Consider the following 72,089-nt stretch of genomic DNA (forward strand, 5'->3'; position numbering starts at 1 on the left):
TCTAATATTCTTAGGCTATTGCTTTAGGTTTTTTTTTTCTTCTTGTCATTGTTCCTATCCTATTGTTTTAGGTTATTTTCTCTTCTGGTCTAATATTCTTAGGCTATTGCTTTAGGTTATTTTCTCTTCTGGTCGAATGTTTTGAGGCCATTTGCTCACCTGGTTGAACGTTCTTCAGCTATTGTTTTAGACTATTTTCTCATCTGTTCTAATATTCCTGGGCTAATGTTTTAGGCTATTTTTGCTTCTAGGAATAGTTAGGATAATGTTCTTAGCGTATTGGGAAATATTTCTAATGCAAAAGACAACTTAAACATCAGAAAATAAAATTTTCCAAGGGTATAGCTTTCAGATTCTGCAGAAATGCTCACAATCATGCACTTTATTTTTTATTTTTTTTATAGATTTGCATTAAATGTGTATTCTTGGATTCTGGGATTGACATATGACAGGTCCCAGGAGATTTACAGCTCCAGACATAATGGAACGTTCTGTATGGGAGGTTTAGTCCCGTGCACACAGGGCCGTTCAGCTGCAGAGCCCCGTGTGCAAGGACCTTACAAGCCAACCAGAAAGATCAGGGAAATCTTGTGTTGTCTGCCTTTGTTTTCCTATATGAATACATACATTTTTATTTCGATACGTCAGGTTTACAATGTAATAAATATAATAAATGGTTTTTTTGTGTACAACGATCGGATCACGTGACCACATTCTGAATATTGATGAAGGTTGTATCTTCCGCACAGATGCAAAATTGGAGCTCTTTGTGGTTCTGTCATTCAGATATTACAGTAGTATTCCGTTCTGTTTTATAGTTTATTAGCATTTTATGACCAATTGTTATATCTATAGTATGTACTGTGAGCTGTAGAACAGGAATTTATTTCAGAGGGTTTCCTAAGATCTCAAATTTTTTTTCAAGGGTTCCTCCGAGGTAAAAAAAAAAAAAAAGTTTAGAAAGGAAGGCTGATATAGACCAGTGGTCTCCAAACTGTGGCCCGGGGGCCAGGTTCAGCCCTTTGCTTGCTTTTATCCACCCCCTTAAGGGGGAATATTTCATCCACTGGCACCAACAATGGGACATTCCCCTCACTAACAATAACGATGGGGCACAATTCCTTCCAATGACTCCAACGATGGGGCACAATTCCTCCCAATTACTCCAACAATTGGGCACAATTCCTCCCGGAGACACCAATGATGGGGCACAATTCCACCCAATAACACTAATGATGGGGCACTATTCCTCCCAATTACTCCAACAATGGGACATAAATTCCCCTCACTAACACCAACTATGGGGCACACTTCCTCCCAATTACTCCAACGATTGGGCACAATTCCTCCCAATTACTCCAAAAATGGAACATAAATCCCCCTCACTAACACCAACGATGGGGCACAATTCCTTCCAATGACTCCAACGATGGGGCACAATTCCTCCCAATTACTCCAACAATTGGGCACAATTCCTCCCGGGGGCACCAATGATGGGGCACAATTCCTCCCAATGACACTAATGATGGGGCACTATTCCTCCCAATTACTCCAACAATGGGACATAAATTCCCCTCACTAACAATAATGATGGGACACAATTCCTTTCAATGACTCCAACGATTGGGCACAATTTCTTCCCAATTACTCCAAAAATGGGACATAAATTCCCCTCACTAACACCAACAATGGGGCACAATTCCTCCCAATTACTCCAACAATGGGACATAAATTCCCCTCACTAACACCAACAATGGGGCACAATTCCTCCCCATTACTCCAACAATGGGGCACAATTCCTCCCAATTACTCCAACAATTGGGCACAATTCCTCCCAGAGACACCAATGATGGGGCACAATTCCTCCCACTGACACTAATGATGGGGCACTATTCCTCCCAATTACTCCAACAATGGGACATAAATTCCCCTCACTAACAATAATGATGGGGCACAATTCCTTCCAATGACTCCAACAATTGGGAACAATTCCTACCAATTACTCCAACAATGGGACATAAATTCCCCTCACTAACACCAACCATGGGGCACAATTCCTCCCAATTACTCCAACAATTGGGCACAATTCCTCCCGGCGACACCAATGATGGGGCACAATTCCTCCCAATTACTCCAACAATTGGGCACAATTCCTCCCGGCGACACCAATGATGGGGCACAATTCCTCCCAATTACTCCAACAATTGGGCACAATTCCTCCCGGCGACACCAATGATGGGGCACAATTCCTCCCAATGACACTGATGATGGGGCACTATTCTTCCCAATGACACTAATGATGGGGCACCATTCCTCCCAATGACACCAACAATGAGGCACAATGACACCAATGATGGAACACAATTCTTTCCAATGACACCAATGATGGGGGCACAATCCAAATCATTTGGTGGAGGGGGGATTATGGTGTGGGGGTTGCTTTTCAGGGGTTGGGTTTGGCCCCTTAGTTCCAGTGAAGGGAACTCTTAAGACGTCAGCACACCAAGACATTTTGGACAATTTAATGCTCCCAACTTTGTGGGAACAGTTTGGGGATGGCCCCTTCCTGTTCCAACATGACACACTCCTAAACCTTGTGGACGGCCTTCCCAGAAGAGGTGAAGCTGTTATAGCTGCAAAGGGCGGAGCCAACTCAATATTGAACCCTCCGGACTAAGACTGGGATGCCATTAACGTTCATGTGCGTGTAAAGTAGGGTTGTCCCGATACCGACACTAGTACTTGTACTCGTGCAAATGCTCCCGATGCCTAGTCCGATACCCGGACACTCAGGAACAATTGGTGGGGTGGCAGGAAAGTTATAATCACTGTCCTCCCTGTGTGGCTTTCATTAAAAAAGCTGACAGCTGCGGCGGGGAGAGGAGGAGAAGCACACAGGTAGATTGGTGATTATAACTTCCCCCTGCCGCCACACTGATTGTTCCTGAGTGTCCCTTTTATCCTCCTCCATCTTCCCCCTCTGTGTCCTCCTCTGTGCTCCTCCGTGGGCTCCTCCAGTCCCCCGCCCTCCTCTGATCCCCCGTCCTTCTCTGCTCCCCCTCTATGTCCTCCTCCGGTCATTGTCCCCCCATCCTTCTCTGCTCCCCCTCTATGTCCTCCTCCGGTCATCGTCCCCCCGTCCTTCTCTGCTCCCCCTCTATGTCCTCCTCCGGTCATCGTCCCCCCGTCCTTCTCTGCCCCCCCCACCCCCATCCCAGATCTTTCAGGATGGAGAGCGGAGGAAGGAGCCGGTAAATATGTAATTTACCGACTCCTTCCTTTTCCGAATGTACAGAGTCAGTGATCACTGACCGTCCATTCATAACTGAGCATCGTGAACTGTGTTTACGATACTTCAGTTTATGAATGGAGAGGAGCCTCTGTCTCCTGTTCATTCATCTTCAGTACAGCTGAGGCTGCTGATAAAGGGACTGGGGAATCTGTGTCCTCAATGCCTTTCCATGTCTCAAAGGGGAGACCCCTTTATTCTTCAGGGTTTAATAAAAAAATAATAAAAATGAAACATTGTAATAAATAAATATTCTAAAGTAAAAATAATAAAAAATAAAATAAACACTGACTGTCCACTCCCCCTTTCCAACCCCAAAAAAGAAAGCATTGGAAAAAATATATCAGTGCCAATCAGTGCTGCATATTAGTGTCACTGTCAGATGACATTAAAAAAAAAAAAAAAAAGATCAGTAATCAGTTATCATTGAGTACTTGAAAAAAAAAAAAAGGATCGGTACTTGTACTTGGTCTTAAAAAAGTGGTATCGGGACAACCCTAGTGTAAAGGCAGGCGTCCCAATACTTTTGGTAATATAGTGTATAAGTTATAGTGAGGAATGAGTGCAGCACATTTTTATATAGTGATGACAACATCTCTGCACCTACCAGGAGGTCTGGAGAAGCTGCCCAGCTGGAGCTCACTGATGACTATGGATGGTGACATACCAGGCATAGAGATGAGCTCAGGTGTCCTCTGAACTCATCTCCGTCCAAACTGGGACTTATACAAGGGAGACTGCCATGTCTTGTGAACACTGAAATTTTGAATAGGTCCTTCTGGGATATTTGGGCCCTCTTTTCTCCTTGTTGGACGAGTGGTTGGCCTAAGTGGGTCCTTTCTGGCCATTCCTCACGAGTGGATCTGTGTCAGAAACCATGAATCAGACTGAGACAGAAGTACAATAACCAGATCGGGTAATCAGCCAGGCCAGACGTCAGGGATCCAAGCAGAGCAACAGCAAGAAGGACAAGGAGCCAGAAGGGATGTCAGCAAGCCAGTCTTTAACCACTTGCCTACTGGGCACTTTAACACCCTTAATAACCAGACCAATTTTCAGCTTTCGGTGCTCTCACATTTTGAATGACAATTACTCAGTCATGCAACACTGGACCTATATAACATTTTTGTCCTTTTTTTCACACAAATGGAGCTTTCTTTTGGTGGTATTTAATCACCGCTGGGTTTTTTATTTTTTGTGCTAAAAAAGAAAAAATACTGAAAATTCTGTAAAAAAATGAATTTTTCTTTGTTTCTGTTATAAAATTTAGCAGATTAGTAATTTTTTCTTCATAAATTTTGGCCAAAATTTATACCACTACATATCTTTGGTAAAAATAAGTACAAATTGGTGGATATTATTTGGTCTTTGTGAAAGTTATAGAGTCCACAAGCTATGGTGCCAATATCTGAAAATTGATCACACCTGAAGTACTGACAGCCTATTTCAATTCTTGAGACCCTAACATGCCAGAAAAGTACAAATACCCCCCAAATGACCCCTTTTTGGAAAGAAGACATTCCAAGGTATTTAGTAAGAGGCATGATGAGTTTTTTGAAGTTGTCATTTTTTCAAACAATTCTTTGCAAAATCAAGATTTTTTTTACTTTTTTTTTTTTTTTCACAAAATTGTCATATTATCAGTTTATTTCTCACACACAGCATATGCATACCACAAATTACACCCCAAAATACATTCTGCTATTACTCCCGAGTATGGCGATACCACATGTGTGAGACTTTTACACAGTGTGGCCACATACAGAGGCCCAACATGCAGGGAACGCCATCAGGCATTCTGGAGCACCCAGGACAATTCTGACATTTCTCTCCTACATGTAAAAATCATCATTTATTTGCTAGAAAATTACATCGAATCCCAAAACATTATATATGTTTTTTTAGCAAACACCCTGGAGAATACAATGGCGGTCGTTGCAACTTTTTATCTCGCATGGTATTTGCGCAGTAATTTTTCGAATGCTTTTTTTTGGAAAAAAAAACAGTTTCGTGCTTAAAAAAAAAAAAAAAACACAGTAAAGTTAATTTTTGCATAATGTGAAAGATGAAGTTGCGCTGAGTAAATAGATACCTAACATGTCACTCTTCAAAATTGCACACGCTCGTGGAATGGCGCCAAACGTCGCTACTTAAAAATCCCCATAGGCGACGCTTTAAATTTTTTTTACTGGTTATATGTTTTGGGTTACAGAGGAGATCTAGGGCTAGAATTATTGCTCTCGCTCTAACGTTCACAGTGATACCTCACATGTGTGGTTTGAACACCGTTTTCATATGTGGACGGGACTTATGTATGCGTTCGCTTCTGCATGTGAGCACATGGGGACAGGGGCGCTTTAAAAAAAATTTTTTTTTTATTGTTCATTTTACTTTATTTATTTTAGTTTGACATTTTTTGATCACTTTTATTCCTATTACAAGAAATGTAAACATCCCTTGTAATAGGAATATGGCATGACAGGTCCTCTTTACAGTGAGATATGGGGTCAATAAGACCCCACATCTCACCTCTAGGCTGGGAAGCCTGAAATAAAAAAAATAAAAAAAGATTCTGGCTATGATCGTATTGGCGAGTCAGTAGAAGCACCGGAGGGCGGCGGGAGGGGGGGGGGTGTCTATGGCTGGGTATTGCAGGGTAACACCGACTATGGCTGGGTATTGCAGGGTATCTCCGAGTACGGCTGGGTATTTCCGAGTATGGCTGTGTATCTCCGGGTATGGCAATTTATGGCAGGGTATTGCAGAGTATTGGCTGGAATTGTACTGCAGAGTATTGGCGGGTACTGCAGAGTATTGGCGGGTGTTGCAGAGTATTGGCTGGTGTTGCAGAGTATTGGCTGGTGTTGCAGAGTATTTGCAGGTGTTGCAGAGTATTAGCTGGTGTTGCAGAGTATTTGCGGGTGTTGCAGAGTATTGACTGGTGTTGCAGAGTATTTGCGGGTGTTGCAGAGTATTAGCTGGTGTTGCAGAGTATTTGCGGGTGTTGCAGAGTATTTGCTGGTGTTGCAGAGTATTGGCTGGTGTTGCAGAGTATTTGCTGGTGTTGCAGAGTATTTGCGGGTGTTGCAGAGTATTGACTGGTGTTGCAGAGTATTTGCGGGTGTTGCAGAGTATTAGCTGGTGTTGCAGAGTATTTGCGGGTGTTGCAGAGTATTTGCTGGTGTTGCAGAGTATTGGCTGGTGTTGCAGAGTATTTGCTGGTGTTGCAGAGTATTGGCTGGTGTTGCAGAGTATTTGTGGGTGTTGCAGAGTATTGGGGGGTATTGCAGAGTATTTACGGGTATTGCAGATTATTGGGGTGTATTGCAGAGTATTTACGGGTATTGCAGAGTATTGGGGGGTATTGCAGAGTATTTGCTGGTACTGCAGAGTATTGGGGGGTATTGCAGAGTATTTGCTGGTACTGCAGAGTAATGGCAGGGTATTGCAGAGTAATGGCAGGGAATTGAGGGGTTAAATTTCGGTGAGCAGCGATGTGGGCACTAAAGATGCAGCCCACGGCGCTGCTGACACCAATCTCTTCCCCCTCCGCTGTACCGATCGGTACAGAGAGGGGGAGGGAGGAACCGGTGGCATAACATGACGCCGGTTTGTTTACAAGTGTTCACTCCGTCATTTGACGGAGCGATCACGTGGTAAACGGGCGTGATGAGCGGCCGTTTACCATGATCCGTGATGCAGGACCCGGCGGTCATGGATGCCCTCGCGTGCGCGCCCCAGGGGGCAAGCGAGAGCGGAATTTTGGGAGGACGTCATATGACGGCCTCCCAGAGTTAAACAACCGCCCTGTAGCTGTCATTCGGCTATGGGCCGGTTGTTAAGTGGTTAAACAGAACCGCAGGAGATGGTGTCTTGTGATGTGACCAAGGCGAAGGCAGAGGTGAAGTGAGCTGGACAGCTTTAAGTAGGCAGGTCAGACGAGCATCATCGGGAACAGCTGGTAACTGTGGAGAGAGATGTGAGCTGGCAATTAGCCGACAGCTGAGCAGCCAGCCCAGAGAGGGAAGGGCTAAGCCAGCCCTGACAATCTGGCGGCTCCAGTGTGATGGATGGATAAAATTAGCGCTTCTTTTTAACCATATCACGGCTGTGTTTAGCATTAATAATTGAGTTATTCTACTTTGGATCATACCTCTCTTTTTACGCACCTCTGACGAAGGAAAATTATTTTCTGAAATGCGTCGGGTTTTCCTCACCAGTGGAAAATCATTGGTTTCCTACTTGTACGGTGGAGGACATATCTGTGTTGTACAATGCACAGACAGCCGGTCTCTTTTAAGAATATGTTTTTTATTGGATTCGGTATAAATAAAGAACCGTTTTTATATAATTTATAGTTCGGTCTTGCATTGTCAATATAATCTCAGTTTCTATGGTAGCCATTTCTTCGTTCTATACAGGGAGTCTTCATGCTCACAGGCTCCTTATTATCATCATTATATGTATTTATACAGTGCTGACAATTTAAGTAGCACTTTACATATCATGTGTTTGTATCTGTAAAAGTTCATGGAGGACTCCATGTTCATACCTAAGTGGCTCCAGCTCTATAACGCAGTCATTGTATGAAGATCGTATTCATAGTTTGAAATAAATATGCATAAAACTGCTCAGATTGTCACAACGTGAGGTGTGAGCCCTGCCAGAAACCTCCTAATAACGTTTAAATAACAGCAGTCTTGATTGCAAACACATGTAAATATATTCAGAAGACATAGACTACAATAAGATGCAGCTACTCCAATACACGGGAGTACCAACACTGAGCCCAGGGCTACACTGTCTGCTACTCATAGATTGAACCAACCAGTACATGTGCAGAACACTGAAATCAAAGGGATTTAATCAGCTATGACATCACAGTTTTCCAAAGCCAGCCAGCTAAGGCATGTTAAATCCCTGTGCTGAGAACCCGGGTCTGTACACCTGCTGTGTCCATTATGAGGGGTTCCCACCATCCCTGTGCTGAGAACCCGGGTCTGTACACCTGCTGTGCTCATTTTGAGGGGTTCCCACCATCCCTGCGCTGAGTTCCTGGGTCTGTAGACCTGCTGTGCCCATTATGAGGGGTTCCCACCATCCCTGTGCTGAGTTCCCGGGTCTGTAAACCCGCTGTGCCCATTATGAGGGGTTCCCACCATCCCTGTGCTGAGTTCTCAGGTCTGTAAACCGGCTGTGCCCATTATGAGGGGTTCCCACCATCCCTGTGCTAAGTTCCCAGGTCTGTAGACCTGCTGTGCCCATTATGAGGAGTCTCCACCATCCCTGTGCTGAGTTCCCGGGTCTGTGCACCCGCTGTGCCCATTATGAGGAGTTCCCACCATCCCTGTGCTGAGTTCCTGGGTCTGTACACCTACTGTGCTAATTTTGAGGGGTTCCCACGTTCCCTGTGCTGAGAACCCGGGTCTATAGACCTGCTGTGCCCATTATGAGGGGTTCCCACCATCCCTGTGCTGAGAACCCGGGTCTATAGACCTGCTGTGCCCATTATGAGGGGTTCCCACCATCCCTGTGCTGAGTTCCCGGGTCTGTAAACCCGCTGTGCCCATTATGAGGGGTTCCCACCATCCCTGTGCTGAGTTCCCGAGTCTGTACACCCGCTGTGCCCATTATGAGGGGTTCCCACCATCCCTGTACTGAGTTTCCAGGTCTGTACACCTGCTATGCTCATCATGAGGGATTCATTTTGTTTATTGAAAAATCTTACAAACAACAACTTCTATACAATAAAACCATAATAAATAAATAAAACATATTTACAAAATGATTGAATACAAATATACAAAAATAAGAATATAATAAATGGTGCAAACCAAATTGCGCACAACATAATCCCTACGGGAGAGCCAGACTAAGGATTCACAGAATTTTATCCACCACTGCCCTCCTATGCGGAGGAAGTCCTCCCCCCTCCCATTTAAGCTGCACAACATTCCTCCTTTTAAACATTCAGGAAGATAAAACATTTCCATATTCCTTCCCTGCTTGCTCCCCCTTCCCAGATCCTGTAGCAGCAATGCCAGAATATACGTTTTTCTTACAGACACACCAATTGCAGTCTTGTCCTTAGACACAATCAAACCTGCTGGCAGAGAGTCTGATTCAGCTGGGATAGCAGTCTTTGGATCAACAGATGTGAGACCCGCCCTCTCCCTCTGCTCTGAACACTCAGCTTCTTTGCTGGGTCCCAGCGCAGTCCTGTCCACTGCAAACTCCTGGAGAGTTGTAGCACTACTGCTCCTAGCATCTCCTCTGCCTTCTCGGGAACAGCCGCTGTGTCCGGTCCAGGCAAAGTCACTGCATTGCCCACGGAGCTTCTCTCTGCAGACTGAAACTGACAGTTATTCCCAACATTCTCACCAATTTCTTTTAATTCTGAACCTTTGTTTTCAGCAGGTAAATCAGATTATATTGCATGCTGTACATTGTCTATGGGTCTGGGCTGACTGCTCGTAGCACTACAACCCTCAGCAAGCCCATTGTCATTAAAGTTCACACCACCATCTTTCACACACACTGCACCTGCTCGCTGTGCTGTTACCTTTACAATGTCATGGCTGGCGGTGGGATCGGACTTCCCCCCAGTTGTTGCAGACTTCATGGTGGATCTTGCTCTCTCCATAGGTCTCTCTTCTACAGGGCGAGGAATGGTACCCATCTCCTCATCATCATCCGGGGAAGCTGCACCCAAAGGGGATTCCAGCTCAGTGATGAACTCCAGCATGCCGGTACCTCCCTCAACCTCCTGCTACATAGTTACATAGTTACATAGTTACATAGTTACATAGTTAGTCAGGTTGAAAAAAGACACAAGTCCATCCAGTTCAACCCTAAAAACAAATAAATAAAATAAAAAATAATCGTACAATCCAGATACCCAATTTTATGCCCACAATTGATCCAGAGGAAGGCGAAAAAAAAAACCAGCAGAGCATGCTCCAATTTGCTACAGCAGGGGAAAAAAATTCCTTCCTGATCCCCCAATAGGCGATCGGATTTTCCCTGGATCAACTTTACCTATGTTAGTACCTAGTTATATTATGTACCATCAGGAAAGTATCCAGGCCTTTCTTAAAGCAATCTACTGAACTGGCCAGAACCACCTCTGGTGGGAGTCTATTCCACATTTTCACAGCTCTAACTGTGAAGAAACCTTTCCGTACTTGAAGATGAAATCTCTTTTCCTCTAGACATAAAGAGTGCCCCCGTGTCCTCTGGGTTGACCGTACAGAGAACAACTCAACACCAAGTTCACTATATGGACCCCTAATGTATTTGAACATGTTGATCATATCCCCCCTTAATCTCCTCTTCTCAAGAGTGAATAAATTTAGTTCCTCTAATCTCTCCTCATAGCTGAGTTCCTCCATGCCTCTTATCAGTTTGGTTGCCCTTCTCTGCACTGCTCAGATGTTCCATATTGCTGCTGCAGAGGGAGGGGGACAGAGGCCTCCACCATTGAGAGCTCAGCAGACGCCTTAGGTGTTGAACAGCTGGGCTCATCCTCCGGGCCCACTTTCTCACTCTCTGCTGACTCTGTCGGTACCGGCATCTCCTCACTGATTGGGTCACTTTCCATGCAGGAAGCGGCTCCTCCTCTCATTTGGCTAAATCTTTCCTATATTTCTCTTTAAACGTGCCACTATTCTCCTTCAGAGAACTCACCAGTTCTTTTTGCTTCTGCACAGCTTGGTCCAAGTCCTTCAACTCAGGCCTCAGAGCCGGTCTCTTCTTGCTGAGCACTTTGGCACAAATCAGCTTTTTCTTCTTAAATTCAGCTTTCAAAGCTACCAATTTCTCCTCTTCTTTCTCAATCCACTTCAGCGTTTCAACAATCCTCCGTCTAAAGGCAGGCAGGGAATCATCTCTCCTTGGGCCAGGCCCAGTGTCTTCCACAGGCTGAAGCCTATCCAGGGGCAATGCTGTATCCTGGCCTAGGCCGACAAGGCCCAGGACTGGGGCAGCACTTTGCAGGGGGGCATCACGGAAAGCGTCCCTGCTGGCTTGCACTACACTGTTAGACCCCTTTCACACTGGGGCGTTTTTCGGGCGTTTTTCAGGTGCTTTAGCGTTAAAAAAAGCGCCTGTAAAGCGTTTGAAAGAAGCTGCAACTGCAATCCCAATGTAAAAGCCAGAGTGCTTTCTCACCGAGATCCCTATCACACTGGATCGTTTTTCAGGCGCTTTAGCTTTAAAAAAAGCGCCTGAAAGAATCCGCGACTGCAATCCCAATGTAAAAGCCCGAGTGCTTTCACACCGAGGCGCTGCGCTGGCAGGGCATCAGAAAAAGTCCTGCAAGCAGCTTCTTTGCAGCGCTTTTGGAGCGGTGAATAAAACGCTCCTAAAGCGCCCCCTTCCCATTGAAATCAATGGGAAGCTCCTGTAAAACGCCTGAAAAGCAACTGAAAAGCGCTATTGGCAGCAGCGTTTTGTGGGTGCTTTTAACCCTTTATATGGCCACTAGAAGGTTTAAAAGCGCCCCAATAACGCTCAAAAAGCGCTGGTAAAGCGCTGCTAGTTTAAGCGGCGCTTTACGAGTGTTTTTTCAGGCGCTGACATTGTGAAAGGGCTCTTAAAGCACTCGGGCTTTCACATTGGGACTGCAGATGAGGCTTCTTTCAAGCGCTTTACAGGCGCTTTTTTTAACGCTAAAGCGCCTGAAAAACGCCCCAGTGTGAAAGGGGTCTTAGTGTAGCGCCAGTCTTATGGGGTTCACTGGGTTGAAAGGCAAATTAGTCTAGCACCCCCATAAAGCGGCCGCACTGCTTCCGATGTGGCCATTATGAGGTGTTCCCACCATCCCTGTGATGAGTTCCTGGGTCTGTACACCCGCTGTGCCCATTATGAGGGGTTCCCACCATCCCTGCTGGAACGTATTAATGTTATAATATTTTACGGAACTCAGGGGCAGGTTGTTGACCAAGCTGTGCTGGCTGGGTAACTGCAGTGCAGAAAAGTGAGTTCACACGTCAGGGAGTCACATGAATAGCTGATCAGAGTTGGCCCTTGTACACACGCTCGAATATTCCGACAAAATGTGGCCGATCGGACCGTTTTGACGGATATTCCGAATGTGTGTGGTCTCCATCGCACTGTTTCCGTCGGAGTATCTGACGGACCAAGTTTTCCAACTTGTTGGTAAAATTTTCCGACAAAATGCTCCGATCGGACATACTCCGATCATGTGTAGAGAATTCCGATCGGACAAAGTGCCACGCATGACTCAGATCAAATTCCTACATCAAAGCTATTGGCTACTAGCCTGAACGTAGTCCCGGCTTAACGAAATAACGCCATCACGTTCGGAACGATTGGATTTTCCAACAACTTTGTCCGACCGTGTGTATGCAACAGTTTCGGACAAAATCCGACGGATTTGGTTGTCGGAATGTCCGACCGTGTGTACAAGGGCTTATACATTATTGGCGGGTAAACTGTTGGATTCTGGTTGTGTATTCCCAGTCTGGGGTTCAGCTTCCGTCGAAAGTGATATATCTTTTTTTTTACTTCAGCCATTTATTGCGCTTGGTGAAGCTTGCATAGGTTATAAGACTAATATTAAAAATAGTCTTTGCTCAGGATGTGAAACACTCCTGTAACGTCTCACTGATAGATGAAGCGTTTAGTTTATTAATTAAGGGATGGGAGGTGATGACAAGGAAAGGGATGGCGGCAATCTCGTCTCGTCTCATTTATACACAGAATTAATGATGTGTTCCATGGACGGCGTCTCTGCGCAGGATGATAAGGAGCCCGCGAGGAACGTAAGCCATCATGAGACCGACCAATGAGATACGCCGCACATCATCTACTCCTTCCAGAACCAGCAAGGGGGGGAGGCGTCCTTCCTGGATTTATGGGTCACGATATCCACTCACCGGCCACTTTATTGGTACACCTTGCCAGTTCCGGGTTTGACCTTCTTTATTAGGTACACCTTGCTAGTAGAGGGTTGGACCCCTTTTGACTTCATTCTTGGTGGCATAGATACAACAAGGTGTTGGAAACGTTCCTCAGAGATTTTGCTCCATAGTGACCTGATAACATCACACAGTTGCAGCAGACTTTTCGGCTGCATATCCATCCGTTCCACCACATCCCAAAGGTGCTCTATTGGATGAGATGTGGTGAGTGTGGAGGCCATTGGAGGACAGGGACCTCATTGTCCAGTGGTGAGATGATTGGAGCTTCATGACATGGTGCATTATCCTGCTGGAAGGAGCCATCAGAAGATGGGGACACTTTAGCCATAAAGGAATGGACATGGTCAGCAACAATACTGAGGTAGGCCGGTTTAATAAACCATGCCCAATTGGCAATAAGGGGCCCAAAGTGTGCCAAGAAAATATCCCCCACACCATTACACCCCCACCACCAGCCTGAACTGGTGATATCCCATCCCCCACACCATTACACCCCCACCACCAGCCTGAACCGGTGATATCCCATCCCCCACACCATTACACCCCCCACCACCAGCCTGAACTGGTGATATCCCATCCCCCACACCATTACACCCCCCACCACCAGCCTGAACTGGTGATATCCCATCCCCCACACCATTACACCCCCACCACCAGCCTGAACTGGTGATATCCCATCCCCCACACCATTACACCCCCCACCACCAGCCTGAACCGGTGATATTTCATCCCCCACACCATTACACCCCCCACCACCATCCTGAACTGGTGATACAAGGCAGGATGGATCCATGCGCCAAATTCTGACCTCACCATCTGAATGTCGCAGCTGAAATCCAGACTCATCAGACCCGACAACGTTTTTCCAATCTTCTATTGTCCAATGTTGGTGATCCTGTGCCAATTATAGCCTCAGTTTCCTGTTCTTAGCTGATAGGAGTGGCACCTGGTGTGGTCTTCTGCTGCTGTAGCCCATCTGCCTCAAGGTTGAATGTGTTGTGCGTTCAGAGATGGTATTCTGCATACCTTGGATGTAAAAAGTGGTTATTTGAGTTACTGTTGCCTTTTTTTTACCATCTGGACCCAGTCTGCCCATTCTCCTCTCACCTCTGACATCAACAAGGCATTTTCCTCCACACAACTGCCGCTCACTGGATATTTCCCCTTTTTCCCACCATTCTCTGTAAAAGAGATGGTTGTGCGTGAAAATCTCAGAAATACTCAGACCAGCCCGTCTGGCACCAACAATCATGCCACGTTCAAAGTAACTTCAATGCCCTTTCTTCCCCATTCTGATACTCGGTTTGAACCTCAGCAAGTCATCTTCACCACGTCTAGATGCCGCATTGAGTTCCTGCCATGTGAACAAGTGTACCTAATAAAGTGGCCAGTGAGTGTATAAATTATATAATAATCTCAAACTGTTTGATGGAATAGAGATTCATTGGGATTATCTTCAGGAAATATATGTAAGGGCTTGTGCACATGTTAGGCTGGGGGGTGGCAAAACCCCATGGTTGAGTTGTGCTTTTATCGCCCCCCCACCCCCCCTAAAACACTGCCTCCAGAGGCATGACTAGAACTTACAGGGCCTAGGTGCAAGAAACCATGAAGGCCCCCCCTGGCTCACTGAGGGCCCAGGTGCAAGAAACCATGAAGCCCCCCCGGCCCACTGAGCCCTTCCCTCCAAGGGTGGGGCCCTTCCTACTGATCCCCTGGCCCTTTTACTCCTGTCTTGGGGTCCCTTTTATTATGGTCCCGCAGCAGAACTCTTTTCTTTCGGAACGCCAGGACCCAGTCGCAAGTGCGACCCTGGTAGTCCTGGCACCCACCTCCACCGATCTCACACACAGAGCCCACTTCTATCGATCACTTCCCGCAGGCGGATTTTAGAACTCAACACTCTCACAATGACAAAGGAAATCAAAGCCAATCCTGAGATCTGCATCCCATATCACAACACAAACATGTTTCACTCCTTGCTACATTCCAAGACAAAAGGCTGCTGCAAAGGCATCGTCGGTCACATAGTCGCGGCACAACTTTACATCTTCAGCACAAAAACTCAGGAACACCGATGCCAATAATGCCGGCCAGCATGTAATTCCACAATGCAAATCCTCAAATGTCAGCATGTTTACAGTGAAACCATTGCAGGAATGAACCCCCCCCCCCCCCCCCCCCGGAGGAATACGGACCCTCCAGCATCTCAGCCTGATGGCCAGTGAGGTGCTTTGTTCTCTGTGACCCCAAACATGGCACAATGCAGCCTCTGAGTTTCTAAGTGATGACAAAGGATGGGGTGAGGTGCAGGAATGGGGAGAGGGGTGGTCTGCCATTCAGAGGCGGATATGGGCATGGCTGGCGCATGGTTGGCAGAGGGATGAGATGAGAAGGATAGAAATGGGTGGAACAGATGAAGAGGCAATAATATGGGCAGCCTTGGAAGGGGCACCCAGATGTGGGGGGACATGGGGGCAGCAGGCTGGACAGAAACTCCAGAGAGCAGTTGGCAGAGGAAAGAGAGGCGTTTAGGATGCGCAGAGAGCTGATCCTGGCCCCCCCCCCAGATCTCAGGAGCACCACACACACACCGGGGACCCCCTCCACCCCCAAATGCAGGCGCTGCATCTGGTATTAGTGAGGCCCCCCCCCCCTGTGGGCCCAGGTACAGGGAGCAGAGTCTGCTCATCAGGGAGAATTCCAAGCCTGTGTCTGGGGGGAGGAGAAGCAGGGTGAGGGGCTGACTGATGTCTGGAGGTTCTGTGTCTGCACTAGGGTAGAGTTGCCACCTGTCCGGGATTCACCCGAACAGTTTGGGTTTTATATTGTGGAGGTCTGAAACCCAGACACAATATTTATAATGGGCTCTGGCTCCCCAAGTAACCAAGTACCACAACCACCGAGTGCATAGGGGTGTGCACAGGACCCATTCACATACATGGACAGGGGAGGAGAGAGAGCTTGATCTGCTCCTCCTCCTCCTACCCCTATCCCTCTGTCTGCCTACGCATACTCCAATCCTAGGTGTTCTCACCCTCTGGAAAGGGAAGTGGGGGAAGTCTGAAGTTCAGCAATCGGCAGATACATAGTGGATGAAAGGTGCCGATACCTGAGCCTCCATCCTTGGGTGAGAGAGCTCACCATCCAATGTCTGTGACTGAAGTCTCCCCCATCCTCCCTTCTCTCTCTTGCCTCCGAGTGAGTGAGTACACCAAGTTAAGAGGGACTCAGATGTAAGGGATGCCCTGTGGACTCTGATTTAAGGGGGTATTTGGGAAACCTGATTTAAGGGGAAATGCTGAGAACTCTGATGTAAGTGGGAGATTTGGTGAGCAGAAACCCCCTTACATCAGAGTTCCCCTTTACACCAGAGTCCACAGCATCCCCCCTTAAAAATAAATTATCTGTGAGCCGCTAAAGTGTTCAGGTTTGGCTTGAAGAAAAGGTGGCGACCCTACACTAGGGGCAGATCACGGACAGTAGGGGGCACTCTGCTGAGGTTCTCTGCAAAGGCTGAATGTGCTGCAGACCCCTGTATTCAGCAATCCTACTCAGCGATCACCAGGGGAGCCCCCACTGATACCGGGCCCTTTACTCCCGCAGCGACTTTCCTGCCATCTTGGGCCCCCCCATCCCACATTGGCAGAACGCCAGGGCCCAGTCGCAAGACCCTGTTAGTTCCACCGCTGGCTACCTCCTTTAGCGGCAAAGGCAGCAGCAGGGGGTGTACAAGTACCCCTGCATGACGCTATGCTTTGCGGTTCCAGCAAGAACTGGACCTCCTGTCGTTATGTGTTTGGGGCACACTAGTGTGGGGATCAAGGGGTTAAAGCAGGCAGTGAGGAGGCGATAAAACGCTACTGTGTCAAATGCTGTCTGACGAGTAAGCTGAGCATGGGTCGCTTTTCAGAAAGCACCGGTAGTTTGAACGGGCCCTAAGGCAAGAATTCCGTACTGTGCAAAATAAATCAGCATTCATCATGGATGAAACCAACTTCCTCCCAAAGAAAACCCGTCATTAGACTGACGTATAATCAGCTTATGGGCTTCAAGGCAAACAAATGTTCAAAAGAGCTGGGGGGATGGGCATCGCATAGAGACCTCGCGACCTGTGATGGCTCACATTGAGCCTTTTGTCATTGGGACCGAAGAATCCGGGGCCACCAATGGCGCTACAGTGCCTTGAAAAAGTATTCATACCCCTTTAAATTCTATACATTTTGTCATGTTACAAACAAAAAACTTAAATGTATTTTATTGGGGGTTTTATGTGATAGACCAACACAAAGTGGCACATGATTGTGAAGTGGAAGGAAAATTTACAAATAAATATGTGAAAAGTGTGGGGGGGAGGGGCATTTGTATGGCGCCCCCCGGAGTCAATACTTTGTAGAACCCCCTTTCACTGCAATTACAGCTGCAAGTCTTTTTGGGGATGTCTCTACCAGCTTTGCACATCTAGAGAGGGACATTTCTGCCCATTCTTCTTCTTTGTAAAATATCTCAAGCTCTGTCAGATTGGATGGAGAGCGTCTGTGATCAGCAATTTTCAAATTTTGCCACAGAGTCTCAATTGGATTTAGGTCTGGACTGTGACTGGGCCATTCTAACACATGAATATGCTTTGATGTAAACCATTCCATTGTAGCTCTGGCTGGATGTTTCGGGTCGTTGTCCTGCTGGAAGGTGAACCTCCGCCCCGGTCTCAAGTCTTTTGCAGGTTTTCTTCTAAGATTGTCCTGTATTTGGCTCCATCCATCTTCCCATCAACTCTGACCAGCTTCCCTGTCCCTGCCAGGGCTGGACTGGGACATAAATTTGGCCCTGGACTTCATCCAGACCGGCCCACTTACATTTTGAGTGTCCCATCAGCACTCCCTTACAACAGAGTGTCCCATCAGCACTCCCTTACGTCAGAGTGTCCCATCAGCACTCCCTTACGTCAGAGTGTCCCACCAGCACCCCCTTACATCAGACTGTCCCATCAGCACCCCCTTACATCAGAGTGTCCCATCAGCACCCCCTTACGTCAGAGTGTCCCATGAGTAGCCCCCTTACATCAGAATGTCCCATCACCAGCCCCCTTACATCAGAGTGTCCCATCAGCACCCCCTTACATCAGAGTGTCCCATCAGCACCCCCTTACATATGTGTCCCATCAGCACCCCCTTACATCAGAGTGTCCCATCAGCACTCCCTTACGTCAGAGTGTCCCATCACCACCCCCTTACATCAGAGTGTCCCATGAGCAGCCCCCTTACATCAGACTGTCCCATCAGCACCCCCTTACATAAGTGTCCCATCAGCAGCCCCCTTACATCAGAGTGTCCCATCAGCACCCCCTTACATCAGAGTGTCCCATCAGCACTCCCTTACATCAGAGTTTCCCATCAGCACCCCCTTACATCAGAGTGTCCCATCACCACCCCCTTTACATCAGAGTGTCCCATCACCAGCCCCCTTACATCAGAGTGTCCCATCAGCACCCCCTTACATCAGAGTGTCCCATCAGCACCCCCTTACATCAGAGTGTCCCATCAGCACCCCCTTACATCAGAGTGTCCCATCAGCACCCCCTTACATCAGAGTGTCCCATCAGCACCCCCTTACATCAGAGTGTCCCATCAGCAACCCCTTACATCAGAGTGTCCCATCACCAGCCCCCTTACATCAGAGTGTCCCATCAGCAGCCCCCTTACATCAGAGTGTCCCATCACCAGTCCCCTTACATCAGAGTGTCCCATCACCAGCCCCCTTACATCAGAGTGTCCCATCAGCACCCCCTTACATCAGAGTGTCCCATCAGCACCCCCTTACATCAGAGTGTCCCATCAGCACCCCCTTATATCAGAGTGTCCCATCAGCACTCCCTTACATCAGAGTTTCCCATCAGCACCCCCTTACATCAGAGTGTCCCATCAGCACCCCCTTACATCAGAGTGTCCAATCAGCACCCCCTTACATCAGAGTGTCCAATCAGCACCCCCTTACATCAGAGTGTCCCATCAGCACCCCCTTACATCAGAGTGTCCCATCAGCACCCCCTTACATCAGAGTGTCCCATCAGCACCCCCTTACATCAGAGTGTCCCATCAGCACCCCCTTACATCAGAGTGTCCCATCAGCACCCCCTTACATCAGAGTGTCCCATCAGCACCCCCTTACATCAGAGTGTCCCATCAGCATCCCCTTACATCAGAGTGTCCCATCAGCACCCCCTTACATCAGAGTGTCCCATCAGCGCCCCCTTATATCAGAGTGGCCCATCACCAGCCCCCTTACATCAGAGTGGCCCACTGAGCCATCGGCCCACCGGGGAAACTCCCGCTAGTCCCAATGGCCAGTACATGCCTGGTCCATGATGAAGAAAAGCATCCCCACCACATGATGCTGCCACCACCATGTGTGTGTTCAGGGGGATGGGCAGTGTTAGTTTCCGCCACACATAGCGTTCTTCTTTTAGGTCAAAAAGTTAAATTTTGTTCTCATCTGAGCAGATCACCTTCTTCCACATGCATGGAAGGAGAGGAGGTTGGGACTTTGTATGAGACCATGACCATCCGGTACACAGGTCTCCATCCCTATTTATATGAAAACATAAAGGGGAAAAGGGGGGGGGGGGGGGAATTAAGGAAAATTGGGACTTTATATGAAGCACACCACTCAGGTCGGATGAGACATACGGCAGACGTAGTATATGTTGTTGAATAAGTGGTGTGCTTCATATAAAGTCCCAATTTTCCTTAATTTTTTCCCCCCCTTTTCCCCTTTATGTTTTCACCTTCTTCCACATGTTTGCTGCCCCCTCCCCCACATGGCTTCTCACAAACTACAAACAGGACTTCTTATGACTTTCTTCCTCCAATGTCTTTCTTCTTGTCACTCTTCCATAAAGGGCAGATTTCTGGAGGGCACCACTAAGCCCTTGTGGCACGGTCGGACATTTCCGACAACAAAATCTGTCGGATTTTGTCCGAAACTAGTGCATACACACGGTCGGACAAAGTTGTTTGTCGTCGTGATGACGTTCGTTACGACGGGACTACGTTCAGGCTAGTAGCCAATAGAATTGGTCTAGGAATTTGATCTGAGCATGCGTGGCGCTTTGTCCGATCGGAATTCTCTACGCACGTTCGGACTTTGTCCGATCGGATCATGTTGTCGGAAAATTTTATAGCCCAGCTCTGAAACTTTGTCGGACGGATACTCCGACGGAAACAGTCCGATGGAGCCCACACACGGTCCGATCGGATTATCCGACAACGCGGTCCGATCAGACATTTTCCGACCGTGTGTACAGGGGCTAATAGTTGTCCTGTGGACAGATTCTCCCCCCCTGAGCTGTGGATCTCTGCAGCTCCTCCAGAGTTACCATGGACCTCTTGGCTCTTCTCTGATGCATGCTCTCCTTGCCCGGCCCGGTCAGTTTAGGTGGACGGCCATGTCTTGGTAGGTTTGCAGTTGTGCCCATACTCTTTCCATTTTTCGGATGATGGATTGATCAGAGCTCCGTGATATACATAGTTACATAGTTAATCAGGTTTAAAAAAAGACACAAGTCCATCTAGTTCATCCGCAGATGTTCAAAGCTTTTTTTGAAAGATGACTCCATCGTCTCTTTCATTTCTGTGTCCCATCGGACGATCTCTGATGGGCCCCCCTGGCAGGCGTTTACATCTCATTGGTTTCATAATTAGGTACTCATTATACAAAACTCATCAGGCGGAGTGTAAACACCTTAATGACTACATCAGCGCGTTCCTATCTGGCGGTACATGTCCCCCCCCCCCCCCCCCCGGGGAGAGGCTGCGATGTTCATGTGGGGCTCTTTGTAGAAGCGAAGACCAAAGAAGAGACGTAACTAACAGCAACCAATCAGAGAATTAGTTCTGCTCTGGAGAGTCGTATGTGGGCGGCGTAATGATAGAGAGACAAACGCTCAATTTGTACCATTGATAGAAAAAACAGTCACTAAAATGATAATTGTAGCAGATTTTCCTCCCGGTTGGGGGTCTTCCGGTGCGGGGGTCCAACCCCTTTACTTGTCTCTGGAGTAGCTGGTTGGTTAAAAAAAAAAAGTTACAATCTCAGTGAGGTTTTCACTGCTGTGTCCCCCGCTGGGAGATTTCCTCTTCACCTGCTGTTGTGTCACCAGGACAGGAAGTGAGCGTGAATCGACCCGGCAGGGACACGGACGGCAAATAAAAACTTAGATACAGATGTATAAGAGGCACCGGATATCTGATTTATAATGTTGAATATTGATTAAGCCGACTCATTTCAGTGACATTATTCACATGTACCAGAGACTACTCCAAACAAGATAAATAGGAACAGATTTTATTGAATAAAAAGAAGAAAAAAAACTTTTTTATATATTTTATACTAATCGGCTGTAATTAGCTTTGTTTTTGCTCAACTAACCTATTACCCTTTTCCTATTTTTATGTTTCTAAGCATTATTATATACAATTCGTTTTTCATTTGTATTCATTATGTTCTTTCATTCTTTACTGTAGCAATACAATTTTTTCAAGAAAAGCTTTTATTTGTCATTTTGTAAATATTTATAGAAATTGTTTATAAACATAGATCAGACGAGAGATACAAAGTAACATTGTTTATAAACATTGATCAGACAGGAGATAGAGAGATACAAAGTGACGTTGTTTGTGGACAATGTGTATAAACAATGTTACTTTGCATTTTTGTATCTCTCTATCTCTTGTCTGATAAATGTTTATAAACAATATTACTTTTTATCTCTCAATCTCATCTGAACAATGTTTATAAACAATATTACTTTATATCTCACTATCTATTGTCTGATCAATGTTTATAAACAATATTACTTTGTATCTCTCTATCTGCCATATGAACAATGTTTATAAGCAATGTTACTTTATGTCTCTGTATCTCTCATCTAAACAATTCTTATAAACAATATTACATTGCATTTACTTTGCATATTACTTTACATTGTTTACTGTGTATCTCTCTATCTCCTATCTGATCAATGTTTATAAACAATGTTACTTTGTATTTCTCTATCTCCTGTCTGATTAATGTTTATAAACAATGTTACTTTGTATCTCTGCATTTCTCATCTAAACAATTCTTATAAACAATATTACTTTATATCTCGCTATCTAATGTTTGATCAGTGTTTATAAACAATGTTACTTTGTATCTCTGTATCTCTCATCTAAACAATTCTTATAAACAATATTACAATGTTACTTATCTTTCCATCTCCTGTCTGGTCAATGTTTATAAACAATGTTACTTTGTATCTCTTTATCTCCTGTCTGGTCAATGTTTAAAAACAATGTTACTTTGTATCTCTTTATCTCCTGTCTGATCAATGTTTATAAACAATGTTACTTTGTATTTCTCTATCTCCTGTCTGATTAATGTTTATAAACAATGTTACTTTGAATCTCTCTATCTCCCATATGAACAATGTTTATGAACAATGTTACTTTGTATCTCTTTATCTCCTGTCTGATCAATGTTTATAAACAATGTTACTTTGTATCTTTCCATCTCCTGTCTAAACAATGTTTATAAACAATGTTACTTTGTATCCCTCTATCTCCTGTCCGAAAAATGTTTATAAACAATGTTACTTAGTATCTTTCCATCTCCTGTCTGGTCAATGTTCATAAACAATGTTACTTTGTATCTCTCTATCTCCTGTCTGATCAATGTTTATAAACAATGTTACTTTGTATTTCTCTATCTCCTGTCTGATTAATGTTTATAAACAATGTTACTTTGTATCTCTGCATCTCTCATCTAAACAATTCTTATAAACAATATTACTTTATATCTCGCTATCTAATGTTTGATCAGTGTTTATAAACAATGTTACTTTGTATCTCTGTATCTCTCGTCTAAACAATTCTTATAAACAATATTACTTCATATCTCGCTATCTAATGTCTGATCAATGTTTATAAACAATGTTACTTATCTTTCCATCTCCTGTCTGGTCAATGTTTATAAACAATGTTACTTTGTATCTCTTTATCTCCTGTCTGATCAATGTTTATAAACAATGTTACTTTGTATCTCTTTATCTCCTGTCTGATCAATGTTTATAAACAATGTTACTTTGAATCTCTCTATCTCCCATATGAACAATGTTTATGAACAATGTTACTTTGTATCTCTTTATCTCCTGTCTGATCAATGTTTATAAACAATGTTACTTTGTATCTCTTTATCTCCTGTCTGATTAATGTTTATAAACAATGTTACTTTGTATCTTTCCATCTCCTGTCTAAACAATGTTTATAAACAATGTTACTTTGTATCCCTCTATCTCCTGTCTGAAAAATGTTTATAAACAATGTTACTTAGTATCTTTCCATCTCCTGTCTGGTCAATGTTCATAAACAATGTTACTTTGTAGAGTGGATGTGATGAAAGAATGTACACAATATAAAAGATGTACATCCAGATCTCTTCTCGGGTTGCTTTTCAGTGCAGTCTGGCCCCTCTACATAATAGAGTAGAACAAGACGTGTCTTTTTATGCCTTTGGCTGAACAAATCACAGATGAGGCTACAAATCTTTCTGCCCGCGGCCTTGGTTTACTTTACACGCGTCACAAAGCCCCCCCGCAGCTCAGACAGAGGGGGCCACACCGCTGTGAACAGACACAGAGTCTATTTCTGGATATATTTGTATCTGAGGGAGGCTGAGCGTGTGTATGTGCAGCGCCAGACATAGACCAACGTTTGCCTGTATGCTGCTGATTGTCTCGTCACGATGCTGGATGAGAAATCTCTGGGGATTAGAAACAGAAAAGAATTGGTAGAAAATGGTCCAAAGGAGCCCTTACTTACTGCGGGTATAATGTTCAATGGTCCTTCGGGCACATAGTGGGATGTAATGGGGCAAGAATCTCCACTGCCTGTGATTGGCCCCATAGGAAGGTGCATCCGGAAAGTATTCACAGAGCTTCACTTTTTCCACATTTTGTTCTATTACAGTCTTATTCCAAAATGGATTAAATTCATTATTTTCCTCAAAATTCTACAAACAATCCCCCATAATGACAACATGAGAGAAGTTTGTTTGAAATCTTTGCAAATGTAGTAAAAATAAAGGAAAAAATCCCATGTACATAAGTATCACAGGCTCCTCCCATGTACATAAGTATCACAGGCTCCTCCCATGTACATAAGAATCACAGGCTCCTCCCATGTACATAAGAATCACAGACTCCTCCCATGTACATAAGAATCACAGGCTCCTCCCATGTACATAAGAATCACAGGCTCCTCCCATGTACATAAGAATCACAGGCTCCTCCCATGTACATAAGTATCACAGACTCCTCCCATGTACATATGTATCACAGGCTCCTCCCATGTACATAAGAATCACAGGCTCCTCCCATGTACATAAGTATCACAGGCTCCTCCCATGTACATAAGTATCACAGGCTCCTCCCATGTACATAAGAATCACAGGCTCCTCCCATGTACATAAGAATCACAGGCTCCTCCCATGTACATAAGTATTACAGACTCCTCCCATGTACATAAGTATTACAGGCTCCTCCCATGTACATAAGTATCACAGACCCCTCCCATGTACATAAGTTTCACAGACCCCACCCATGTACAACCCCTCCCATGTACATAAGTATCACAGACCCCTCCCATGTACATAAGTTTCACAGACCCCTCCCATGTACAACCCCTCCCATGTACATAAGTATCACAGACCCCTCCCATGTACATAAGTATCACAGGCTCCTCCCATGTACATAAGTATCACAGACCCCTCCCATGTACATAAGTATCACAGGCTCCTCCCATGTACATAAGTATCACAGGCTCCTCCCATGTGATACTTATGTACATGGGAGGAGTCTGTGATACTTATGTACATGGGAGGAGCCTGAGATACTTATGTACATGGGAGGAGTCTGTGATACTTATGTACATGGGAGGAGTCTGTGATACTTATGTACATGGGAGGAGTCTGTGATACTTATGTACATGGGAGGAGTCTGTGATACTTATGTACATGGGAGGAGCCTGTGATACTTATGTACATGGGAGGAGTCTGTGATACTTATGTACATGGGAGGAGTCTGTGATACTTATGTACATGGGAGGAGCCTGAGATACTTATGTACATGGGAGGAGTCTGTGATACTTATGTACATGGGAGGAGTCTGTGATACTTATGTACATGGGAGGAGCCTGAGATACTTATGTACATGGGAGGCGCCTGTGATACTTATGTACATGGGAGGAGTCTGTGATACTTATGTACATGGGAGGAGTCTGTGATACTTATGTACATGGGAAGAGCCTGAGATACTTATTTACATGTGAGAAGTCTGTGATACTTATGTAAATGGGAGGAGCCTGAGATACTTATGTACATGGGAGGAGCCTGAGATACTTATGTACATGGGAGGAGCCTGAGATACTTATGTACATGGGAGGAGCCTGAGATACTTATGTACATGGGAGGAGCCTGAGATACTTATGTACATGGGAGGAGCCTGAGATACTTATGTACATGTGAGAAGTCTGTGATACTTATGTACATGGGAGGAGTCTGTGATACTTATGTACATGGGAGGAGCCTGAGATACTTATGTACATGGGAAGAGCCTGAGATACTTATGAACGTGCGAGGAGCCTGTGATACTTATGTTCATGGGAGGAGTCTGTGATACTTATGTACATGGGAGGAGTCTGTGATACTTATGTACATGGGAGGAGCCTGAGATACTTATGTACATGGGAGGAGCCTGTGATACTTATGTACATGGGAGGAGTCTGTGATACTTATGTACATGGGAAGAGCCTGAGATACTTATGAACGTGCGAGGAGCCTGTGATACTTATGTACATGGGAGGAGTCTGTGATACTTATGTACATGGGAGGAGTCTGTGATACTTATGTACATGGGAGGAGTCTGTGATACTCATGTACATGGGAGGAGCCTGAGATACTTATGTACATGGGGGGAGCCTGAGATACTTATGTACATGGGAGGAGCCTGAGATACTTATGTACATGGGAAGAGCCTGAGATACTTATGTACATGTGAGAAGTCTGTGATACTTATGTAAATGGGAGGAGCCTGAGATACTTATGTACATGGGAGGAGCCTGAGATACTTATGTACATGGGAGGAGTCTGTGATACTTATGTACATGGGAGGAGTCTGTGATACTCATGTACATGGGAGGAGCCTGAGATACTTATGTACATGGGAGGAGCCTGAGATACTTATGTACATGGGAGGAGCCTGTGATACTTATGTACATGGGAGGAGCCTGTGATACTTATGTACATGGGAGGAGTCTGTGATACTCATGTACATGGGAGGAGCCTGAGATACTTATGTACATGGGAGGAGCCTGAGATACTTATGAACGTGCGAGGAGCCTGTGATACTTATGTACATGGGAGGAGTCTGTGATACTTATGTACATGGGAGGAGTCTGTGATACTCATGTACATGGGAGGAGCCTGAGATACTTATGTACATGGGAGGGGTCTGTGATACTTATGTACATGGGAGGAGCCTGTGATAGTTATGTACATGGGAGGAGTCTGTGATAATCATGTACATGGGAGGAGTCTGTGATACTTATGTACATGGGAGGAGTCTGTGATACTTATGTACATGGGAGGAGTCTGTGATACTTATGTACATGGGATTTTTTCCTTTTTTATTTTTAATAAATTTGCAAAGATTTCAAACAAACGTCTTTCAGGTTGTCCTTATGGGGGATGTTTGTAGAATTGAGGAAAATAAAGAATTTAATCCATTTTGGAATAAGGCTGCAACATTTCTGCTATGGGCCAGTTATAACTTTATGTATTATACATATATTTTTGTTTTTGTTTTTTTAGGACAAATGGGGCTTTCTTAAGGCCGTACACACAATCGGACATTTTGACAACAAACATGCAAATTAGCTGTTTTAAGGCAAAATCCGACCCGTGTGTGCGCTCCATCGGACAAACTTTTTCAGTTTTCATCAGACTTTTCTTGGCTGTGCGAACAGACAAACGTTTTGACAACATAAAGTCCGATGGAGCAAAGTCCGATCGCGTGTACGCAAAAGCATCAGATGACACTTCAAAAGAGGACGTTCAATTACTCCGGCGCCACCCTTTGGTCAACTTCTGTATTGTTGTCTGATCTTTGGCATTGGTTCTGAGCATGGCGTGTTTGTACTTTGTACAAAAGTCCGATGGTTTTGCGTACACACGATCGGACTTTGCTCCATTGGACTTTTGTCGTCAAAAAGTTTGTCCATTCGCACAGCCAACAAAATATGAAATACAGCAAATTTGCATGTTTGTTGACAAAAAGTCCGATCGTGTCTACGGGCCTTATGACACATTTAGTTCTTGTGGCTCTGCTGTAATTAGCAGAGCAGCATTTGATTGCTTTGGTCTGCTCTGGGCTCTGCAGGCTGTGAGTTCGTTTGCTTCCTCCTGTTTTCTAGAGGCTTCTAGAATGTAGTGGCGGGTGGGAGAATCAAATGAGCAGCCTGAATATGTATGCAACTCAATCCTTGGGGGGAAGGTGCCCAGATGGTGGCTGGGAGAGTGTATAAATAGTCTGGAGCCTGGGTCTTCTCCAGGAGGAGAGGTCCCCAGCTGGAGGGGTTGCTTCCCTTTCTGGCAGTTCATCTGAAGATCCTGATAGTCTTATCAAGATCCCAGTTGTGCAGAGCTGTGGGGGGGGGGGGGGGTTCTATTCTGCTGCAAGTTCCTAGAGAGCTAAAAGAGGGTTTTCCCTGGGGATCTGATCTGGGGGCTCACAGAGGAGTCTCCCTGAATCTGGAGGGAGACATCCAAGTCTGAGGGACACTGTGAGTACAAACCTAAGAGAGGGACCCTAGTGGCTGTTGCTGCTGTTAACCCCTGATGCAGTGTAAGGCTTGCCAGCTCTGGAACATTGTTTATGGCGTCCCGGTGCGCTGCACTTCATGCCCTACTGCCCAAGGGGCTCTTCTGAGAAGCCGCTACAAAGGGACGAGTGTCCTCACATTCCTGCTGCTGTTACACAAAGGGAAAAGAATCTGGGACACGACTCAGCGGCCCTTGCGGGGGTCAGCGCTACACTTTGATCAGTGTTAGTTGAAAAAAACAAAAACCCCAAAACACAGTGTTACTGTAGATATAAAATATACATTTTATTCTACCTTCTTGCCCCATTTAAAATGTCAGTAAAGTTATGATTCTGGTACAAAGCATTGCAAAGTTATTTACAAAACAGCAAAGGCTTTTCTTCTCAATTTTTTTTTTTATTGCAAAACTAAAGAATTAAAGAACATAATGATTACAAATGAAAAAATAAGTTGCATTCATACCAATGCTTAGAAATGTAGAAAAAATTCAGGGGAAGCACGGTTATTTAGGGCTGATTCCTGACTGATCAATGTTTATAAACAATGTTACTTTGTATCTCTCTATTTCCCGTCTGATCAATGTTTATAAACAATGTTACTTTGTATCTCTCTATTTCCCGTCTGATCAATGTTTATAAACAATGTTACTTTGTATCTCTCTATCTCCCGCCTGATCAATATTTATAAATAATGTTACTTTGTATCTCTCTATCTCCCGCCTGATCAATGTTTATAAACAATGTTACTTTGTATCTCTCTCTCTCCCATCTGATCAATGTTTATAAACAATGTCACTTTGTATCTCTCTCTCTCCCATCTGATCAATGTTTATAAATAATGTTACTTTGTATCTCTCTATCTCCCGCCTGATCAATGTTTATAAACAATGTTACTTTGTATCTCTCTCTCTCTCCCATCTGATCAATGTTTATAAACAATGTTACTTTGTATCTCTCTCTCTCCCATCTGATCAATGTTTATAAACAATGTTACTTTGTATCTCTCTATCTCCCGCCTGATCAATGTTTATAAACAATGTTACTTTGTATCTCTCTCTCTCCCATCTGATCAATGTTTATAAATAATGTTACTTTGTATCTCTTTTATCAAAGTAACATTGAGATACAAAGTAAAATTGTTTAAACATTGTTTAGAAGGATGCTAGAGAGATACAAATTGACATTGTTTATAAGCATTCATCTCGCAGGAGATAGAGAAATACAATGTAACATTTAGAAACCAAGTCTGGACAGCTGTACACCGCTTCCATTACCTCAAAACAGAATCAGCGAACGCCTATCACACCCTTAGACCCCTTTCACACTGGGGCGTTTTTCAGGCGCTACAGCGCTAAAATTAGCGCCTGAAAAAATCTGGCCGGAGGGCTTTCACACTGGAGCGGTGCGCTAGCAGGAGTGTGAATGGGGCCTTACTGATGCTTAGTCATGGCTACAAAGTAAACATTTTTTATAAACATTGTTCAGAAGGGAGATAGAGATACAAAGTAACATTGTTTATAAACATTGATAAGACGAGAGATAGAGAGATACAAAGTAACATTGTTTATAAACTTTCACCGCTCCTAATCCGCTCCTACCCATTGAAAGCAATGGGGCAGCGCGGCTATAACGCCAGCAAAGCACCGCAGCAGCAGCACTTTGCGGGTGGTTTTAACCTTTTTTCGGCTAAAACGACGGTAAAGCAGCACTAAAAATAGCGCCGCTTTACCGCCGACGCTGCTCGCGCCCCAGTGTGAAAGGGGCCTTAGGCCTCATTCACACCGGAGCGTTTTGTAGCTTGAAGCCTGAAGCTACAAAACGCTGGAGGGGAAAAAATCCATTATTCTCAATGGAGACGGTTCACATCTCCACTCCATGTCGCCTGAAGCCGAGCGCCTGAAGCTCAAACAAGTTCTGGACCCTTTTTTTCACTCAAATCGGGCAGATTTGGACGTTTTTCTTCTTTTTACATTACACCTTTTGCCCTGTACAAAATAGTGCAAAACGTGGTAAAAACACAGCAAAAAAGGCACAAAATCACTGTAAAATCGCACTATTTTCTGCCTGAAAACGCAACGTTCAGGTGTGAATGGGGCCTTACTGATGCTTAGTCATAGCTACAAAGTAATTTTTTTATAAACATTGTTCAGAACTTGAGATAGAGATACAAAGTAACATTGTTTATAAACATTGATCAGGCAGCAGATAGAGAGATACAAAGTAACATTGTTTATAAACATTGTTCAGGTGGTAGATAGAGAGATACAAAGTAACATTTAGAAGCAGAAAGTCTGGACAGCCGTACACTGCTTCAATTACCTTTATTGATTCCAAATATTAAAACGCCAATCTGTACAGCAAATGGTAGTGGAAAACAGAATCAGCTAACGCCTATCACACCCTTACTGATGCTTAGTCATGGCTACAAAGTAACATTTTCAAATATAAATGTATAGCGCTAAAGGGTGGTGAAAAAGTGCAAAAAGTACCAAATCCTAAATCATGTGTTCTCTAAATCTGTAAATCTATGGCCGCGTACACACGGGCGGATTGTCTGGCCAACTAAGTTCGTCAGACAATCCGACAGACAGTCCGTCCTACTTTCGAATGAACGGACTTGACCACACACGATGAGCAGACAGTCCGCTGAAAGCTTGCGTGATGACGTGAACGGCACGTACGACGGGACTAGAAATACGACGTCCTATACACTGCAATGCAACCTTCGGCCGTGTAAATCCTTTCTGAGCATGCGCCATACTTAGTCCGTCCAACTTGCCTACACACGAGCGGACTGTCCGCTGAAACCAAGTTTGGACGGACTGTATTACGGAAATTCAGTAAGACTTTGTTCATCAGACTGTCCGCTGAAAAAGTCCGCTGAAGCCCACACACGAGCGGATTGTCCGCTGAAACACGGTTCACCCACCTCACTCCTGCACTCTGCACCCACCTCACTCCTGCACTCTGCACCCACCTCACTCCTGCACTCTGCACCCACCTCACTCCTGCACTCTGCACCCACCTCACTCTTGCACTCTGCACCCAACTCACTCCTGCACACTGCACCCACCTCACCCTTGCACACTGCACCCACCTCACTCCTGCACTCTGCACCCACCTCACTCCTGCACTCTACACCCACCTCACTCCTGCGTCTGCACCCAACTCACTCCTGCACTCTGCACCCAACTCACTCCTGCACCCACCTCACTCCTGCACTCTGCACCCACCTCACTCCTGCACGCTGCACTCCCCCACTCCTGCGTCTGCACCCACCTCACTCCTGCACACTGCACCCACCTCACTCCTGCACTCTGCACCCACCTCACTCCTGCACACTGCACTCCCTCACTCCTGAACTCTGCACCCACCTCACTCCTGCACGCTGCACTCCCCCACTCCTGCGTCTGCACCCACCTCACTCCTGCACACTGCACCCACCTCACTCCTGCACTCTGCACCCACCTCACTCCTGCACACTGCACTCCCTCACTCCTGCACTCTGTACCCACCTCACTCCTGCACTCTGTACCCACCTCATTCCTGCACACTGTGCTCCCTCACTCCTGCACCCTGCACCCAACTCACTCCTGCACACTGCACCCCCTCACTCCTGCACACTGCACCCACCTCACTCCTGCACTCTGCACCCACCTCACTCCTGAACACTGCGCTCCCTCACTCCTGCACTCTGCACCCAACTCACTCCTGCACACTGCACCCACCTCACTCTTGCACTCTGCACCCAACTCACTCCTGCACACTGCACCCACCTCACCCTTGCACACTGCACCCACCTCACTCCTGCACTCTGCACCCACCTCACTCCTGCACTCTACACCCACCTCACTCCTGCGTCTGCACCCAACTCACTCCTGCACTCTGCACCCAACTCACTCCTGCACCCACCTCACTCCTGCACTCTGCACCCACCTCACTCCTGCACGCTGCACTCCCCCACTCCTGCGTCTGCACCCACCTCACTCCTGCACACTGCACCCACCTCACTCCTGCACTCTGCACCCACCTCACTCCTGCACACTGCACTCCCTCACTCCTGAACTCTGCACCCACCTCACTCCTGCACGCTGCACTCCCCCACTCCTGCGTCTGCACCCACCTCACTCCTGCACACTGCACCCACCTCACTCCTGCACTCTGCACCCACCTCACTCCTGCACACTGCACTCCCTCACTCCTGCACTCTGTACCCACCTCACTCCTGCACTCTGTACCCACCTCATTCCTGCACACTGTGCTCCCTCACTCCTGCACCCTGCACCCAACTCACTCCTGCACACTGCACCCCCTCACTCCTGCACACTGCACCCACCTCACTCCTGCACTCTGCACCCACCTCACTCCTGAACACTGCGCTCCCTCACTCCTGCACTCTGCACCCACCTCACTCCTGCACACTGCACCCCCTCACTCCTGCACACTGCACCCACCTTACTCCTGCACTCTGCACCCACCTCACTCCTGCACACTGCGCTCCCTCACTCCTGCACACTGCACTCCCTCACTCCTGCACACTGCACCCCCTCACTTATACACACTGCACCCACCTCACTCCTGCACTCTGCATCCACCTCACTCCTGCACTCTGCACCCAACTCAATCCTGCACACTGCACCCACCTCACTTCTGCACACTGCGCTCCCTCACTCCTGCACTCTGCACCCACCTCACTCCTGCACACTGCGCTCCCTCACTCCTGCACACTGCACCCCCTTACTTATGCACACTGTACCCACCTCACCCCTGCACTCTGCACCCAGCTCACTCCTGCACAATGCACCCACCTCACCCCTGCGCACTGCACCCAACTCACCCCTGCACACTGCGCTCCCTCACTCCTGCACTCTGCACCCACCTCACTCCTGCACTCTGCACCCACCTCACTCCTGCACCTCACTCCTGCACTCTGTACATAGCGTACCCCTCAATGCTAGTGGAGTTTAGCCACACGCACACTGAGAGGTATGATGTGTAGTAACCTCTAGCAACTAATCAGTGAGCTGTAATGATGTGTTGTCTTCTCTGGCAACCAATCACAATCGCTGCCTGATCTGCTGCAGTACACTCATTTTGAGTCTAGCTGTAGCATACACACGGTCGCATTTTCCGACGAAAAGCTCTCATCGGTCTTTTGCTGGCCGATATTTCGACCGTGTGTATGCGGCATAAGTCATGTTTTGCTTGGGGACCAAATACTTATTTATTATTGAGCTCCATTTATAACATTTGTATCATGTGTGTTTTTTCTGGATTTTTGGTTGATATTCTGCCTCTATCATATAAAATACACCTGTGATAAAAATGATAGACCCTTTATTTCTTTGTAAGTGGGCAAAACTTACACAATCTGCAAGGGAGCCAATCAGTATTCCCCCCCCCCCCCCACTGCACATCAGGATGTTGCCTGAGAAAAGAGGAGGGTGTCCCCCGGAGCGGGTCGGGGGATGCGCAGTCCAATCACCAGCTGCTCTTCCCGATGTCTCTCCTCCTCCCGGCGCTCCGGTGATCGCTCATCTTGTATAAAATGAAGAGTCACAAGCCTGACACAAGTGAGAGAGAGTAATAAAGCGTAAAAAAAATGCAGAAGAGCGGGTGGGGGTGGGGCTGTGGGGGGTAAATCCTGGGTCTAGAAGGAGACGCACTGGGTGATATCGGATCCCCGACATTTATAGCAGGACCCCTTTATCAACTTCCAGCTCTTTTCACGTGCCGATCCAGTTGACGTCTATTGAATATACTTTATATCTGTCTCTATATAGAACCTAGGTGGGGGAGGGGATGGGGAGGTAAGTGGTTGCAGCTGGCACAATATGCCCCAATTTAACATTTAAATGTAATTAACAAGATTCATGTCCGTTCCGTGTGCAGCTGACTCCCCCTCCCCTCCCCCGACTGAATACCCCGCATTATAGAAAGCTTTGTGTATTGAGAGCTTTCCTAGCAGCTGCTGCCGTACGTTAATTAAAGTATACCTGTCACTGCAGCGTAATGGGTTCCTGCGACCCGTGGCACATGGCACGCAGCTAGTGGGCAGACACCGATGTCCATGGAGGGATCGCAGCACAGCAGGAGGATTCTTGGTGGAGCTGGTCCGTGGCCGGGGACTGGTTCCTTATAAGGAGGGCGAGGCTTTCTCTTTAAATTACCATCCGTCTTTGATGCAGGCAGGGCCGTTTTTAAGGCAGGGCAAAAGGGGCAGCTGCCCTGGGCCCTGTCATTGTTGTGGGGCCCAAAGCAGCTGCTTCATACTTGCCAACTATGCTGGTTTAAATTCCCTCGTCCCTTGAGATTTTAGTCCTGTGCTGTGTCCCAGTTGACTTACCTGGAGACCCAGTGTTTACATGTAAATTACCGCCATTCATATGTAAATAGAGGTGGCCGGCAGCATTGATATGTATATAATGCCCCCCTGAGGTCATATCCACAGTAATCTCTAGCAACCAATCAACAAGCAGAAATCATGCGCTGTAACCTCTAGTAACTAATCAGTGAGCTGTAATGTGTGCTGTAACCTCTAGCAACCAGTCAGTGAGCGGTAATGATACACTGTAACCTCTAGCAACCAGTCAGTGAGCGGTAATGATACACTGTAACCTCTAGCAACCAGTCAGTGAGCGGTAATGATACACTGTAACCTCTAGCAACCAGTCAGTGAGCGGTAATGATACACTGTAACCTCTAGCAACCAGTCAGTGAGCGTTAATGATACACTCAAACCTCTGGCAACCAATCGCAATAGCTGCCTGATCTGATTCAGTAAACTGATTTTGAGTCTAGCTGCTATTTATTGTATGTCTCAGAGCAGGCGGAGAGCGAAACTGCATGGGGCCCCCAAGAAAAGTTTTGCCCAGGGTCCAATCAATATTAAAGACGGCCCTGGATGCAGGGCAAAAGGGGCAGCTGCCCCAGGCCCAGTCGTTGTTGCGGGGCCCAAAAGCAGCTGCCCCTTGAGCCTGCTCTGCCTGCAAATAGTTGACAAGCGAATTCGGGAGGGCGCAAGAAAGTGTTTGCACAGGGTCCAATCAAAAAGGACGTAAAAATTTTACTTGGGTACAGCGTCGCACGACCGCGCAATTGTCAGTTAAAAGTAACTCAGTGCCGTATCGCAAAAAAATGGCCTGGTCATGAAGGGGGGGCACTTCATGACCAGGCCATTTTTTCGCGAAAAGGCACTGCGTTACTTGTAACTGGCAATTGCGCGGTCGTGCGACGCTGTACACAAATAAAATGTACGTCTTTTTTTCCTACAAATAGAACTTTCTTTTGGTGGTATTTCATCACCTCTGCTTTGTTTTTTTGGGTTTTTTTGCGTTGTAAAAAAAACAAACAAAAAAAACAACAATTTGGAAAAAAAAAAAATGATATTTTTTACTTTCTGCTTTAAAACATCCAATAAAAAAAAAAAAAAAAAAATGTCTTCATCATTTTAGTCCAATATGTATTCTGTTACTGTTTCTGGTAAAAAAAAAATCCCAATACATGTATATTGATTGGTTTGCGCAAAACTTATAGCGTCTACAAACTAGTATATTATTTATTTATTACTAGTAATGGCGGCAATATGCGACTTATAGCGGGACTGCGATATTGCGGTGGACAAATCGGACACCCAATTGAAATTTTTTACACTTTTTGGGGACCAGTGACACCAATACAGTGATTAGTGCTAAAAATATGCACTGTCGCCCGCCCACCGTCATATGACGGCCCTGCAGAACGACCGCTCTCGTGCGCCTGCTACACCGCTCTCGGTAAAGAGCCTCTGAGGGAGGCTCTGTACCAGGTAATCATCCGTCTCCAATCACGGCTGATCACGATGTAAACAGGAAGAGCAGATGATCGGCTTTTCCTCACTCGCGTCTGACCGTCACGAGTAGAGGAGAGCCGATTGGCTGTTCTCCTGACAGGGGGGGGATTATCAACGCAGCCCCCCCCCTCGGATGCCCGCCCAGGACCACTAGGATGCCGCCAGGACCACCAGGGATGCCACCACACTGGACCACCAGGTGTGCCACCCTAGACCACCAGGGAAATGCCAATCAGTGCCCAGGCAGATGCCAATTAGTGCCCATCCCCAATGCTTGCCAGTGCCATCAGTGATGGCTATTAATGCCATCTATCAGTTTCGCATATCAGTGCCCATCAGTGCTGCCTATCAGTGCCGCCTATAAGTACCCATTAGTGCAACCTTTCAGTGCCCATCAGTGTCACTTATCAGTGCCCACCAGTGCCACCCATGAATGTGCATCAGTGTCGCCTATCAAAGCCCATCAGTGCTGCATATCAGTACCAACCATCAGTACCGCCTACCAGTGCCCATCAGTGCCGCCTATTAGTGCCCATCGTCAGTGCCCATCAGTGCCACCTCATTGGTGTCGCCTTATCAGTGCCCATCAGTGTCGCCTTATCAGAGCCCATCAGTGCCACCTCATTGGTGCCACCTCATCGGTGCTGCCTTATCAGTGCCCATCAGCGAAGGAGAAAACTTACAACAAGAGAAACAAAAGAAAAATGTTTTTTTTTTTCTTCAAAATTTTAAGTCTTTTTTTATTTGTTTAGCAAAGAATAAAAAACGGAGAACTGATCAAATATCACCAAAAGAAACCTCTATTTGTGATAGAAATGTTGTCCGGGTGCAGTGTAGCATGACCGCGCAATTGTCATTTAAACAGCCACAGCGCTGAAAGCTGAAAACTGGCCTGGGCAGGAAGGGGGGTGTAAGTGCCCCGGTATTGAAGTAGTTAAAATTAAAAAAAAAACAAGCTACAAGCTGCGGCACATACTCCAGCACAGCGATCAGAATCGCCCCAGGGCCTCGGGTTTCTGATCGCCCTCCTGGGGTCATGTCACAGAACCCACCCCCCCTCCCCCCCGGACCACGTCTGTCCCGCAGATATCCCTCATTGCCATTCAACATTCGTCTCCATTATTAATTCACGATCGCAGGATTCTTCAAGTGAGACAGGAAATAGAAAATTGCATTTCTGATCATTAGCATTCCCTAATTGCAGCGAAAAGAGAGGAATTGCGGCGGAATGCTGATAAATACGCGGATCTCGTCGTTCTTATTAGAATTATCGCACCGCGCTCTTCTGGAGCAATTAAAGCCGCCGATCTCTGCAGATAAACAGAGGAAGAACCGTCAGAAAATACAACGCGATTGTTTTACTGTGGAAGCTGCTAATCCGCTGCAAGACCGCCACTCGAGTCGGGAAAATTTGAGAAAAAGGAGCGAAAGTGGAGGCTGCCGGAGAGATTTTTCTTCTGCCGATCTGCTATGTCATTCCTAACTAGGGATGGGGCCTGAACGGACCCCTGCGCGGTTCGCACCAGAACTTCCCATCGCCGTGAAAGTTCGGACCCGGATAACGAACCCCATTAACCACTTGCTTACTGGGCACTTAAACCCCCCTCAGTCCCAGACCAATTTTCAGCTTTCAGCGCTGATGCACTTTGAGTGACAATTGCGCGGTCATACAACACTGTACCCAAATGAAATTTTTATCATTTTTTCCCCACAAATAGAGCTTTCTTTTGGTGGTATTTAATCACAGCTGGGAGTTTTATTTTTTGCTAAACAAACAAAAAAAGATGCAAAAAAAAAAAAATCATGTTTTAATAGTTTGTTATAAAATTTTGCAAACGGGTCATTTTTCTCCTTCATTAAAGTGCGCTGATTAGGCGGCACTGATAGGCTGCATTGGTGGGCACTGATGGGCTGCATTGGTGGGCATTGATAGGCTGCATTGGTGGGCACTGATAGGCTGCACTGGTGGGCACTTATAGGCATAGTTAAGGCGGCACTAATAGGCACAGATAAGGTGGCACCGATGGGTACAGATAAGGTGGCACTGATGGACAAAGATGGGCACAGATAAGATGGCACGGCACGGATGGGTGGCATGGATGGGCACTGATAGGTACCACTGATAGATGGGACTGATGGGCACTGATAGGTGGCACTGATAGGTGGCTCTGATAGGTGGCACTGCTGGGCACTGATGGGTGGCACTGCTGGGCACTGATGGGCGGCACTGCTGGGCACTGATGGGCGGCACTGGGGTGAAGCACCTTTGAGGCAGATTGTGGGCACTGTGGGTGGCACTGTGGGTGGCACTGCTGGGTGGCACTGTGGGCACTGCTGGGTGGCACTGTGGGCACTTCTGGGTGGCACTATGGGCACTGCTGGGTGGCACTGACGGGGGGCACTTACTTTTTATTAGGGTGGCACTGCAGGGGGCAGGTGGGCACTGGCAGGGGGCAGGTGGGCGCTTGCATTGCTGGCCGTGATCGGGACTGATGTCCCGATCACGGCCGCCGGTGATCGGCTTTTTTTTTTTCTCCTCGCGCTGTCAGCGCGAGGAGGAATACTAGCCGATTACCGGCTCCGTTATGTCCCCTGATCAGCTGTCATTGGCTGACAGCTGATCACGTGATAAGGGGTCGGGATCGACCCCTTGCAAGGATCGGTGATCGAGTCTCATGGACTCGCCGATCACAGAGCGCGCCGCGCGCGCCCCTCAGGGCGCGCGCAGGCCGCTCGTACACGGGACGACGTCAATAGACGTAGTCCCGGAAAAGGAGATCCGCGCTGTAGCCGTCAATTGACTATAGCGCGGATCTCAAGTGGTTAAAGTGAATGGGACCCGAACGTCAAAAAAAAATCAAAGGCGACCCATTTTGAAGACTTATATGCAAGTCATTGGGCGTACAATGGTTATGGGGGGTCCGGGTCCTGCCCTGGGGGACATGGATCAATAAATAAATAAAAACGTTTATGAAAAACTTCATTTTTAACCACTTCTGCCCCGGAAGGATTTACCCCCTTCCTGACCAGAGCGTTTTTTTGTGATTCAGCACTGAGTCGCTTTAACTGACAATTGCGCGGTGGTGCGACGTGGCTCCCAAACAAAATCGACATCAGTTTTTTCCCACAGATAGAGCTTTCTTTTGGTGGTATTTGATCCCCCCTGCGTTTTTTATTTTTTGCGCTATAAACAAAAAAAGAGCGACAATTTTGAAAAAAAAACAATATTTTTTACTTTTTGCTATAATAAATACCCCCCAAAAATGTATAAAAAAAAAAAAAACATAGTTTTTCCTCAGTTTAGGCCGATACGTATTCCTCTACATATTTTTGGTAAAAAAAATCGCAATAAGCGATTATTGATTTGATTGGTTTGCGCAAAAGTTATAGCGTCTACAAAATAGGGGATAGTTTTATGGCATTTTTATTATTATTATTTTTTTTCCTATTAATGGTGGCGATCTGCGATTTTTTTTTATCAAGGCAGCGACATTGCAGCGGACACACAGGACACTTTTGACACTATTTTGGAACCATTCACATTTTTACAGCGATCAGTGCTATAAAAATGCACTGATTAACGTGTAAATGCCACTGGCAGGGAAGGGGTTAACACTAGGGGGCGATCAAGGGGTTAAATGTGTTAAATAGGGAGTGATTATAACTGTAGGGGGGAGGGGACTCACAAGGGGAGGAGACCGATCGGTGTTCCTCTGTACTGGAAACACACGATCGGTCTCCTCTCACCTGACAGGACGTGGATCTGTGTATTTACATACACAGATCCACGGTCCTGCTGTGTTCCCGGGCAATCGCGGGTGCCTGGCGCACATTGTGGTAGATAAAGAAAGGAAACCCCCGCTCCAAGATAGCCCTCCAGGGCAAATGCTCTTCCTCCTATCAGTGAGCCCCAGGTGCTGGCTGATACAAACACAATAGGCAGGTAGGCAGGACAAAACTCTGGATAGCCGCACACCGGAAAAAAGACTTGAAATCCTGCATTTTATTGTAAATCGCAGGTCATAGCTATGAGTAAGCACTGATTCCAGTGCGAAACGCGTCAGGCTTTTTGTGCACCCTTTTCCTTTGCTGTGGATTTTTTGATGTGATGTGACCTACGATTTTCAACAAAATACAGGATTTCAAGTCTTTTTCCGGTGTGCGGCTATCCAGAGTTTTGCCCTGCCTACCTGCCTGGCGCACATTGCGGTGATCGGGCACACGCACCTAGACAGTCGGGAAGCCAAGGACGTTATTTGACTATGGATGGGATGTCAAGTGGTTACATGAGCAGTGATTTTTTTTGATTTTTAAAGCAAAAGCCTAAAAATGAGGAATTCCTTCCAATATGGTGCCCGGGGGTCCCCTTAGTCTACTTGTAAAGTGGCACATCTGTACCAAGTCTAGAATCTGCTGCAGAAATAATCGCATTTATAAAGGCAAAAAATAGGGAAATTTTCCCTGAAAGCTGGACACAACTTGGCAATATGATGCGGCTTGGGGAACATGAATATCAATTTGTCTACTGGTGTTCCTCCCTCTCTCGAGGCTCATGTTCCTCTCATCCTCAACCTCAGAACCAACATCTGGATCCAGTAATGGCCGGGCATCCTCAAGGAGCAAGTGGCTGATGCTGTGGTCAAATAACTCAGCTGACTCCTCCATGGCTGATGTTGGGGCTATGGAGGGAATAGATGTGGAGAAGGAGGCAGGTTTATCCACTCTGGTAACTGCAGGGGACTGCACACTTGTCTCTGCTTGTGTGGCAGAGGATGAGGAGGATGAGGAAGGTTTAGTAGGCCAGTCCACCACCTCCTCTGCATGCTGTGGCTGGATAGCGCGGGCAACATCACAAAACAGAGGAAATGGTGCCCTGCCTGAGGACTGACCACCACGTCCACCTTTCCCTGTGGACACATTTGTTGCTGGTCCCCTTACAGTGCCAAGGGAACTGTAGGCCTCTCCTTGTTGTCCTCCCAGACATTATTGGGAGGGAGGGGGCGGGGCTTATAAGTAAATGTAAAGAAGAAGTTGAAATCTGTACGTAGATGCACTTTAATCAATGTAAAGATGTGTTTGGTGCACTTTAATTTGAGTACTCACACTACACAGACACACTCCACGGATACACTATAATATACTACAATATAATGCGCCAAACATACAGGGACGCACAGAACTATATGGTGTTAAACTGGCAGTAATGCACACAAAACTATATGGAGTTATTAAACCCTTACAAACCACTTTGACCTACAACTAAGCCTAGATTAAGGCTTACCTGTAGGTCCAAGAAATATCTCCTAAACCTATACGGTTTAGGAGATATTTACAAAAAGACAGCCACCGCTGTCTACGGCGCATGCAGATGGAGGACTGCTTCGGGGGCTTCATTCTCAGGTTTTTTTTCCAGATGGGTTTACAACCACTTTAAACTGGCAGTGACGCACACAGAACTATATGGTGTTAAACTGCCAGTAATGCACACAGAACTATATGGCGTTAAACTGGCAGTGACGCACACAAAGCGATATGGTGTTAAACTGGCAGTGACGCACACAGAACTATATGGCGTTAAACTGGCAGTGACGCACACAGAACTATATGGTGTTAAACTGGCAGTGACGCACAAAAAACTATATAACGTTAAACTGGCAGTGACGCACAAAGAACTATATGGCGTTAAACTGGCAGTGACGTACACAGAACTATATGGCGTTAAACTGGCAATGACGCACACAGAACTATATATATTTCAATAATTGAGGAACTTTTAAATATTACATTTATTTCTATTTATATGCGCTTGTGGTTTGAGCCAAAATCAGTACGTTGTATAGTTGTTTTATTCCGTTTTCATTTTTGTTTTTTCACAGCTTAGCCATACCTCCGTCTATGCCCTCCTACGTTGGGCATTCCGGTGTGGGATTTTGGTTGCGCACATTTTCCAACTTTTAGAGGCTGGTTTCCCCTCTGGGGGTTGTTTGGCTGGGGGTAAGCACTTTTTTGAGGCTTTCTGCGAGATGTCATAACATATCAATTAAATTATACATATTATTGTCATTCATGTGTATCAATTTATGTTTTGTATATATTGTCATCGATTTTTTCTTTTTGTTGTTATCTACTAGTAGCTTGCACATCCCCTGAAGAAGCTACAGGCGAAACATGTCAGGACAATGTGCAGCAAGTACCTCAGTTTCCTGCCTTTAGGACCCTTACTATTATAACCAGTCCATGCCATTTGTTGGAAAATACTCTGTTTGTGATATTTTAATTGTAGTTTCAATAAATGTATTTTTTACCATATTTCAAAAACATATGCTGTATTGATTATACTTAAGCACCGTTAAAATCCCATTTTTTCTCTGCATCCATATATATGGTGTTAAACTGCCAGTAATGCACACAGAACTAAATGGCGTTAAACTGGCAGTGACGCGCACAAAACTATATGGCGTTAAACTGGCAGTGACGCACACAGAACTATATGGTGTTAAACTGCCAGTAATGCACACGGAACTATATGGCGTAAAACTGGCAGTGACGCACACAAAACTATATGGCGTTAAACTGGCAGTGATGCACACAGAACTATATGGCGTTAAACTGGCAGTAACGCACAAAAGAGATATGGAGTTAAACTAGCAGTAGCGCACACAGAAGTAAATGGCGTTAAACTGGCAGTAATGCACACAGAACTATATAGCGTTAAACTGGCAGTAACGCACACAGAACTATATGGCGTTAAACTGGCAATAACGCATGCAAAACGATATGGCGTTAAACTGGCAGTAATGCACACTGAACTATATGGCATTAAACTGACAATTAAGCACGCAAAACTATATAGCGTTTAACTGGCAGTAATGCACACAGAAGTAAATGGCGTTAAACTGGCAGTGACGCACACAAAACTATATGGCGTTAAACTGGCAGTAACGCACGCGAAGAGATATGGAGTTAAACTAGAAGTAGCGCACACAGAAGTAAATGGCATTAAACTGGCAGTAATGCACACAGAACTATATAGCGTTAAACTGGCAGTAACGCACACAGAACTATATGACGTTAAACTGGCAACAACGCATGCAAAACCATATGGTGTTAAACTGGCAATAACGCACACTGAACTATATAGCGTTAAACTGGCAATAATGCACGCAAAACTATATGGCGTTAAACTGGCAGTAACGCAATCAAATAGACAGTGTCCAACCGTCACTACACTGACGCTATCTGAACTGTCTCTTCTCTAGCTGCACACTATGCAAAGCCGAATGATGGTCCTCTTCACTACACTCACACTAGACTGGCACTAAACTAATATTCTACACTGATAATCAGGGGGATACAGCCGTTACAACTGTAAGGGGCCCCCGGGGGCCCGAGGGGCCCGCAGGGGCCAGAAGAAGGCAGGATGGGTGAAGGGGATCCGTGCTGTGCAGTATAGAATAGATCTCACAGTTTCTGCAGTTCTCGTGTCATTGAGGAGTTGGACTGCCTGTGCAAACTCTATAGGGTCCAGGTACGGCCTGATGCTACCAATAGTAGTTTGTAGACATCATAACTTTTGCGCAAACCAATCAATATATCCCTATTGGGTTTTTTTTTTTTTTTTGTGCCACAGATATGTAGAAGAAAATATATCGGCCTAAGCTGATAAATACATTTTTTTTTATGTTTTATTTATTTATCTATTTATTATAGCAGAATAGTATTTTTTCCAAAGTTGACGCTCTTTTTTTGTTTATAGCGTAAAAAATAAAAACCGCAGAGGTGATCAAATACCCCCAAAAGAAATCTCTATTTGTGGGGGGGGGAAAAAAAAGGATGTCAGTTTTGTTTGGGTGCAAGGTCGCACGACTGCGCAATTTTCAGTTAAAGCGACGCAGTGCGGCATCGCAATTTTTTTTTTTAAAAAATGGCCTGGTCATTAAGGGGGCAAATCCTTCCGGGTGGGGTGGGGGGGCTGAAGTTTTTAAATATGTGTGGAAAGAGATGCAAAAACCGTCTCTGGCAGCGAAAGGGTTAAAGAGTTGCTGTGCCTCTCCCTGGCCTGGCTGTGCTGCCTGGAAGGAGGTGCTATGAACAAGACATTGTCTCCAGGACATGATGAGAAGGGACGCCCCCCTCCTGTGCCCTGTGAATGGGTGGAGAACGAACGTTCTGCCGGGGCCCCGCGTCTGTTCCACGGAGTGATTGAGCCTTGTATGTGGAATGGTAATGTGTGTCTGCGAGCTGCGCTCTCCAGCCCTGCCAAGCTTTGCCCTTTCCTGCGCTCAGCACGTCTTGTTAATACAATACAAGTGAAATACAGAGCCGGCTCTGCGGGAGGACATGGAGGTGATTGCACTCAGCGGGACCCGACCTTTTTCCGGGGCTCCTGATAGGCTCCTTATGTCTCAGATCGCGGTCTTACGGGGGCCGCGCGCCGCCTCCATTAATGGAGAGGAAGAAAGCGGCTCTGATTACTGTGACATTGGAGCTTCTTTGACATCGGGAGTCGCACAATGACCGCTCCGGACGCCAAAGGAGAAACACTTAAAGGGGCTGGAAAGCCAGGAGGGTTTTTTTTTTTTTTTAATCTTAAATTAACCACTTCAATACCGGGCACTTTCGCACCCTCCTGCCCAGGGCAATATTAAGCTTTCTGCCCTGTCGCTGGTGGTATTTGATCACCTCTGCGGTTTTTATTTTTTGCTAAACGAATAAAAAAAAGACCGAAAATTTTGAAAAAAAAAAGAAAAAGTTTTTCTTTGTTTTTGTTATAAAATGTTGTAAATATATATGTTTTCTCCTTCACTGATGGGCACTGATAAGCGGCACTGATAGGCAACGCTAACAGGTGGCACTTATATGCGGCCCTGATGGGCACTGTGAGGCAGCACTGATAAGGCAATGGGGTGGCATCAATGAGATGGCACTGATGAGGTGGCACTGATGGGCACTGATAGGCGGCAGTGATGGGCACTGATAAGCAGCACTAATTAGTGGCATTGATATGCAGCACTGATGGGCATTGATAGGTGGCACTGATGGGCACTGATAAGGTGGCACCGATGTGGTGGCACCAATGAGATGGCATGATGAGTTGGCACTGATAAGGTGGCACCAATGGGATGGCACTGATAGGTGGCACTGATGGGCACTAAAAGGCAGCACTAATAGATGGCACTGATATGTCGCACTGATGGGCATTCATAGGCAGCACTGATGGGCACAGATAGGCGGCACTGATAAGGCAGCACCGATGAGGTGGCACTGATAGGCAGCACTAATAGGTGGCACTGATATGCTGCACTGATGGGCATTGATAGGCAGCACTGATGGGCAGTCATAGGTGGCACTGGTGGGCACTGATAGGTGATACTGATGGGCGCTGAAAGGCTGCACTAATGGATACTTATGGGTGGCACCGATAGATGGCACTGCTGGCCACTGAAAGGTGGCACTGATGGGCAATGATGGCTGGCACTGGATTTCATTAATAGCCATCACTGGCACTGGCAGCCATTTTTAAATGGTACTGATTGACAGCTGCCTGGGTACTGATTGGCATTTCCCTGGTGGTTCAGTGTGGTGGCCATCCCTGGTGGTCCTGGGCGGGCATCCTCGGGGGGGCTGCGCTGATAAACAATCAGCACAGACTCCCCCTGTCAGGAGAGCAGCTGATTGGTTCTCCTCTACTCGCATCTGTCAGACACAAGTGAGGAAAAGTCGATCAACGGCTCTTCTGTTTACATCGTGATCAGCCGTGATTGGATCACGTGGTAAAGAGTCTCCACCAGAGGCTCTTTACCTAGATCATAGTTGCGGGGTGTCAGACTGACACACTGCAATAACGAGTGCCCCATCATTGGATTCAGTGAAAGGAATAGTGCCCCATCATTGGTATCAGTGCCCCATCATTGGTGTCTGTGGGAGGAATAGTGCCCCATCATTGGTATCAGTGGGAGGAATAGTGCCCCATCATTGGTGTCAGTGGGAGGAATAGTGCCCCATCATTGGTGTCAGTGGGAGGAATAGTGTCCCATCATTGGTGTCAGTGGGAGGAATAGTGCCCCATCATTGGTGTCAGTGGGAGGAATAGTGCCCCATCATTGGTATCAGTGGGAGGAATAGTGACCCATCATTGGTGTCAGCGGGAGGAATAGTGCCCCATCATTGGTATCAGTGGGAGGAATAGTGCCCCATCATTGGTATCAGTGGGAGGAATAGTGACCCATCATTGGTATCAGTGGGAGGAATAGTGCCCCATCATTGGTATCAGTGGGAGGAATAGTGCCCCATCATTGGTATCAGTGGGAGGAATAGTGCCCCATCATTGGTGTCAGTGGGAGGAATAGTGCCCCATCATTGGTATCAGTGGGAGGAATAGTGCCCCATCATTGGTATCAGTGGGAGGAATAGTGCCCCATCATTGGTATCAGTGGGAGGAATAGTGCCCCATCATTGGTGTCAGTGGGAGGAATAGTGACCCATCATTGGTATCAGTGGGAGGAATAGTGCCCCATCATTGGTATCAGTGGGAGGAATAGTGCCCCATCATTGGTATCAGTGGGAGGAATAGTGACCCATCATTGGTATCAGTGGGAGGAATAGTGCCCCATCATTGGTATCAGTGGGAGGAATAGTGCCCCATCATTGGTGTCAGTGGGAGGAATAGTGACCCATCATTGGTATCAGTGGGAGGAATAGTGCCCCATCATTGGTATCAGTGGGAGGAATAGTGCCCCATCATTGGTGTCAGTGGGAGGAATAGTGACCCATCATTGGTGTCAGTGGCAATATAAATGGTGCCTCTTGGTTGGTGTCAGTTGGGGGAATAGTGCCCCAAGTTGCACATAAAGACAAGCAAAGGGCCACCTTTTACCCAAGAGCTGCAGTTTGGAAACCACTGATTTTGTTTTATATATGTATATACTGTATATTTATTCATTGAAATAATTATAATTCATGGTTGTGCTGTGTTTGTTCATCCTTCGTGGGGCCGTACAGGACGATGTGGTCCTCCTCATTGATGTGGACTCTGCTGACCATCGGTGAGGGAATGGCGAGGAATAGAGACGTCGCTCCTCTGCCTGCAGTAATTATACTTTACGTCGTTTCCGAGGGGGGAATTTATTTGAAGTCTCCCTCGGCCTGCTGCATATTCTTGATATCTCTCCCTCTTGAGAGGGACACGGAAAAGCTTTCAGGCCTCTCCTGATATCAAACAGAGGGAATTGGGGGGCCGGCAGGATTAGCCTCTCCGGCATTGATGCGGCTCTCAGGTGGCGCTCTGAGAGGATGATGGAAGTCTTCTCTCTGCTCTCTTCTCTAAGAAAAGAAAAAAATAAATCTGTTTTATGTCTGAGATCCTTCAGGGCCTGTTAAAAGGACAAGAAAAAAAATCCCCAGCGTCTTCATTTAGCAAGGAATGTCTTACGGTCCGGAAGCCCGGGTCTTACAGCAAAGAGCTAAATACAGACACATCGTGGGGGCTGTTTTATCTGCCAAAGGATTTGTATTTCTGTCCATCCAGTCATGAGACTTACACGGCTCTGCCACACACTACATACAAGGGGATCACACCCATTCCCACCTGTGCAGTCCAATGTGATGCACTAATATATACTCATTTCTCTGCATTGCGTTTGTTTGAATGGCCCCCAATGCACCACAATGGACCCAACGCACCATTATTGGCAACACCATGCACGGCAATGTGCTCCACAACACTGGGGTATGTGCATTGCCACGTGTTACAATAAGAACCATTAACCCTTTAGCTTGGAGAGACCTTTTTTGTTTTTTTTTGCACACTTAAGTCCTGAGATTAGTTAACTCCCCTCCCCCCCAAAAAAAAATATACAGTATCTCACAAAAGTCAGTACACCCCTCACATTTGTGTAAATCTTTTCTCCTCTCTTTTCATGTGACAACACTGAAGAAATGACACTTGTCTACAATGTAAAGTAGTGAGTGTACAGCTTGTATAACGGTGTAAATTTGCATGCCCCGGGACTGTGCCATCATAAGGGGTGGGGTCACCGGGTGACATCACCCGGTGACCCCGCCCCATGCCTATATAAGTCGTTACGCACCATTCACACGGCATTACAACGGGACAGAGCGTTGTGTCAACATCAGAAGAAGAGAACAGGGAAGAAGATAACAAAAAAGACCAGAAGATAGCAGAGGAGCCCGGGAGAAGAATTGGAGAGTAGGAGAAGAGGCCGGAGAGCGGGAAGAACCGGAGACCGGGAGAAAAGGCCGAAGAGCGGGAGAAGGGGCGGGAAAGCAGGAGAAGAACGGGAGACCAGGAGAGAAGGCTGGAGAAGAACCGGAGACTGGGCGAGAAGGCCGGAGAGCGGGAGAAGAACCAGAGACCGGGCGAGAAGGCCGGAGAGCGGGAGAAGAACCGGAGACCGGGAGAGAAGGCCGGAGAGCCGGAGAAGAACTGGAGACCGGGAGAGAAGGACGGAGAGCCGGAGAAGAACCGGAGACCGGGAGAGAAGGATGGAGTGTGGGAGAAGAACCAGAGACCGGGAGAGAAGGACGGAGAGTGGGAGAAGAACCAGAGACTGGGAGAGAAGGACGGAGAGTGGGAGAAGAACCAGAGACTGGGAGAGAAGGCTGGAGAGCCGGAGAAGAACCGGAGACCGGGAGAGAAGGACGGAGATCGGGAGAAGAACCAGAGACTGAGAGAAAAGGACGGAGAGTGGGAGAAGAAGCAGAGACCGGGAGAGAAGGATGGAGAGCGGGAGAAGAACCAGAGACCGGGAGAGAAGGCCGGAGAGCTGGAGAAGAACCGGAGACCGGGAGAGAAGGACGGAGAGTGGGAGAAGAACCAGAGACTGGGAGAGAAGGCCGGAGAGCCGGAGAAGAACCAGAGACCGGGAGAGAAGGCCGGAGAGCCAGAGAAGAACCGGAGACCGGGAGAGAAGGACGGAGAGCCGGAGAAGAACCGGAGACCGGGAGAGAAGGATGGAGAGTGGGAGAAGAACCAGAGACTGGGAGAGAAGGCCAGAGAGCCGGAGAAGAACTGGAGACTGGGAGAGAAGGACGGAGAGTGGGAGAAGAACCAGAGACCGGGAGAGAAGGACGGAGAGTGGGAGAAGAACCAGAGACTGGGAGAGAAGGCTGGAGAGCCGGAGAAGAACCGGAGACCGGGAGAGAAGGACGTAGATCGGGAGAAGAACCAGAGACCGAGAGAAAAGGACGGAGAGTGGGAGAAGAACCAGAGACCGGGAGAGAAGGATGGAGAGCGGGAGAAGAACCCGAGACCGGGAGAGAAGGCCGGAGAGCCGGAGAAGAACCAGAGACCAGGAGAGAAGGACGGAGAGTGGGAGAAGAACCAGAGACTGGGAGAGAAGGCCGGAGAGCCGGAGAAGAACTAGAGACCGGGAGAGAAGGACGGAGAGCCGGAGAAGAACCGGAGATCGGGAGAGAAGGACGGAGAGCCCGAGAAGAACCGGAGACCGGGAGAGAAGGATGGAGAGTGGGAGAAGAACCAGAGACTGGGAGAGAAGGCCGGAGAGCCGGAGAAGAACCGGAGACCGGGAGAGAAGGACGGAGAGTGGGAGAAGAACCAGAGACCGGGAGAGAAGGACGGAGAGTGGGAGAAGAACCAGAGACTGGGAGAGAAGGCCGGAGAGCCGGAGAAGAACCGGAGACCGGGAGAGAAGGACGGAGAGTGGGAGAAGAACCAGAGACCGGGAGAAAAGGACGGAGAGTGGGAGAAGAACCAGAGACCGGGAGAGAAGGACAGAGAGCGGGAGAAGAACCAGAGACCGGGAGAGAAGGCCGGAGAGCCGGAGAAGAACTGGAGATGGGAGAGAAGGCCGGAGAGCCGGAGAAGAACCGGAGACCAGAAGAGAAGGCCGGAGAGCAGGAGAAGAACTGAAGGTCGAAGAGCGGGAGAAGAACCAGAGACCGGGAGAGAAGGCCGGAGAGACGGAGAAGAACCGGAGACCATTAGAGAAGGCCGGAGAGCCGGAGAAGAACTGGAGACCAGGAGAGAATGCCAGAGAGCGGGAGAAGAACCGGAGACCGCGAGAGAAGGTCGGAGAGACGGAGAAGAACCGGAGCCCAGAAGAGAAGGCTGGAGAGCCGGAGAAGAACTGGAGACCGGGAGAGAAGGTCGGAGAGCGGGAGAAGAACCAGAGACCGGGAGAGAAGGCCGGAGAGACGGAGAAGAACTGGAGACCAGGAGAGAAGGCCGGAGAGTGGGAGAAGAGGCCGGAGAGCAGGAGAAGAACTGGAGACCGGGAGAGAAGGCCCCAGGCCCACAAACCCCGACAACCAACGGGCAGGGTTGTTGGGAAGGGGCCCTTGCCCCTTCCCCAAAGCACCCACCCCCCATGTTGAGGGCATGCCGGTCTAGTACAGTTCAGGAGGGGGAGGCACTCGCTCGTCCCCACCCCCTTTCCTGACAGGCCAGGCTGCGTGCACGGATGAGGGTCTGGTATGGATTTTGGAGGGGACCCCCACGCCTTTTTTTTTGGCGTAGGGGCTTCCCCTTAAAATCCATACCAGGCGACGGGGCTCGCAAGGTGTCAATCTTGCCGATTAAAAGAGATTGACTTCCTTTTCTAGTCCTGTCGTACCTCATCACATTCAAAATGAACGGACTTTAGTCTGTGTGTGGGCAAGTCCGTTGATTCGGAAGTCCGTCGAAAGTCTGTCGGGAAGTCCATTCGTTCAGAAAGTCAGTCGGAACTCCGCCGAAAGTTATTCGGGAAGACCGTTGGACCTAGTCTGCCAGAAAGTCCGGTCGTGTGTACGCAGCATAACAAGTCACATGACACTGGGGAGGGAAAATGGTTAATTGGACCAAATTTGGACATTTTCACTTACAGTGGTGTGAAAAAGTGTTTGCCCCCTTCCTCATTTCCTGTTCCTTTGCATGTTTGTCACACTTAAGTGTTTCGGAACATCAAACCAATTTAAACAATAGTCAAGGACAACACAAGTAAACACAAAATGCAATTTGTAAATGAAGGTGTTTATTATTAAAGGTGAAAAAAAATCCAAACCATCATGGCCCTGTGTGAAAAAGTGATTGCCCCCTAAACATAACCTAACCTTAGCAGCAACAACTGCAACCAAGCGTTTGCGATAACGTGCAATGAGGCTTTTACAGCGTCCTGGAGGAATTTTGGCCCACTCATCTTTGCAGAATTGTCCTAATTCAGTTACATTAGAGGGTTTTCGAGCATGAACGGCCTTTTTAAGGTCATACCACAACATCTCAATAGGATTCAGGTCAGGACTTTGGCTAGGCCACTCCAAAGTCTTCATTTTGTTTTTCTTCAGCCATTCGGTGGTGGACTTGCTGGTGTGTTTAGGATCATTGTCCTGCTGCAGAACCCAAGTTCGTTTCAGCTTGAGTACACGAACAGATGGTCGGACATTCTCCTTCAGGATCTCTTGGTAGACAGCAGAATTCATAGTTCCTTTTATCACGGCAAGTCTTCCAGGTCCTGAAGCAGCAAAACAGCCCCAGACCATCACACTACCACCACCATATTTTACTGTTGGTATAATGTTCTTTTTATGAAATGCAGTGTTCCTTCTACGCCAGATATACTTGGACACACACCTTCCAAAGAGTTCCACTTTTGTCTCATCGCTCCACAGAATGTTGTCCCAAAAGTCTTGGGGATCATCAAGATGTGTTGTGGAGAAATTGAGACGAGCTTTGATGTTCTTTTTGCTCAGCAGTGGTTTTCTCCTTGGAACTCTGCCATGCAGGCCATTTTTGCCCAGTCTTTTCCTGATGGTGGAGGCATGAACGCTGACCTTAACTGAGGCAAGTGAGGCCTGCAGTTCCTTGGACGTTGTTGTGGGGTCTTTTGTGACCTCTTGGATGAGTCGTCGCTGCGCTCTTGGGGTAATTTTGGGCGGCCGGCCACTCCTGGGGAGGTTCACCACTGTTCCATGTCTTCGCCATTTGTGGATAATGGCTCTCACTGTGGTTCGCTGGATTGCCAAAGCTTTGGAAATGGCTTTATAACCCTTTCCAGACTGATAGATCTCAATTACTTTCTTTCTCAATTGTTCCTGAATTTCTTTGGGTCTCGGCATGATGTGTAGCTTTTAAGGATCTTCTGGTGGACCTTACTGTGTCAAGCAGCTCCTATTTAAGTGATGCCTTGATTGTGAACAGGTGTGGCAATAATCAGGCCTGGGTGTGGCTAGAGAAATTGAACTCAGGTGTGGACAACCACAGTTATAGTATGTTTTAACAAGGGGGGCAATCACTTTTTCACACAGGGCCATAATGGTTTGGATTTTTTTTCACCTTTAATAATAAACACCTTCATTTACAAATTGCATTTTGTGTTTACTTGTGTTGTCCTTGACTATTGTTTAAATTGGTTTGATGTTCCGAAACACTTAAGTGTGACAAACATGCAAAGGAACAGGAAATGAGGAAGGGGGCAAACACTTTTTCACACCACTGTATACCGCGTACAGACGACCTGTTTTCCCCTCGGAATAAACTCCGAAGGTTTTTCCGACGAAATTCCGCTGAAACTGTCTTGCGTACACACGAGCACACCGAAGTCCGATCGTTAAGAACGCGGTGACGTACAGCACATACGACGGGACTTAGAAAAAGGAAGTTCATAGGCTGTGCGGACATGGTACAGGACAGAGATGTAGAGGCTGCGGACATGGTACAGGAGATGCAAAGGCTGTGGACATGGTACAGGAGATGCACAGATTGTTGATATGGTACAGGAGGTGGTCATAGGCTGTGAGGACATGGTACAGGAGATGCAGAGATTGTTGATATGGTACAGGAGGTGGTCATAGGCTGTGCGGACACGGTACAGGAGAGAGATGTAGAGGCTGCGGACATGGTACAGGAGATGCAGAGGCTGTGGACATGGTACAGGAGATGCACAGATTGTTGATATGGTACAGAAGGTGGTCATAGGCTGTGCGGACATGGTACAGGAGAGAGAAGCAGAGGCTGCGGACATGGTACAGGAGATGCAGAGGCTGTGGACATGGTACAGGAGATGCACAGATTGTTGATATGGTACAGGAGGTGGTCATAGGCTGTGAGGACATGGTACAGGAGATGCAGAGATTGTTGATATGGTACAGAAGGTGGTCATAGGCTGTGCGGACATGGTACAGGAGAGAGATGCAGAGGCTGCGGACATGGTACAGGAGATGCAGAGGCTGCGGACATGGTACAGGAGATGCAGAGATTGTTGATATGGTATAGGAGGTGGTCATAGGCTGTGCGGACATGGTACAGGAGATGCAGAGATTGTTGATATGGTACAGGAGGTGGTCATAGGCTGTGAGGACATGGTACAGGAGATGCAGAGATTGTTGATATGGTACAGGAGGTAGTCATAGGCTGTGCGGACATGGCACAGGAGATGCATAGGCTGTGAGGACATGGTACAGGAGATGCAGAGATTGTTGATATGGTACAGAAGGTGGTCATAGGCTGTGCGGACATGGTACAGGAGAGAGATGCAGAGGCTGCGGACATGGTACAGGAGATGCAGAGGCTGCGGACATGGTACAGGAGATGCAGAGATTGTTGATATGGTATAGGAGGTGGTCATAGGCTGTGCGGACATGGTACAGGAGATGCAGAGATTGTTGATATGGTACAGGAGGTGGTCATAGGCTGTGAGGACATGGTACAGGAGATGCAGAGATTGTTGATATGGTACAGGAGGTGGTCATAGGCTGTGAGGACATGGTACAGGAGATGCAGAGATTGTTGATATGGTACAGGAGGTAGTCATAGGCTGTGCGGACATGGCACAGGAGATGCATAGGCTGTGAGGACATGGTACAGGAGATGCAGAGATTGTTGATATGGTACAGAAGGTGGTCATAGGCTGTGCGGACATGGTACAGGAGAGAGATGCAGAGGCTGCGGACATGGTACAGGAGATGCAGAGGCTGCGGACATGGTACAGGAGATGCAGAGATTGTTGATATGGTATAGGAGGTGGTCATAGGCTGTGCGGACATGGTACAGGAGATGCAGAGATTGTTGATATGGTACAGGAGGTGGTCATAGGCTGTGAGGACATGGTACAGGAGATGCAGAGATTGTTGATATGGTACAGGAGGTAGTCATAGGCTGTGCGGACATGGCACAGGAGATGCATAGGCTGTGAGGACATGGTACAGGAGATGCAGAGATTGTTGATATGGTACAGGAGGTGGTCATAGGCTGTGCGGACATGGCACAGGAGATGCAGAGGCTGTGGACATGGTACAGGAGATGCAGAGATTGTTGATATGGTACAGGAGGTGGTCATAGGCTGTGCGGACATGGTACAGGAGAGAGATGCAGAGGCTGCGGACATGGTACAGGAGATGCAGAGGCTGCGGACATGGCACAGAAGGTAGTCAGAGGCTTGTGGAGGGGTCTGGTCTTACCGGGCTGTGATGAGGCACGTGCCACCACCGAGATCTCACAGAGATGAGTGCCACTGCTGCCTTTCATTTGTTAAATGGCGCCACCCGTTGCCATTACGTCACAGTGCATGCACAGTTGACATATTGCCCGGGCCTGCAGCCATATTTGTACGGGTGCCACACCCCTCAAATTGGCCCCAGGGTTGCTGACCTACTGGGAAATTTCCCAGTATCCCGGTAGGCCAGTCCAGCCCTGGCTGCGTTGCCTTTTTAAATGTAAACCAGGCAAATGACTTGTTTTGGATATTGTCAGTGTTTCTATATCGTGTTTATACTGTTGAAATATCGGTCTTCGTTTTTAATAGGATTTTTCAGGTTGTCAGTAAAACTATTTTTATCAGTCAGTAAATTTTCCATGTTTTGTCAGTATAAAATGCTGCGGGAGGTTGGCAACACTGCCCGTCCCCTCTCTCTCCTCATTGGCTCAATGGCTGTGATTGACAGCAGCGGGAGCCAATGGCTCCCAGTGCTGTCTCAGCCAATGAGAAGGGAAAGTCCCCAGAGAGTCGAGGCTCAGGGGGTGTATTCAGCCCCCCGGAGTCAATACTTTGTAGAACCCCCTTTCTCTAAAAGTCTTTTTGGGGGTGTCTCTACCAGCTTTGCACATCTAGAGAGGACATTTCTTCCCATTCTTCTTCTTTGTAAAATATCTCAAGCTCTGTCAGATTGGATGGAGAGCGTCTGTGATCAGCAATTTTCAAGTCTGGCCACAGATTCTCAATGGGATTTAGGTCTGGACTGTGACTGGGCCATTCTAACACATGAATATGCTTTGATGTAAACCATTCCATTGTAGCTCTGGCTGTATGTTTCGGGTCGTTGTCCTGCTGGAAGGGGAACCTCCGCCCCGGTTTCAAGTCTTTTACAGACTCTAACAGGTTTTCTTCTAAGATTGTCCTGTATTTGTCTCCATCCATCTTCCCATCAACTCTGACCAGCTTCCCTGTCCCTGCTGAAGAAAACCCTCCCCACCACATGATGCTGCCACCACCATGTCTCACGGTGGGGATGGTGTGTTCAGGGGGATGGGCGGTGTTAGTTTCCCCCACACATAGCATTTTGCTTTTAGGCCAAAAAGTTGAATTTTGGTCTCCTCTGACCAGATCACCTTCTTCCACATGTTTGCTGCCCCCTCCCCCACATGGCTTCTCACAAACTACAAACAGGACTTCTTATGACTTTCTTTCTCCAATGTCTTTCTTCTTGTCACTCTTCCATAAAGGGCAGATTTGTGGAGAGACGACTAATAGTTGTCCTGTGGACAGATTCTCCCCCCTGAGCTGTGGATCTCTGCAGCTCCTCCAGAGTTACCATGGACCTCTTGGCTCTTCTCTGATGAATGCTCTCCTTGCCCGGCCCGGTCAGTTTAGGTGGACAGCCATGTCTTGGTAGGTTTGCAGTTGTGCCCATACTCTTTCCATTTTCTGATGATGGATTGAACAGAGCTCCGTGAGATGTTCAAAGCTTGGGAGATTTTTGTTTTATAACCTAACCCTGCTTTATACTTCTCCACAACTTTATCCCTGACCTGTCTGGTGTGTTCCTTGGCCTTCATGATGCTGTTTGTTCACGAAGGTTCTCTAACAAACCTCTGAGGGCTCCACAGAACAGCTGTATTTATACTGAGATTAAATGACACACAGGTGGACTCTATTTACTAATTAGGTGACTTCTGAAGGCAATTGGTTCCACTCGATTTTAGTTGGGGTATCAGAGTAAAGGGGGCTGAATACAAATGCCCCTCCCCCCACACTTTTCACATATTTATTTGTAAAAATAATTTGAAAACCATTTATCATTTTCCTTCCACTTCACAATTATGTGACACTTTGTGTTGATCAATCACATAAAACCCCAATAAAATACATTTTACGTTTTTGGTTGTAACATGACAACAATGTGGAGAATTTCAACGGGTATGAATACTTTTTCAAGTCCCTGTTGATTCCCTCCATACAGGCGAAACGGCGCACCGCTTGTAGCACAGCCCATTTGTTTTCCGTGTGCTTCCCTGCACGCAAGAAATGCGCAAAAGAAGTCCTTGACCCTGTTGCAAAATGGTGCCATACCAAACTGCACGGTCGTGCGTCCAACATGCGTTTCGGCCACGCACAGAAATGCGTGCGTTCGCAGATGCGCGGGCTGCCATTAGGAAGCGGCAGCACGTTTCTGTGCATGTGCGGAGAGTGCGCAATTCTGCGACACGCGCGGAGTGCGAACGTAGCCTTAGAATGACGTAACGCGCAGAGCGCGGTCACAGAGGAGCAACTGAGATCCAGCTAGAAAACGCACCCCCCCCCCCCCCACACCCCGTAAACTTTTTTGTTTTCGCCACAGTGAAACTTGTGGCATATTTTTCTCTCCTCGCTGACCCCACTGAAGTCTTCTGTATGACACGGAAAATGCTTACAATAAAAATGCACGCAATTAGGAAACGCGCTCCGAGTAATTTGTTCCATTAAGTCTCCAAAGAATTTTGACAGCTTTTCATTAAAAATGTATTGAAAGGCCCGGGGTTCAGCATGCGTGCTAATCAAAGCGTCGGATCACAAAGAGGAGAGACTGGACAAAGAAACGAACGGGGCTTTTATTTGTTCGCTGTAAAGGGTCATCGGAGAACCGGCGTGCTCGCCATCATCTCTGCACGACTGTGAGTGCCATGTGTGAAAGCGTGCAAATAAAACATCCAGCCCTAATTAATACAAACCAGTCATCTGAGCATACTAATCAAACCGACCCCCGGTACACCCCTCTTATACTGCGCCACTTGGACCAACAGTTTTGTAATTGGTAGCCCCCAGGCTGGCACAGGCAGGCTGGGCAGTGCAGCATCAACTGAGCGACAGTGAAGATACTTCAGCTCCCCCCCCCCCCCCCCGCTGTCCTCTTTTGGTTGCTAGGATGCTGGCACAGTGCCCAATGACACTGTGACCTAACCACCAGCATCCTAGCAACCAAGGCACCGTACCACTTTGACCAACAGTGTGTAATCGGTAGCCCCCAGGCTGACACAACCACAACCTTCCCTGAATACAACCCCATTTTTTCCCCTTTTGGTTGCTAGGATGCTGGCACAGCTCCCCAATGGCCTTATGACCTGGCCGTCAGCAACCAATGACACTGTGCAGCTGTATTTCATTGGTTGCTAGGGCACAGGTAGACTGGGCAGTGCAGCATCCACTGAGCGATGGTGAAGATACTTCAGCTTCCATGCTACCCCCCCTGATGTCCCCTTTTGGTTGCTAGGATGCTGGCACAGCACCCAATGACACTGTGACCTGGCCATCAGCATCCTAGCAACCAAGGCACTGTGCCACTTTGACCAACAGTGTGTAATTGGTAGCCCCCTGGTTGACACAACCCCAACCTTCCCTTAATACAACCCCATTTTTACCCTTTTGGTTGCTAGGATGCTGGTACAACTCCACAATGGCCTTGTGACCTGGCCGTCAGCATCCTAGCAACCAATGACACTGTGCAGCTGTATTTCATTGGTTGCTAGGGCACACGCGGACTGGGCAGTGCAGCATCAACTCAGCGACAGTGAAGATACTTCAGCTTCCATGCTACCCCCCACCCCTGCTGTCCCCTTTTGGTTGCTAGGATGCTCGCACAGCGCCCAATGACACTGTGACATAACCACCAGCATCCTAGCAAACAAGACACTGTGCCACTTTGACCAACAGTGTGTAATTGGTAACCCCTGGTTGACACAACCCCAACCTTCCCTGAATACAACCCCATTTTCCCCTTTTGGCTGCTAGGATGCTGGCACAGCTCCCCAATGGCATTGTGACCTGCCCGTCAGCATCCTAGCAACCAATGTCACTGTGCAGCTGTATTTCATTGGTTGCTAGGGCACAGGTGGCCTGGGCAGTGCAGCATCAACTGAGCGACAGTGAAGATACTTCAGCTTCCATGCTACCCCCCCATGTCCCCTTTTGGTTGCTAGGATGCTGGCACAGCGCCCAATGACACTGTGACCTAACCACCAGCATCCTAGCAACAAAGGCACTGTAGCACTTTGACCAACAGTGTGTAATTGGTAGCCCCCTGGTTGACACAACCCCAACCTTCCATGAATACAACCCCATTTTTCCCCTTTTGGTTGCTAGGATGCTGGCACAGCTCCCCAATGGCCTTGTGACCTGGCCGCCAGCATCCTAGCAACCAATGACACTGTGCAGCTGTATTTCATTGGTTGCTAGGGCACTGGCGGACTGGGCAGTGCAGCATCAACTCAGAGACAGTGAAGATACTTCAGCTTCCATGCTACCCCCCCACCCCCGCTGTCCCCTTTTGGTTGCTAGGATGCTGGCACAGCGCCCAATGACACTGTGACATAACCACCAGCATCCTAGCAAACAAGATACTGTGCCACTTTGACCAACAGTGTGTAATTGGTAACCCCTGGTTGACACAACCCCAACCTTCCCCGAATACAACCCCATTTTTTCCCCTTTTGGTTGCCAGGATGCTGGCACAGCTCCCCAATGGCCTTGTGACCTGGCCGTCAGCATCCTAGCAACCAATGACACTGTGCAGCTGTATTTCATTGGTTGCTAGGGCACAGGTGGCCTGGGCAGTGCAGCATCAACTGAGCGACAGTGAAGATACTTCAGCTTCCATGCTACCCCCCCATGTCCCCTTTTGGTTGCTAGGATGCTGGCACAGCGCCCAATGACACTGTGACCTAACCACCAGCATCCTAGCAACAAAGGCACTGTAGCACTTTGACCAACAGTGTGTAATTGGTAGCCCCCTGGTTGACACAACCCCAACCTTCCATGAATACAACCCCATTTTTCCCCTTTTGGTTGCTAGGATGCTGGCACAGCTCCCCAATGGCCTTGTGACCTGGCCGCCAGCATCCTAGCAACCAATGACACTGTGCAGCTGTATTTCATTGGTTGCTAGGGCACTGGCGGACTGGGCAGTGCAGCATCAACTCAGAGACAGTGAAGATACTTCAGCTTCCATGCTACCCCCCCACCCCCGCTGTCCCCTTTTGGTTGCTAGGATGCTGGCACAGCGCCCAATGACACTGTGACCTAACCACCAGCATCCTAGCAACCAAGGCACTGTGCCACTTTGACCAACAGTGTGTAATTGGTAGCCCCCAGGTTGACACAACCACAACCTTCCCCGAATACAACCCCATTTTTCCCCTTTTGGTTGCTAGGATGCTGGCACAGCACCCAATGACACTGTGACCTGGCCATCAGCATCCCAGCAACCAAGGATGCTGTGCAATTGGTTACTAGGGATGGGCTGTGCAGAATCAGCTGAGCCTGAGCAACAGTGAAGATACTTAAGCTTCCACACCGCCCCCTACCACCGCCAAGTGTAGTCTAAGTTTGTCACCTCACTTCCACTCAGGGGCGGTGCACCTCTTCAGCTGCAAACATGCCTAAAGGCTTCCTGGTAAAGAGGAGTAACAAGTCCGCGCAGGAGTCCCACCAAGTGTGAGATGAGGAGGACTAGGAGGATAGAACGCAGGCTGGCCTCCTTCCTCGGCATGGATGTGTACGCCATAGAGGTTGGACCTGTGCCCCACAGGAGGCTCTCCTCCCCTGGCCAGCCCCGATCAAGCCACCTCCGCTCTCCCATGCCAGACAGTTCAGGTACCTGGGGTAGGTGCAGCAAGAGATGCCCAGCTCGGTGAGCAGAGAGTACCTTGAGCAGAGCTCCAGTCTGTGATGGGAGGGGGGGGATTCAGGGAAGAGGGATGGGGGCGGGGTGGGGGTTTGTAAGTCACTGCACTATGGGCACTGTGGTAGATTCAGTTGATTGGACGTGATTTGGAAAGGCACACACCTGTCTATAGAAGGTCTCACAGGTAACAGTGCATGTCAGAGCACAAACCAAGCCATGAAGTCCAAAGAAATGTCTGTAGACCTCGGAGACAGGATTGTATGGAGGCACAGATCGGGGGAAGGGTACAGAAAAATGTCTGCAGCATTGAAAGTCCCAATGGGCACAGTGGCCTCCTTCATCTGTAAATAGGAGGTTGGAAGCACCAGGACTCTTCCTAGATCGGGCCGCCTGGCCAAACTGAGGGATCGGGGGAGGAGGGCCTTAGGGAGGGGACCAAAAACTAGATGGTCACTCTGACAGAGCTCCAGCCTTTCTCTTTGGAGAGAGGAGAACCTTCCAGAAGAAAAACCATCTCTGCAGCTCTCCACCAATCAGGCCTGTATGGTAAAGTGTCCAGACGGAAGCCACTCCTCAGTAAAAGGCACATGACAGCCGCCTGGAGTTTGCCAAAAGGCACCTGAAGGACTCTCAGACCATGAGAAACAAAATTCTCTGGTCTGATGAACAAAGATTGAACTCTTTGGCCTGAATGACAATAGTCATGTCTGGAGGAAACCAGGCACCGCTCATCACCTGACCAATACTATCCCTACTGTGAAGCATGGTGGTGGAAGCATCCTGCTGTGGGGGTGTTATTCAGCGGCAGGCACTGGGAGACTAGTCAGGATCGAGGGGAAGATGAATGCCGCAATGTACAGAGACATCCTTGATAAAAACCTCCTCCACAGCGCTCTGGACCTCAGACTGGGGCGAAGGTTCATCTTCCAACAGGACAACGACCCGAAGCACACAGCCAAGATAACAGAGGAGTGGCTACGGGACAACTCTGTGCATCTCCTTCAGTGGTCCAGCCAGAGCCCAGACCTGAACCCGATTGAACGTCTCTGGAGAGATCTGAATATGTCTGAGCACCGACCCTCCCCCATCCAACCTGATGGAGCGCGAGAGGTCCTACAAAGAAGAACGGGAGAAACTTCCCAAAAATAGGTGTGCCAAGCTTGTAGCATCATACTCATCATACATCATACTCATCATACTCATCATACATCATACTCATCATACTCATCATACATCATACTCACCATACATCATACTCACCATACATCATACTCACCATACATCATACTCATCATATATCATACTCACCATACATCATACTCACCATACATCATACATCATACTCACCATACATCATACATCATACTCACCATACATCATACTCACCATACATCATACTCATCATACATCATACTCACCATACATCATACTCATCATACTCATCATACATCATACTCATCATACATCATACTCATCATACTCATCATACATCATACTCATCATACTCATCATACATCATACTCATCATACATCATACTCATCATACTCACCATACATCATACTCACCATACATCATACATCATACTCACCATACATCATACATCATACTCAACAAGACTGGAGGATGTAATTGGTGCCAAAGGAGCTTCACCAAAGTATTGAGCAAAGGCTGCGATACTTATGTACATGGGAGGAGTCTGTGATACTTATGTACATGGGAGGAGTCTGTGATACTTATGTACATGGGAGGAGCCTGTGATACTTATGTACATGGGAGGAGTCTGTGATACTTATGTACATGGGAGGAGTCTGTGATACTTATGTACATGGGAGGAGCCTGTGATACTTATGTACATGGGAGGAGCCTGTGATACTTATGTACATGGGAGGAGTCTGTGATACTTATTTACATGGGAGGAGCCTGTGATACTTATGTACAGGGGAGGAGCCTGTGATACTTATGTACATGGGAGGAGTCTGTGATACTTATGTACATGGGAGGAGCCTGTGATACTTATGTACATGGGAGGAGTCTGTGATACTTATGTACATGGGAGGAGTCTGTGATACTTATGTACATGGGAGGAGCCTGTGATACTTATGTACATGGGAGGAGTCTGTGATACTTATTTACATGGGAGGAGCCTGTGATACTTATGTACAGGGGAGGAGCCTGTGATACTTATGTACATGGGAGGAGTCTGTGATATTTATGTACATGGGAGGAGTCTGTGATATTTATGTACATGGGAGAAGTCTGTGATACTTATGTACATGGGAGGAGCCTGTGATACTTAAGTACATGGGAGGAGCCTGTGATATTTATGTACATGGGAGAAGCCTGTGATACTTATGTACATGGGAGGAGCCTGTGATACTTAAGTACATGGGAGGAGCCTGTGATATTTATGTACATGGGAGGAGCCTGTGATACTTATGTACATGGGAGGAGCCTGTGATACTTATGTACATGGGAGGAGTCTGTGATAATTATGTTCAGGGGAGGAGCCTGTGATACCTATGTACATGGGAGGAGCCTGTGATACTTATGTACATGGGAGGAGCCTGTGATACTTATGTACGTGGGAGGGGCCTGTGATACTTATGTACGTGGGAGGAGCCTGTGATACTTATGTACGTGGGAGGAGCCTGTGATACTTATGTACAGGGGAGGAGCCTGTGATACTTATGGACATGGGAGGAGCCTGTGATATTTATGGACATGGGAGGAGCCTGTGATATTTATGGACATGGGAGGAGCCTGTGATACTTATGTACATGGGAGGAGCCTGTGATACTTATGTACACGGGAGGAGCCTGTGATACTTATGTACATGGGAGGAGCCTGTGATACTTATGTACATGGGAGGAGCCTGTGATACTTATCTACATGGGAGGAGCCTGTGATATTTATGTACAGGGGAGGAGCCTGTGATACTTATGTACATGGGAGGAGCCTGTGATACTTATGTACATGGGATTTATTTCCTTTTTTATTTTTAATAAATTTGCAAAGATTTCAAACAAACTTCTTTTGCAGAATATAATGAGTTTAAATTAATCTATTTTTGAATAAGGTTGTAACCTAGCAAAATGTGGAAAAAGTGAAGCGCTGTGAATACTTTCCAGATGCTCTGTATTTGAAGAAATTAGGGAGGCAGCTTAAATGAGACATTCCTTTACCGATGCAGACAACTAAATCTCATAGACTATAGCTCAGTTCCATGTTTCAAGCCCGGGGGGGGGGGGGGGTGTTCATGTAGTACACACAGTTCTGACATGTGTCAAGATGTGAATCTTTCAAACCTTCCTTCAGTCTGGCACACAAAGTTTTAGAAAAGTAATAAAATAAAAACAACTTGCTGGAGAGACTTTTTGTAACACACAAGACGGGATTTGAAATGAAAAGCATTTAGATAAGAAGGATGAGGATTTCTTATCTGACAGTTTTTTGAGACGTCAGCCACGGAATTTAATAATCTGTTATTACAGAATTTAGCGGCTGATACATCGAATGTTCAAATCCGGTCTTTGGCCGCGACGGCTTTCCTAATAAATAAAGTTTGCACGGTCTGAGCTCCTTAGAAGGACTTTGGAGATATGGAGACGGTTCGGAGCGGAAGGCATTGGAAGCTTCTATGGAAGGACAGAAAAACTGCGCTGACCAAATGTATCCGAGACCAATAGAAGTGAACATTTTATCCCAAGAATTGTACAAAGGACATAAGGATGCCGCTTGTGTATGGAGGAAAGAAGGAAGGGGTCCTTTATGGGTAACCAAGACCCCTTGGACACCACCTGCCATCTTTGGACAGACCATCTCCCCAAGGGCCAAGGCCAAGAGTCTTGGAGTCATCTTTGACTCAGAGAGGTCTATGGATGCACAAATAGGATCAGTAGTCAGCGGATCCCACCATCTCCTCCACCTGCTACATAGACTCATCCCCTTTATTCCTAAAGAGGACAAAGCAATGGTAGTTGGAACAGTTATTAATTCACGACTCGACTACGCAAACTCCTTTTACATAGGGCTACCCCAATATCAACTTGCGCACTTACAACTCATCCAAAACACGGCGGCAAGACTGATAACAGGAAAAAAAAACCTGGGAATCCATCTCTCCTTCCCTGAGGAGCTTACATTGGCTGTAAAAATGATGCATCCGAATTACCGAATTACAATGCTAACGAATTCAAACGAAATTCGAATCAAATTCGAAAAATGACATTTTGCGACCCGAATTTGGGGCCACGTATCTCAGGGGCCACTTATAGCTAGAACAAATTTGGTATGCAAGCACAGTACAACTAGCACTACAACATCTCCAAATTTGGGGTTTCTAGCTCCAAGTGACCCCGAGTTACGGGGGGGGCCTCAAAAGTCGGGTCACAAAATGTCAAGCACTTTTCTGCAGCAGAGAATGACATTTTGCGACCCGACTTTGGGGCCACGTATCTCGGGGTCACTTATAGCTAGAAAAACACCAAATTTGGTATACAAACACAATAGAACTAGCACTACAACATCTCCAAATTTGGCCCTAAAGTCGGGTCGCAAAATATTTTCGAATCTGGTTGAAATAGTTTCCAATCATGTTGAAATCATTTCGAATTCGGGAAGAAATATTTTCGAGTGCGACCGATTTTTCGAATTCGGTAGAAAACTAAACGAAATCTGAAAACAAATTTAACGAATTCAACGAATAACTAAACGAAATTAATTAATTAACGAATTAAAACGAAACGAAACTAAACAAAATTTTTCCTTTTGCACATGTCTAAAGCCGCGTACACACGTAGCCGTCTGTCCGACGTACTTAGACTGGCAGACTTCCCGCCAGACTGTCCGTCGGACTTTCCGAACGGGCTACTTGTCCACACACGGCACTTTTTCAGCGGACTAATACGGCGACTAAGTCCGCCGTACTATCCGCCCTACTTTTGAAATGAACGGACTCGCCCACACACGCGGAGGAAAGTCCGCTCATTTCGAGCGCGTCTCCAGGTAGGCGGGGCCCGCAAAGGAGACGCCGCCGGCCCCGTCGCCTGGTATGGACTTGAAAGGGGAACCCCAACGCCAAAAAAAATCGGCGTGGGGGTCCCCCCAAAGTCCACAACAGACCCTTGTCCGAGCACGCTACCCGGCCAGCCAGGAAAGGAGGGGCGAGTGCCCCCCCCCGAGCCGTACCAGGCCGTGTGCCCTCAACATGGGGGGTGCCTTGGGGAAGGGGGGCCGCGCGCCCCCCCCCCACCCCAAAGCACCTTGTCCCCATGTTGATGAGGACAAGGGCCTCTTCCCGACAACCCTGGCCGTTGGTTGTCGGGGTCTGCGGGCGGGGGGCTTATCGGAATCCGGGAGCCCCCTTTAATAAGTGGGCCCCCGGATACCGGCCCCCCACCCTATGTGAATGAGTATGGGGTACAATGTACCCCTACCCATTCACCTGTAAAATAAAGTACAAAAAAAAACACAACACACGAGATAAAATAGTTTATTGCACAGCTCCGGGGGTCTTCCGTCTTCGGGGGTCTTCTCGCCGGACTCCTCCGCTATCTTCTTGTAGCTCTTTTACTAGCGGAGGAGTCCGGCTTTCTTCCTCGCCGTTGCGGCCTCTTCTTCCGACTTCGGGGTTCTTGTCCCCCTCTTCGGTTCTTCTGCCGGGCCACCGCGCCTTCTTATAGCTCTTTTACAGGCGGTGGCCCGGTCTTCTGTCGACAGCGCCGCCGCCGCTTTCCGTTCTTCTGTTCTTCTTCTTCTTCAGATGTTGCCTCGCCGAGTCCTCCGCTCACAATGAAGGGGGCCAGACACATTCCGACGGATTCTCCGACCGTGTGTACAAGGGCTTACACCTCCAAACTGAAGATGCCCTTGAACTGAAAAAGGGAATCCTAACTATAAGGGCTACATTCTGCTACATTTCAACGAAGTTCGCAGCGTTCCCATTGGCTGTCCTCGAATTCGATGTACTTTGTGTGTGGATCAGTAACGTTGATGATGCAATTGACATTGGCAGTTGGGAGGGGAGCCCATCAGATTATGTTACGGGGCCCCATAAATCGTACTTATGACCCTGCTTGGTATCATTCCATCCTTCTAGCGCACCATAAATCACAGCTGAAATTGTAATTCTTCCTCCCCCAAGGAGGGCGCCAATGGCTGCGACACATCCGCTCGTCGATCATAGCTGAAGAGCCGATTGTTTCCCCCCCCCCAAGAACAATACACAACATATCTGATATTCAGGGTGAGATTTGTGGCGTGCGCTACAATGCCAAAGTCATGACTTATTCATGAGATGGAGCTCGGCGATATTCTTCTAAATCCTTCGCTCTTCTCTATGGCTCATCCATAATTCATGTTATCTGGGAATTCACAGACCTCCTCATCCCTCCGGCATCATATTGTCTTCTCCTGCGTGTTCAGAGAATACCACTTATTCTTCATATTAGTGTGAAGTCGCTGTCTGTAGCCCTGTGACCATTGCGTGGTCGGTCGCGCCATTGGGTTTCCGTTTTCATTGACGCAAGTGCCGCATTAAAACAGCCCCATTTAGTCCCACTTGAGCTCCGCATTAAAGTAGATTCGATTAGTAAATCCGGAGCTCTAGGCGAAAAAAAAAAAAGTGTAATTTTTGTTCATCCAGTCCTGAGATTTACACAGCAAGGTCCTGTCCTCCGACAAGGCAGGAGACCTGTTTTTTTTCTGCTGCAGTTCAGTAACACTTACAAGTCTTGATCCGGCCCACAGCCAGTGATTGGCAGTGCCAGGACAAGGCCATCTAGAGCCTAGGGCAAACATATCAAACTGCACCCCCCCCCCCCCAGATGTATAAACATTATGTGATAGCAAAAATCTGATCCCCCCTCAAATTGAGTACTAATTTGCATGCTTACCCCCTAAGAATAAATTGCCCCTCCTCCCAGGACAAATACACCCCTTGCTGAAATTGCCCCTCCCAGCACAAATCTTTGTCCATTTAAATCCCCCTGGCAGAAACCCCCCCCCCCCAAAAAAAAATCACAAAACCTCTAATTTCCCACCTGAGTACACCCCCCATGCAAAATCCCCCCTCCCATTACAAATCCTCCCATCCCCCTTCTTAGCACAAATCCACCGCCCCCCAAAAATACATTTCCCCTCCTAGCATACTGATTCCCCTCCAAGCATCCTCCCTACTAGCACAAATCCCCAACCCCCCCCCCACAAAAATAAATACATTTTTCTCTCCTAGCACAAATCCCCTATACCAGTGATGGAGAACCTTGGCACCTCAGATACACAGAGCATCATGGGAAATGTAGTTCCAAAACATCTGGGGTGCCAAGGTTTACCATCACTGCCCTCTACCATATCACCTCTTCTAGCACAAATCCTTTTCCCCCGTCCCTGCACCCAACACAAATCCCCCCAATCACCTATCCTAGCCCCCCCCCCCCATATTCCCCTGCTAGAACAATACTTACTCCCTGCTGCTCCCCCCCCCAAATTCCCCCACACAACAACAATCCCCTCCCCCACCTCACATGATGCCACAGTGCCCAAGGCAGCCTCCCCTCCTGCCCACCCCCTTGCCCCAGCCCTGGTGATTGGATAGTGGGAAGAGAAACAGCAGACTAATGAGTATATCTCTCAGTCACTCCACTTGCCTCCTCCTATCAGCTTGCTCCTTGCAAATGATTGGCTCCTTGTGCTGCTTTTCCCTCTCTCGGTCTGAGCTCTGCTGTGCAGGCTTGCAAGAGGCTGACACCGGACTGAATTCAGGCACTTATACTTTTTGCATTTACAAAAGCCGCAATGAAGGAGGCATTAGGGAATACTGAGTTGCATTAATGGTGTCTAACCTAGAGTTCTGCTTTAAACGGCGGAAGGCTGCGTTCGATCGGCTTATCTTTTTGTTGAAAGAAGTTATCATTCGTAGCTAATAATGCGTTTTCAAGTTTATTTCTTCTACAACACCATCTGCTATTTGCGGTGAAGATGTACCCCCGCCGTAGCCAGTTATCCTTAGGCTGCGCCATCTGCGTTTCCGATTCCTCTCAGTCATTCCGCGCTCGCTTTAATTATTCTTTTTTTATTCGATCTAAATGACATCAGTTTATTCCCGCGTGCATCTTTTTCCTAATCACATTCACGGTGTAATAATTTCACGTCCCGTCTGCTGGGAGCGACGGCGTTATCGCTCAAAGGCCTGCGCCATTTCATGATGCCTTAAGCGTGTTTTCTGCATTGGCTTTCTTTTATCAGCAATACGAAGCATTGTATTCCTAAAATATTCCCATTCCTATTCCGGGGACTAAAGATTACAGATATGCCCCATGTGTAGCTCACTCTTCATGTCCACAATGGTCTCTGCACCAGAGGAGCTCACACTCTAATGTATATATAATACATTTATATAGCTCTGACACACAAACTGCAGAGCAGGAGGGCCGTATGAACGCTTAAACAGCTGGAGTTTTTTTTCTAAACAGAAGACTTTACTTGATGACGGGACTGCTGGTATCTGTGGTAATTCTGGGACTATGGTGAGCGGGACTGTTGTGCTGGAGGGAAGGAGGGAGGATCAACTGGTGGGCAATTTACCAAATCAGATTTCAGAGGTTTCTATGCAGCCAGTAATATTCCTATGCAGCCAGGTAATGTGTGATCTGTCCCAGTTAGGAATTATGCTAAGGCTGTGTTGGGACAAAGTCATGCTGCTGGTGGTGGAAGGGAGCCTGTTGTGCGACTTTCACCTAACGCGTCTTCTTCCGTTAAACGCAGGAATGTGGTACAGCTCAGGTGGGAAGGAGGAGGTATTCCATCTATCAGGAGGGAGGTTGTGGATAAGATCCTAGCCATGGGATTTAAGGCGGAGGATATTTATGCTCTTATCAGTCCGGCTGGTTCCTTTGAATATGATTTGTCATTTGTGCGTCCAGAATCACTGGATCTGTTTTGAGAGCGATATGAGCATGTATATGGGGGCCAGCCGGGCTGGAAAGGGGCTTGTCCCCAATGTCTCACGTCAACACTTGATTAAGAATGTGACTATCCTGACAAGGAATGAGTCTATGCCCCCCCCCCCCCCCTGAGGATTAATGGGTCTGGTTGAGGAGATTTGGTGAAACGTTGTGTCCCCCAATAAAGATTGTGGAGGAATCTGGACGGGTGGGTGGTTGGTGTTAATGAGGTTGAGTGTGTGGGAAAGTGGTCCAGCATTTGCCCTCCCCGGCCTTCATTGGTAGAGATAGGATTGCTGTCTTCTACCCTGGTCAACCTAAGCTGTGCCATTAATGTGGAGTCAAGAGATATTTCTCTTCTAACTGTTCAGAACAGAAGTGCTCTTTGTGCCGGGAACTGGGGCATCAGTCGAGGGACTGTAACATCATTAAATGTAACCTATGTGATAAGGTTGGTCACCCTTATAGACAGTACCCTGAGGCTTTGTACAATAAGCCAGAGCTAGTGGAGGAATTCTTCCCTCTGGATAGAGAAGAGCCTGTGTTGGTGGAGGTTGTACCAGGGTATCCTAGTGTCTCTGTCCCATCAGAATCTGTGTCTGTGAGGCCCTCTTTGGTGTCAGTGCCCCCCCAGTCTGTGGTCTCCCAGTCAGCATCAGAGAGTGTGGTTGTCAAGTCTACACGCATTGTTTCTCCTAGTGTAGTGAAGGCAGTGGAGGGTGCTGGACCAGCGTGTATGGTGGTGCCAACCCCTCCTCCTCGGCATGGCAGAAGTGCGGCTGGAGGTCAGCAGACACAGAGAGGTGGAGTGAGGGATGGATTGGATGATGGTCGGGGGGAGGTGGGAAGGGAATGAGGGTGGCTGGTGCAGAATGCAAGGTGAATAATGTGGAAGTCGGAGTGACTGATGTGCAAGAGAAGGGGATATCACCGCTCCACGTAGGTCAAACAAAAGTAGAAAACCTCTCCTCCAGTTTAGAAGCCCGGGTGCTGGCAATGCATATAGCAATCAAAATCGGAAGAAGTTCTGGATAGCCGCACTCCGAAGAAATTTTTGCCTTTTATTCAAAAAATGTCATCAAAAATACATGCCACAGCAGAACGGACAAAAGAGCTTACAAGTTTCACACTACAAACAGTGTTTAATCATAGCTCAATGATGTGGAAGGCGGGGGAGGGGGGGGAATGATGTGGGGGAAGGGATTAATGGGGGGGTTTTGGAATCGCATCCTGGTGAGGATTAAATTTCAGAAGGTTTCTTAGCCTGGATTGTGTTTAAGTTGAGGTTCGGGGTTTGTAGTCTTTTTTTCTTTTTTTTTTTATCATTAAAATATGTTTCTTAATATGTTATCTTCTCAGGAAACGTTTTATTTACTTGCTGATGTAAGCACGCCTGTTTTTGTTTTTTGTTTAGTTGTTGTTTATTTTTGTGTAAATATGTTATTATTAATAAGCTGTATGTTTGTATGATTTTTTAATAAAACAACATTTACACTCTAATGTCCCCCCCCAAGACATTGTTACTTTGTCCGGCATTGGGAAGATGGCTAAGATGGGAAGATGGCTGACTCTGCCAGAGGGGATTCCACAAGACCAAGGAAGATTCTGACAGACCAAGGTAGACTCTACCAGAGGGGACTCTACAAGACCAAGGAAGATTCTGACAGACCAAGGTAGACTCTACCAGAGGGGACTCTACAAGACCAAGGAAGATTCTGACAGACCAAGGTAGACTCTACCAGAGGGGACTCTACAAGACCAAGGAAGATTCTGACAGACCAAGGTAGACTCTACCAGAGGGGACTCTACAAGACCAAGGAAGATTCTGCCAGAAGGGACTCCACAAGACCAAGGAAGACTCTGCCAGGGTATAACACTAGAGGCCACACTACAAGAGATAAATAGCAAGAACTTGGTTTCCTGCAATTGCTTGAGATAATAATAATAATAAATTTTATTTATAATGCACTTTCCATCAAAAGACCTCAAAGTGCTACATAATTACAATAAAAACAAACAAACCGCTTAATTTACAAAACATTTGCTTTGATACCTCAAGTCCTGTTTGCTACAGAGATTGCAGACCAGCTATAACAGAAGTTACATCACTTCTTAGTGTATCACTACTTTCCTGTTTAGTAAAAGTTCATTAATATACTACACGTTTTTTCATATCCTTGCTTTACCACAAAGTAGCCAAAAAGATACTCAGCAGAGCAGCAGAGCAGACGTGCGCTAGAGGCTCCGTACCAGCTCCAGCCACAATCTCCCCTTCCCTCGGCTCTCTCAGCTCTCCCCGCTCTCCCCCAGGCTCCCACCAGCCACCAACAAACCTGCATCCTCACCCGGCTTCAATGAGGATAAAGACACAGGGGCTGGGAACAATCCCCCCTAGTCACCTGTCCACCTCTCCTATCTTCCGCCGCAGCCGAGGACTACCTGCCACCCACTCGGGTAGGCATTAAGCAATACTGCGGCTCCGGCCTAGTCTGGTCGTACCGCAGTCACTCACCTTGCAGCCGCCTGCACCATCCCCCAGAACCTCGGCAGTCCAGGGCTCCCACGCCACGCAGCCCCCCGGGCCCCGGGACGTGAATTAGGAAAGCCCGGGGCTCCGGCCTTGCCGGCGGCCATCTTGGTCCACCCATTCTCGGTGGAAAATGATCAACTTCCCACCCCTGTTTCAAGCAACCCTGAATAACCCATAAAGTGGCCACACCGCAGCCACCCTGTCATAACCCCTAATGGGCAAACATTTAGCCACGCTTAGACTGGTGGCTGCGGCAGAACCACATTAAAAAAAAAACATTTTCTCCTCCCGCTATCCTACCTCCATCCTCCCCTCCATTGTAAAGATCCCACTGCAAGGGGAAACCGGACCACTCTCCAGAAACGTCAGGCTTACAGCAAGCCAGATTCACCAGAACCAGACAGTTAACGGGGACCACCGCAACCAGGTAAGCTCGCACCACCACTTTCACCCCCCCCCCAAGTTCCCTGAGTCTTTGCACAATAAGCCAGAGCTAGTGGAGGAATTCTTCCATCTGGATAGAGAAGAGCCTG

This window comes from Lithobates pipiens, unplaced genomic scaffold (genome assembly GCF_037356315.1).
Source record: "Lithobates pipiens isolate NorthernLeopardFrog02 unplaced genomic scaffold, aLitPip1_a1.2 Scaffold_23, whole genome shotgun sequence".
NCBI lineage: Eukaryota > Metazoa > Chordata > Amphibia > Anura > Ranidae > Lithobates > Lithobates pipiens.